Here is a 72,089-nt window from a genome sequence, read left to right as displayed (position 1 = left end):
TATTTTCATATTATTATCGTTAATATCCCTTTAAATTCCAATAATCAGGTTCTACTGAAAAGTGAGTTGGAACAAGGAAGATCTTCCAGAATACTACCCCTCTCCTCCCCACTCTACTTTCTGCTTCTCCCTCCTGGTTTTGGTTTCTCTTTAAGTGGTAATGCTGGTTTCAGATGAGATGTTCCCTGCCTTGTATTTTAAATACCGTAGGAAGTCAGATTTTGACAGCTCTCGTCTGCACAAATGTGATGCCGGGAGAAGGGATGTGGAGGAAAGCAGAGGTTCCTTCTCTGCCTGCGTGGAGGTGTGCAAAGTGGCTGATTAGCCAGATATTTTTAAAGTTTCATAGGTGTGAGGCAGCCTCCGCTAATGAGAGTTTTAGGGGATTTCTCAAATCTGAAGTGAAGGGTGCCAAGAGTGGAACATGACCTTGGGGCTTTCCTGTACATGTTAACTAATATTACAAAGAACTCTCAGAAAACGCTGTGAAGTCAACTTCTGCAGGAGGGGGGAACAGGTGAGGCTCTGCGGACCGGGAAGGGAGAGTTAATGATGGCTGCTATAAATAGATTCCTTCCGCAGACTAGGGCAGAATATCACGGGTAGTTTGCTCAGAGCACAAAATGGAGGGCTCTGAGTCAGAAATCAGGTCAAGGGTCCTTATGACACTGTTTTATATGGGAACAAAAGTTAAGGACAACCATGCGTAGTCACCAAAGCACGAGGTTGATGGAGCTCCAGCCCCACTGCCACCACCCCACAGTGCTCCCCACTGATAACTCTTTCAAGGAACCAAATCTGTCATAAGCAAAGACCTGTTGGGACATCAACTCACACCTACTGGGCGCCAACCCTTGCACTTGGCAGTTCATGTAGACTAATTCACACCTCCCTTTGAAGTCTATTTTATAGACTGTGTAACCGATGCCTTAAAGAGCCCAAGAAATGTTCCAAAGTTCACACCAATATGATTATGTTGGTGCAAGAGTAATTGGCCAGGCGCGCTGACTCACTCCTAAAATCCCAGCACTTTGGGAGGCTGAGGTGGGCGGATCACCTGAGGTCGGGTGTTCGAGACCGGCCTGACCAAAATGGAGAAAACTCATCGCTACTAAAAATACAAAATTAGCCAGGTGTGGTGGCACAGGCCTGTAATCCCAGTTACTCTGGAGTCTGAGGCAGGAGAATTGCTTGAACCTGGGAGGCAGGAACTGTGGTGAGCAGAGATCCCACCATTGCCCTCCAACCTGGGTAACAAAAGAGAAACTCTGTCTCAAAAAAAAAAAAAGCGTAATTGCAGTTTTGTCATTATTTTTAGAGGCAAAAAACACAACCACTTCTGCACTAATCTTGTAAGTGGCAGGCAGGATTTGGACTCAGGACTGTCTGTGCTCCTAGCAGCTGACCATTACACAGATATAAACTCCGAGGCCTACTATGCCTGTGGAATGTTCCATCTACACCACTTAGGTACAGTGATCGTTGCAGTGTTTGAATTACTGTTTTCCCAATTTCTTCTCACATGAATTTAGGAAAAGACATTCCCCTTCCTTCTTTCTATTCCCCAAATACCCAGTGTTAGTCTCATCTCAGTAACCACGCCAAATTTGGATGAGGCTAGACGTTTATAAAAGCCTTAATTCTACCATCTTGTGGGGGTTCTGAATCTGCAGGTGAGTAACCAACTATATCATGAGGCAACAGGCAATGATTGACATTGTAGTGCAGAAAAGCCAACAAGAAGTTTCATCATAGTGATCATATTAAAAGCTTGATCACTACAAAGCAGCCTCCATGCGCCAGTCATTGTGCTATGTGCAACTATTTCGGAGGATATAAGGCACAGTCTCTGCCTTGACGCAGTATGTGTCAGCTGCACAGCTTGGTGGAGGTAGGTAACAGAAACACACATGGATGAGACTGGCTCTTGTGAGAAAAAGACAGATGCCACAGAATCCAAGAGGATTAAAAAGGCAAAACTGGGATTCCCACAGGGGTCAGCTTCCTCTCCATGGGGTGGGGAGAAACGCAGATACTGGCTGGGTGCAGCAGCTTACGCCTGTAATCCCATCACTTTGGGAGGCAAAGGTGGGAGGATCACCTGAGGTCAGGGGTTCAAGACCAGCCTGGCCAACACAGTGAAACCCCTGTTTCTACTAAAAATACAAAAACTAGCTGTACGTGGTGGTGCACACCTATAATTTAACTACTCAGGAGACTAAGGCAGGAGAATCACTTGAACCTGAGAGGCAGAGGTTGCAGTGAGCCAAGATGGTGCCACTGCACTCCAGCCTGGGTGACAGAGCAAGATTCCATCTCAAAAAAGAAACCCAAAAAAACAAAAAACAAAAAAGAAATGCAGATCCAGACACACTGTGCATTGCTGTTGAAGATCCAAGTAGGAGGTGATACAAGGGGGGATTCATGGACTGTATCATGGGAAGTAAAAAGTTTCCTTTTCCAACGTAAAACATTTCGCACTGCCACTGAGTTCTGGGTAGACTTTGAGCAAGCCCACCAACTTCTCTGCAGAGTTTCTTCATCTGCAGAATTTGTGAAACGTCCTTCTAGGGTTGTGCAGAAAAGACATAAGCATGTTCCTTATCTCTCAGCCGTCTGGGGCACAGCCCAAAGTAGTGAATCTTAAAACTTGAAATATCTTTGAAATCTCATACTTTATCTTAAAAAAATCATACAAATTCTGTATTCTGCACCATAATATATTCCAGTTTGCTTTAACATAAAACAATGTTGTTTTCTCCCCCAAATTGAGTACGGTTGATAATCTAGGAAGATGCGTTTCTTCCCTATTTTCATATGCCTCCCGGTACACTGTGTGCCCCAGTTTAAAAGCCTTTTGAAGAGAATAAAGCAAAAATAAAAGAAAACTATAAAGCACTGAACAAGTGCAAGGCATTCTTAGGTTCTTATTTATTAATAAGTGATTGTCTTGAATAATTAATGCCAATCACATCTACTTAAATGGCTCAAGTCCTTCAGGAATTAGAAACAGCCTCAGCTGCAGCTAAAGAAAAACACAGCTGGAAAGAGAATATCTTCCCTTTGGACTCAGCTCTGGTGGACATTTTTCACTTCAGTACTGCAGGCTTCTAGGTTGGACTCCATTTTCAATCACACCTGACACAACCGAGAAAAGTAACAGCAGCTACAATACAAAAACAAAAATTCAACTCACTACATGGTTGTGAAACGAAACGTTTTACGTTGGAAAAGGAAATTTTTTACTTCCCACATTTTACAAGGATTATCGCATTTCTTCCTCATAATAGAACTACATCATAGGTATTATGTGCAATTTGCAGAAAAGGACATAGAAGCTCAGGGAATTAAGGAGTTCTTCCAAGGGCACCCAGGTAGGTACAGGTGAAAACAGGACCACTTTCAAAGCAGAGGTCTGCAAACTAACAACAACTAGATTGGATCCCATGGGTCCAATCTAGCCACCACTTCTAAAGCTGTATTAGAACACAACCACACCTCTCTACGTATGCATTTTCTATGTCTACTTTTGTGCTATATTGGCATACATGAGTTGCTGCAAAGGAGATCTTTTGGCCCTCAGAGTATAAAATATTTAGTATGTGGCCCCTTACAGGAAAAGATGGCCGACCCGCATCTAGAGCTCTCACTATTCATCACAGTTACTATTTGTAGCAGAGGTTCTGTCTCCCGGGAGCCTGATGCTGAAGTCTTAACAGAACACAGAACCACCCAAGATCCAAGAGCAACATTTGGTTGAGGAGAGGAAAGGCCCTGCTGGGAGGGCATTATTCTTGTCCGCTTTGCTTCCAACTGTGCATCCGCACGGCTCTGCCCACATCACCTCTTCCTGCTGGTTCTCAGCACTGCTGCCCCAGTGGCCTTTTCACAACTCACCACGTATTCCTACCGCTTGCTGAAACTCCTCCCACAGCTCGGGCCGCTGTAGCCTGGTGATCACGTCCAAATTCCTTCTCACGGCATCAGAAGGTTTTTCATGACCAAGTAAGTTTACATTTTTCTACTTTCAGTCTTTGACCTGTTTTTTTTTTTTTGAGGGTAAAATTTTTATCCTTCTCCAACACTGCCGTATCTCTCAGCATCCTCCCAAAGTATTTCTCTTTCACGTAAGAGGTGGGTTGCTGACAGGTGCAGTCAGAGCTCGGGTTAATGCGTGCTGGTTGGTGGGACTCCTGAGCCTTTGGAGACCCTGTGTAGTCCACCTCTTGCAATGACTGCTCCCTCCCAGGAGACAGAAGCACACACGTGCTTCCTCTTCCCTCTGCCCCATTTCCCCTGCTCTTCAGCGGTGGGTAAGTTAGGGCAGGTTCCTAACTTCCAAATTCCGCAGATTCAAAAGAGATTTAAGTCTGTTGTCCCATCAACTTAGCTCTCACTGGCGCTATGCAGAGGTTGAATTTGGCACGCTGGCTAAGCAATGGAAAAAGGAAAGTGGCTGCTGTGTGTAGAGATTGCTGCTGGGAAATAAGACATGAGAAGGATGGGTGGCAGGATTTGACTGTCACTCTGTCCCTGGATGAAAAGCACCAGAACGGCCCCCACGATCACTTGGAAGTCCAACAGCCTTCATCTTCACAGCAGAACAGAGAGCCTGGTTCTGTTCCCTAAGACTGTATGACTCTTCCTATTGCTCTGTTTTAATGAAATACACCCTACTCTTTCCTCTAATTGCTAACTCCTACTCAGTGCCAAGGTTGGGCGCAGTGGCTCACGCCTGTAATCCCAGTAGTTTGGGAGGCTGAGGAAGGCGGACCATTTGAGATCAGGAGTTTGGGACCAGCCTGGCCAGCATAGCGAAACCCTGTCTTTACTAAAAATACAAAAATTAGCTGGGCTAATGTCTTATTGACCACTGTTGGGTTACACGCTCTCTGTTAAACTAGGATCTGGCTAAGGGGAATCTCTCAGTGGTGAATGGTTTATAATAGTGAACGTTTATCAGGGGACGCAAGGGGAATGGTTGCTCTTATTGGACATTTTCAGATAATAACAATCTGAGCCCCAACTATCTATTCACTCCCTAAATTCCATATGTAAGGGGCAATTTATATTCCCAGAGTCATTGTCATCAATAAAAGAAATGGGCTTCCCTGGCCCAGTTTCACAAAGGGGTAATTTTCTCGTCACAGGAAGCCGGGGGGAAAGCCACACTCTTCAAAACTCCATTCTCTCCCAGATGGAGTATAAAAGGAATAAAATGGGAAAAACACTGCTAGAGACACCACGGACCACACAGACCCCCTAATACTTTTGAAATAGACTTTAGTTCTGTTCAGTTTAATAATGCTTATTGAGGACCTACTAAGTGCCATTCCCACTTTCAGCCATAAACAGGCAGAGCACTGCCTTTCTTGAAGTTTACATCAAGGAGAGATTCACAGTGGACAAAGAAGATGAAGGAGCCTATCGGTCATTGACGGTTGTGTTGTGGAATTCATTCTGATTCGTTCATCTATTCATTGAACAAATATTTATTGCCAACCTACTGCACGCCGCCAATACTATCTATGTATTGGAGATCCAGTGATGAATAAATCAGATAGGACTTTTGCTCCCATGAAGTTTATGTTCTAGAGCAGAGGTCCCTAACCTTTTTGGCACTAGGGACTGGTTTCGTGGAAGATTATTTTTCCACAGGCAGGGGATAGGGGGTTGTTTTCGGGATAATTCAAGTGCATTACATTGACTATTAGATTCTCATAAGGAGGCCAGTTGTGGTGGCTTACACCTATAATCCCAGCGCTTTGTGAGGCTGAGGTGGGCAGATCACCTGAGGTCGAGTTTGAGACCAGCGTGGCCAACATGGTGAAACCCATCTCTACTAAAAATACCAAAAAAAAAAAACCCCCAAAAAACCACCCCAAATCCAGTCTGGTGGCAGGAGACCAGCCTAACCAACATGGTGAAACCCCCACTTCACTGAAATTACAAAAAAAAACAAAAGCCAGGTGTCGGGCGCAGGTGCCTTTAATCCCAGCTACTTGGGAGGCTGAGGCAGGAGAATTGCTTGAACCCAGAAGGCAGAGGTTGCAGTGAGCCAAGACCACATCATTGCACTTCAGCCTGGGCAACAAGAGCAAAACTCCATCTGGAAAAAAAAAAAAAGATTCTCATAAGGAGTACGAAATCTAGATCCCTCTCATCACAGTTCACAATAGAGTTTGCGCTCCTATCCGCTGCTGATCTGACAGGAGGTGGAGCTCGGGTGATAATGCTCACTGGCTTCCTGCTGTGTAGCGGGTTCCTAACAGGTCACGGGCAGAACTGCTTTGCAGCCAGGTGTTTGGGAACCCCTGTTCTAGAGAAAGTCACAGATAATAAAGATGTGAGGAGACAGATAAGAAAAAAAAAGGAAAAAAAATAAAAATAAATTGCATCCAAAAATAAGTGCTTCTAGTAAACAGGGTAAATGATGGAAAATGAATGGGAGCTTCCACTTTTGACTGGGTGATGACAGAAAGACTCTCACGAGAGACTGGACTTGACCTGAGACCAGAAGGGCATGAGAGATCCAGTGACACGAAGGTGTGTGAGCATCTGTGTGAGTGAGTGTGTGTGTATGTGTGTGAGAGAGAACACTCACTCTGGGCAGAGAAACCTGCCAGGTACAAGGACTGGAGATAGGAAATAATTTTGACTGTTAAGGGATGTGCAGGGCACCTGATGCAGAGTGAGCAAAGGGAGAGGCCGGGTGCAAGGTGAGATCGCCAAGGAAGGCAGGGCCCTTTATGTAGTTCTCAGCAGGCGGTACTAAGACACTTCTTTAAAACACATTTTCCCTGCCTACTTTTGTGCTAGCATGAGCAACATGATAAGAAATGCATAAAATACTTTGAATGGCAGCTGTGGGGCTTGCTCGAGCATATTATTTGTTATTATGTTGTTTGAATTGTAGGATGCAGCTCCCGTGAATACTGCTGTTTGCACAGCCTTATTTGCTTGGTATATCGTGGTCCTGGTTAATGCTGGCATCTGTGCAATCTTCCTATGTTCTGTGGCTTCCCGAGAGAAGCCCCATCGTGGATTCAATAAAGCTAGCAATAAAGCCCGTATTAATAATGTATGCAGAGCTATATATGTCTATTTATAAGGTGCAGAATTGCAGTCCAAATGCATCCCTTCTCTCTCTTCAGATGAATGTAAGCGGCCTGAACTATGTTAGATGAGGTTTCTCTCCCAACCTGACACCCCTTCTCACCACACTGCATATTAAAAGCTGAGCTAAGTGCTGTGCCAGCCCTGGGACCGTTGCATATACATTGCCCCTTGGATCTGGGACGATTATTTATACAGGAAATAGGAGATAAAGCATGCCTGGAAACATGCTATGATTCACAACTGAAAAGACGAAGAAGTAACTGGGAAACCACATGAATAGGGAGATAGATGAGCTTTCTTGGAAGTCATCCTTTATATGAGAAGAGTTCAGTGAGGCAGCAGCGTACAAGAAAAGGCAGCATCAGGCCAAGCGTGGTGGCTCACTCCTGTAATCCCAGCACGTTGGGAGGCTGAGGTGGGTGGATCACCTGAGGTCAGGAGTTTGAGATCAGCAACATGGTGAAACCCCATCTCTACTAAAAATTCAAAAAAATTAGCCAGGTGTGGTGGCAGGCACCTGTAATCTCAGCTACTCAGGAGGCTGAGGCAGGAGAATTGCTTGAACCTGGGAGGTGGAGGTTGCAGTCGGCTGAGATCATGCCATTGCACACCAGCCTGGGCAACAGGGTGAGACTCCGTCTCAAAAAAGAAAAGAAGGCATCTACTGTATCATGTGTACCTACTATTTATCAGAGAACATGCTAATATATATGTGTGTATATATATTATATATATGTTTTACATATATGTATATATATATAAACATATACACACCTTGAAGATATTGTAGGTTCAATTCCAGACCACTGCAATGAATAAAGTGAGTCACACAGATTTTTTTGTTTCCCAATGCATATAAAATTACAGGGACACTATTCTGTGGACCCTGAAGTATGTAACAGCATTATGTTAAAAAATGCACATACCTTAATTTAAAATAATCTTGCTAATGAGCCTTCAGCAAATCGTCATCTTCTTGCTGATGGAGGGTCTTGCCTCGATGGGAATGGCAAGGGGAGTTGACTGATCAGGGGAACATTGGGCTTAACATTGGGGTGGCTGTGATAATTTCTTACAATAAGACAGCAATGAAGTTTGCCACACTGATTGACTGTTCCTTTCCTTAAAGATTTCTCAGTCGCATGTGATGCTGTTTGATAGCATTTCACGCAGGGTAGAACTTCTTTTCTTTTTTCCATTTCTTTGGTGGGTTTTTTGTTCTTGAAACCCAGTGTCACTTGGTTTCCCAAGTGAGAGTCTTGGCTTACTGCAACCTCTCCTTCCTGGGTTCAAGCAATTCTCGTGCCTCAGCCTCCCAAGTAGCTGGGATTACAGGCGCACATCACGATAGCTGGAAAATTTTTGTATTTTTAGCAGAGACAGGGTTTCACCATGTTGGCCAGGCTGGTCTCGAACTCCTGGCCTCAAGTGATCCACCAGCCTATGCCTCCCAAAGTGCTGGGGTTACAGGTGTGAGCCACCACGCCCAGCCAGTAGAACTTCTTTCAAAATGTGTCAGTCCTTTCAAACCCTATTACTGCTTTATCAATTAAGTTATGTCATGTTCTAAATCCTTTGTTGTCATTTCAGTAACGTTCACAGCATCTTTCCCAGGAGCAGATTCTATCTTAGGAAACCACTTTAGTTGCTCATTCATAAAAAACAATTCCTCATTCATTAAAGTTTGATCATGACACTGTAGCATTTCAGTCACATCTTCAGGCTCTACTTCTAATTCTAGTTCTCTTGCTGTCTCCACCACATCTGCAGTGACATCCTCCAGTGAACTCCTGGACCCCTCAAAGTTATCCATGACAGTTGGATTCAACTTCTTCTCAACTCCTGCTAAATGTTGAAATCTTGACCTTCTCCCATGTATCATAAACATTCTTAATGGCATCTAGAATGCTAAGTTTTTCCAGAACGTTTTCAATTTTACTTTGCTTGGATCCATCAGAGGACAATATCTATGGCAACCATGGCCTTTCAAAATGTGTTTTTTTAAAAAATTAATTGATTTATTATACTTTAAATTCTGAGGCACATGTACAGATCATGCAGGTTTGTTACATAGGTACACATGTGCCATGGTAGTGGTTTGCTGCATCCATTGCCCCATCATTTACATTAGGTATTTCTCCTAATGCTATCCCTCTCCAATCCCTCCACCCCCTGCTATTCCTCCCCTAGACCCCACCCCTCAGTACCCAGTGTGTGAGGTTCTTCTCCCTATGTCCGTGTGTTTTCATTGTTCAACACCCACTTATAAGTAAGAACATGTGGTGTTTGGTTTTCTGTTCTTGTGTCAGTTTGCTGAAAATGATGGTTTCCACTTTCATCCACATCCCCGCAAAGGACACGAACTCATCTTTTTTATGGCTGCATAGTATTCCATGGTGTATATGTACCCCATTTTCTTTATCTAGTCTACCATTGATAGGCATTTGATCCCTTCCTTAGGCCTTATACAAAAATTCACTCTAGATGGATTAAAGATTTAAACATGAAGTCTAATACCATAAAAACTCGAGAAGAAACCTAGGCAATACCATCCAGGACATAGGCATGGGCAAGGACTTCATGACTAAAACACCAAAAGCAATGGCAACAAAAGCCAAAATAGACAAGTGGGTTCTAATGAAACTTAAGAGCTTCCGTACAGCAAAAGAAACTATCAATAGAGTGAACTGGCAACCAACAGAATGGGAAAAATTTTTTGCAATCTACCCATAAGACAAAGGGCTAATATCCAGAACCTATGGAGAACTTAGACAACTTTACAAGAAAAAAACAACCCCATCAAAAAGTGGGCAAAGGATATGAACAGATACTTTTCAAAAGAAGACATTTATGTAGCCAACAAACATGAAAAAAAGCTCATCATCTCTGGTCATTAGAGAAATGCAAATCAAAACCACATTGAGATACCACCTCACACCAGTTAGAATGGGAATCATTAAAAAATCAGGAGACAACAGATGCTGGAGAGGATGTGGAGAAATAGGAACAGTTTTACACTGTTGGTAGAAGTGTAAATTAGTTCAACCATTGTGGAAGACAGTGTGGCAATTCCTCAAGGATCTAGAAATAGAAATACCGTTTGACCCAGCAATCCCATTACTGGGTATACGCCCAAAGGAGTATAAATCATTCTATTATATAGATGTATGTACACGTATGTTTATTGCAGCATTGCTCACAATAGCAAAGACTTGGAACAAAATGTATTTCTTAAATAATAAGACTTGGAAGTCAAAATTACTTCTTGAGCCATGGACTGGAGAATGAATATTGCGTTAGCAGACATGAAAACAATGTTAATTGCCTTGTACATCTTCACCAGAACTCTTGGGTGATTAGGTGCCTTTTTTTGTTTTATGAGATGGAGTTTCACTCGTAATTGCCCAGGCTGTAGTGCGATGGCATGGTCTTGGCTCACTGCAACCTCTGCCTCCAGGTTCAAGCGATTCTCCTGCCTCAGCCACCTGAGTAGCTGAGATTACAGGCATGTGTCACCACGGCTGGCTAATTTTTTTGTATTTTTTAGTAGAGGTGGGGTTTTACCATGTTGGTCAGGCTGGTCTCGATCTCCTGACCTTCTGATTTGCCTGCCTTGACTTCCCAAAGTGCTGGGATTACCGGAGTGAGCCACCATACCTGGCCTGATGAGGTGCATTTTTAATGAGCAGTAATATTTTCAAAGGAATCTTTTTTTCTGAGCAGAAGATCTCAATGGTGAGCTTTAAAAATTCAGGACACCATGCTATAAACTGATGTGCTGTCATCCAGGCTTTGTTGTTCCAATTATAGAGCACAGGCAGAGTAGATGTAGCATAATTCGTTTTTTTTTTTTTTTTTTTTTTTTGAGACAGAGTTTCACTCGTTATCCAGGCTGGAGTACAATGGCGCGATCCCGGCTCACTGCAACCTCTGCCTCCTGGGTTCAAGCAATTCCCCTGCCTCAGCCTCCCGAGTAGCTGGGACTACAGGCGTGCGCCACCATGCCCGGCTAATTTTTATATTTTTAGTAGAGATAGGATTTCACCATGTTGACCAAGATGGTCTCGATCTCTTGACCTCGTGATCCACCCGCCTCAGTCTCCCAAAGTGCTGGGATTATAGGCGTGAGCCACGGTGCCCGGCCGATGTAGCATAATTCTTAAGGGCCCTAGGATTTTCAGATGGCAAATAAACATTTATTTTAACTCAAAATCATCAGCTGCATTAGTCTCTAACAAAGAGTCAGTCTCTTTTTTGAAGCTTGAAGCCAGGCACTGACTTCTCTCTAGCTATGAAGGTCCTGGAAGGAAAGTCTTAGATGTATCAGTCAGGAAAGTCTAAATGATACTGCAGTAACAACCAAGCTCAAAATCTTAGTGGGCCGAAACAACAAAGCGAGTTATTTCTCAGTCACATTAAATGTTCACATTTGATGGAGGAGGGTTCACTTCATTGTGGTCAATGAGGAGAACAGGCTGCGCTGAGGAAGTCTCTGTCTCTATACTCCTCACTGGCAGAGGTGGGAGGAAGGGGCACATCGCAAGCCACATGTTTGCCTTTAAAGCTTTTGTCCATAAGGAACCCATACCATGAGCCAAATGGACTCACATAGCCATCCAAGATTTCAAATGCATGAAGTACAAGCCTACGATGTGTGCAAAGCGAGAAGAGAGGAAGATTACTTGCACAGAGCCTCTAATGCCTTCCAGTGAGGTACTAAGGGTTAACCTATGTTCTGATAGAGTCAAAGAGGTAACTTGGAGCTTGGAGGGAGTATTGACTTAAGTAAAACCCAAGTCCTTATGAAAGGAGGGAAAATAACAAGAGTGAGAAGACCTGGGTCCCTGGGCATTCAGAGTATGCCTGGCAGCAGCTCTGGGAGAGGAGAGTTAAACTCTTCCTGTGTCAATGACTACTGAAGATCCACAGATGTCCCTGAGGAGAGGGAGTTCTGAGAAGGCTGTTGCTTAAAACTGAGGAGCTCCAGCACCAACAGAACTGAACCTTCCTTGTGTACATCTCTGTGTGCCAGGATGGCCAGGCCTTGGGGACCACTTCAGCCATGTGGGAGTAGTGAGGCATCCTAGATGCATTTTCCCTCTTCTTGACCTAGTTTTCTATCTGGATTCTCTTCCCAGTGAATGGCACCAAGGTTCACACAAGCTGGAAACCTGGGTATTATTATACTTCTGGTCTCTTCGTCAGCTCTTGCATCTTCCCTGTGGCCATGTCTGGGAATGTCTCTTAAATTCTTTGTCTCTTCTCCACATTTTGCTCTGGGGGTGTCTGCTCACTATTTTCTATCCCAATAATCCCAACAGTCTGCTTACATGTACCCTGCCTTAGGCCTCAGTAATGATCATTCCAAAGTCTTAATCTAGCCATGTTTCTTCCCAGAATAAAACCCTTCATTTCTTCCCCCATTTAATTATCCCATTCAAAAACTACGTATGGGAGACGTAGTACGTACAGGCAGTTAGATGGCTTTTGGATTATGGTAGTGTCAAAGTTAGCACCCTCACTATTTTTGGAGAATTTCAAGTCTAGAGAAGAAGACTAAACTTAGGTAATCGCACAAGCATGTGTAAAGGGGTAATTGTGATTAATTCTACAAATTATTTTAAGAAAATATGGTATAGGTAATTCATTATTTTAAAAAAGGTATCCAGATTGGAAAGTAAGAAGTAAAATTATGCCTATATGAAGATGACATGATCTTCTATAGAGAAAATATTAAGGAATCCATACCTTAAAAAAAAAAACCACTATTAGAGCTAATAAATAAGTTCAGCAAGTTTGTAGGATACGATATGAATATGCAAAAATCAGTTATATTTTGATACACCAGCAATGCAAAATCTGAAACTTAAGATAAACGTCTCATTTACCACAGCATCAAAAAGAATGTAATACTTAGGAATACTTGAATAAAAGAAGTGCAAGATTTGTACCCCTCAAAACTACAAATTATTGTTTAAGAAAATTAAACATGACTTAAATGGAAAAACATCCTGTGTTCATGGACTGGAGACTTAGTGATCTTTGAATGGCAATACTCCTTAAAGTTACTTACATAATCAATGCAAGTCTTTTTTTTTTTTTTTTTCAGATGGAGTTTCACTCTTGTTGCCCAGGCTGGAGTGCAATGGCATGCAACCTCTGCCTCCCAGGTTCAAGCAATTCTCCTACCTCAGCCTCCCGAGTAGCTGGGATTACAGGCATGTACCACCATGCTTGGCTAATTTTTTGTATTCTTAGTACAGATGAGGTTTCTCCATCTTGGTTAGGCTGGTCTCAAACTCCTGATTTCAGGTGATCTGTACACCTGGGCCTCTCAAAATGTTGGAATTACAGGCGTGAGCCACTGCACCCGGCCTCAATGCAAGTCTTATTAAGATTCCAGACATTCATTTTTTAGTAGAAACTGGTAAACTGATTCTGAATTATGGAAATATAAGGACCTTGGGCCAGCAAAAACCATCTTGAAAAAGAACAAAGTTAGTGGACTCACATTTCCCATTTCAAAACTTACCACAATGCTATAGTAATCAAGATTGGATGGTACTAGCATAAGAATAGACATATAGATCAATGGAATTTAACACAGTGCCTAGAAATAAACTCTCACATATATGGTCAATTGATTTTCAACGACGACAAAACCTTTTTTTTTCTGAGAGTCTTGTTATGTCGCCCGGGCTGGAGTGCAGTGGAGCTGCTATTTTGACTCACTGCAACTTCCACCTTCTGCGTTCAAGTGATCCTCCTGCATCAGCCTCCCGAGTAGCTGGGATTATAGACGCATGCCACCACGTCCTGCTAACTTTTGCATTTTTAGTAGAGACAGGGTTTTGCCATGTTGCCCAGGCTGGTCTCAAACTCCCAAGCTCTCTCAATCCACCCACCTTGGCCTCCCAAAGTGCTGAGATTCCAAGAGTGAGCCACTGCACCTGGCTGACAAAACCATTTAATAGGGAAAAATAGTATTTTTAACAACTGAATATCTATATGCAGAAGAATGAAGTCAAACCCTTACTTCACATCATATACAAAAATTAACTCAAAATTGGCCAAAGACCTAAATTAAGAGCTAAAACTATAAACTCTTAGAAGAAACATTGGTATAAATATTTGTGACCTTGAATTAGGCAGTGGTTTCTGAGATGAGACACTTAAACCACAAGCTACAAAAGAAAAAAAATAGACAAATATAACTGCATCAAAACTAAAAGCCTGCCCTTCTCCAAGGACACAAGAAAGTGAAAAGAATGGCCCACAGAATGGAAGAAAATATTTGCAAAGCATGTATCTGATAAGATTCTAGTACCCAGAATATATAAATAATTCTTATAATTCAACAATAAAAAGATAAATACACAATAAAAAATTGTGTATTTTTAATTTTAATTTGTGCAGAAATTTTCAATAGACTTTTTTTTTTCAAAGAAAATATACAAACAGTCAATAAGGACAAGAAAAAAATGTTCAATGTTAGCAAAATGCAATACCAAACCACAATGAGTTACTGCTTCTCACTCAGAAGGATGGCTATTACATAATACATACAACATATATCATATATAAATAATATATAAAATAGTATATTTATACTGACAGTAAGTTTTGGCAGAGATGTGGGGAAATTGAGACCCTTGTATACTGCTCGCTGCATGGGAATAATAAAATGTGCATTTGCCTCGGAAAGCAGTGTGGCAGTTTCTCAAAATGTTAGACATAGAATTATCTTTGTCCCAACGATTTCAGTTTTAGGGATTTATACCCAAGAGAAATGACAACCCAGGTCCACACAAAAACTTATGTAACAGTGTTTGTAAAAGCATACTCAGGGTAGCTTCAAATGGAAACTGCCCAAATATCTATCAACTGATGCGTGAAGAAACCAGCTGGAGCATACACATGAGATGGAACATTATTCAGCCACCAAAAGGAATGGAGCACTGATATGTGCTACCACAGATATGACCCTTGAAAACATGCAGGTACTCTTCACAATGGCAAAGACATGGAATCAACCTAAGTGTTCATCAAGGACAGACTGGATAAAGAAAACGTGGTACACCACGGAATACTATGCAGCCATTAAAAGGAATGAGTTCATGTTCTTGCAGGGACATGGATAGAGCTGGAAGCCATTATCCTCAGCAAACTAACACAGGATCAGAAAACCAAATACTGCATATTCTCACATAAGTGGGAACTGAATGATGGGAACTCAGGGCCTCATGGAGGGGGACAACACATACTGGGGCCTGTTGGACGGTGGGGGGTAGGAGGAGGGAGAGCATCAGGAAGAATAGCTCATGGATGCTGGGCTTAATACCTGGGTGATGGGATGATCTGTGTAGTAAACCACCATGGCACATGTTTACCTGTGCAACAAACGTGCACATCCTGAACATGTACTCCTGAACTTGAAAGTTGGAAAAAAAAAAAAAAAACTATGTTTGACATATATTAGGCATTGAATAACTATTTTTTGAATGAATGAATGAAAAAAGACAATGTGCTGGGTAAAAAAGCCTGATACAAAGGTATACACGTTATGTGATTCCACTTACATGAAATCTCCGAAACAGACAAATTTACAGAAGCGATAAGTAGTAAGTGCCTGCTACAGGCTGTGAGCAGTGAGAAATGTGGAGCTTCTTTTGGGGGTCCTGAAACTATTCTGGCATTGTATAGTGGTGACGATAATTTATAACGTTTTGGCTAAAAAGAACGACTGAATTTTGTGGTATGTGGATTATATGTGAATTAAAAAACCATATAGCTAGTTGTGATCCAAGGTTTCTAAAGCGGATTGCCTCTGTGTTTGTTTGTTTAAGATAGGGTCTTGCTTCGTCACCTAGGCTGGAGTGCAGTAGCACCATCACGGTTTACTGCAGCCTCGAACTTCTGATCTCAAGTGATCTTCCCACCTCAGCTCCTTGATTAGCTGGGACCACAGGGGCATGCCATTGCGCCTGGCTTAAAAAAACTTTTTTTGTAGACATGTGATGGGAGGTGGGGGTGTCTCACCATGTTGCCCATGCTGGTCTTGACCTGCTGGGCTCAAGCAATCCTCCCACCTTGGTCTTCCAAAATGCTAGGATTACAGGCATGAGCCACTGTTTCCGGCCATACTTGTGTGTTTAGATCTCAACTCTGACATTGGCCATGAGATCTTGTGCCCCATACCTATCTTTCAAATGCATCAGTGCCCTAATCTCTGTAAGAGATAACAAAACATGTTGTTGGATTCCTGGAAGGACTGTATGAGTTTCTGCATGTGAAGAGCCTAGAACAATCACTGATAGGCATCAGAGCTCAATAAGTTGCTGTTCCTAGGCTGCAAGAGTTATAGAGCAGAGAAAGCATTGACAGACAGAAAATGACAATTCAGCACATCAAACGCTGTGATGGGGAGACACACCAAGAAGTTTTGGAACAGTTGGGCTGTCTGATCCAGCCAGGGGCAGCAGGGGACTCTTCCTGAAGGAGGTGATATCTTGGATGGACTTAAGGACAAGAAGGAACCAAGCAGGCAAAGAAGATATTTGTAATTCAGCTAAATGGAGCAGCACATTCAAAAGCTCTGATTCTAAAGAAAGCTCATGGTGCCCTCCTGGAAGATAGAGCGGGAGGCGGGAAAGGAGTGTGCTTTGGGGGCTGGGGCATCAGGCAGGGCTCAGACCACAAGAGCCTTAAACAATTTTGTTTTAAAGAATTGGACTTTTAGGCTGGGCACGGTGACTCAAGCCTGTAATCCCAGCACTTTGAGAGACGGAGGTGGGTGGATCACCTGAGGTCAGGAGTTCAAGCAGCCTGGAAAACATGGTGAAACCTCGTCTCTACTAAAAATACAACAATTAACCGGGTGTGCTGATGGCCACCTGTAATCCCAGCTCCTCGGGAGGCTGAGGCAGAATTGCTTGAACCTGGGAGGTAGAGGTTGTGGTGAGCCGAGATCACACCACTGCACTCCAGCCTGGACGACAGAGACTCCCTCCCCCCAAACCAAAAAAAAGAATTGGATTTTATCTTGGGGACCACAGGGAGCCACTCAGGAATTTTAAATAGGAATGATAGAATCAGACTTGCATTTTATGAAGCTCCCTGTGCCCATGGAGTGGTAAATATTGTAGGGATAAGAAAAAAAAAAAAAGAGAAAGATGTAGAAAGATCCTTTCAGAGGCTGACCTGCTTTTACAGCCTGTGAAGATACAGAGCCAGCAAGTAGAAAGAAACCAACAGTAGGGGAAATGGGTGGGAAGGGAGGCACTGGGCTCACCTGGGAGACTTCTGGATCCCTGGCTTGGCTGAGAACAGGCGGTCGTGCCTCCCTCTGAGATGAAGAGCTAAGAAGAGAAACGTGCAGGGAGAAGGAAAGAAAATGGTTTCCAATTTGGGTAGGATGAGAATCAGGTGTCCGTGTGCTTCCAGGTACAGGGGCCCACTCTGCAAATCCAGGGTCAGCTGCCCCATCTCTAAATTCAGGCATTCATTTTGTTTAAAAAGCCGGAGTCTCATGAGTTCTAACACTTAAGCCATTATCACCACAGACACCTTTGTGTGAGCTTGTACAAGACACTCTGTTCTCTGAACTTCAGTTTTATCACCAGTACATTTCAGTAAATGGCGATTCCTCCCCCATCCTGCTCACAGGGAGAGTCACGGGGATGAAGTGAGATCCACTCACAAAAGTGATTTACGGGTTGTAAAGTGTTATAGACATGAAAGCTACTATCAGGATAACAAATAATACAAACTATAGTTCTATGAATAATGAAGCATTTTTGAATCCATTTTCTTAAAGAATACAGTACCTGGGTCAGTCATAATCATGTTAATTAATCTCTGGCATCTGTTTGACACTTCATTGTTTGGCACACTGCTTCCGCATTTCTTATCTGAGCAGATACTTACCTGTGTAGTGAATAGGCTGAGATAACGATTTAGCAGACGAGGAAACAGATATACAGGAGTTAAATACATCTCCTAAGGTCACCCAGTTAGTAAGCATCAGAGATGGTCTCACTCCTAATCCAAGCACTTCTGTCTATACCACATGGTCTGTTAAAAAGTAATTTGGGCCTGATGTGGTGGCTCACATCTATAATCCCAGCACCTTGGGAGGCTGAGGTGGGTGGATCACTTGAGGCCAGGAGTTCGAGACCAACCTGGCCAACATGACAAAACCTCATCTCTACTAAAAATAACAAAACTACCTAGGTGTGGTGGCCCACGCCTATAATCTCAGCTGCACGAGAAGCACTTGAACCTAGAAGGCAGAGGTTGCAGTGAGCTGAGTTCGCACCACTGCACTCCAATTTGGGCGATAGAGGGAGAAAAGAAAGTAATTTGAAGATCTGGTTCTCTCGATTCTAGATAACAGGTGTTATGTTTATGGCAACTGCAGAGACTACTATTGCCTACCTAACATCTATTCTCTCCTTGTTACTTAGCAAAAGAATGCTTCATTAGATTTGCTGTGGCAAAGTGCTCAGCTACAATACTACATTGCTATAATACTACATTACTCCAATTACTATGATACTGCAACCTTCCTAGGGGCAAGGGGTGCCTATGAGACTCAGTTGTCTTCAATTATGTAGAAACGAAAATATAAGAGATTTATGACAAAATGTTTTAGAAGGAGCTGACTTGGATGGGAAGTGGATACTTTTTGCTCCTCCTACTTCCTGCTGCCTGGGATGGAGTCATGATGGCTGGAGTTCCAGCAGCTGTCTTTGACCATGAAGTGACCCTGAGGATGAACACCTGGGTTCCTAAGCCACTCTATCAGCCCTGAGCTGCCTGATTCTGAACTTTATTTTTAACATGAGGGTGGAACAAAGCTCTCACTCATTTAAAACCCCATCCTTTTGGCTTTTCTGTCAAATGCAGCCAAGCATAATCATAATTGATCTAAGAGTATAACACAGCGTCTCTTTATGCAGGGTCAAGACCCCCAACTTCTGGATACAGGAGAGAAGAGGAGATTTTTTCCCACCCATCAAATATATGTATATACATATATATATATATATATATATTTTTTTTTTTTGAGAGAGAGTCTCACTCTGTCGCTCAGACTGGAGTGCAGTGGTGTGATCTCAGCTCACTGCAACCTCTGCCTCCTGGGTTCAAGCAATTTGCTTGGCTCAGCCTCCTGAGTAGCTGGGACTGCAGGTGTGTGCCACCATGCTTGGCTACTACTTTTTGTATTTTTAGGAGAGACAGGGTTTCACATTTGATCAGGCTGGTCTCAAACTCCTGACCTCAAATGACTCACCTGCCTTGACCTCTCAAAGTACTGGGATTACATGCCCCTGGCCCCAATCACTTATATTCAGATCTCAACTTGAAGTCAATTTTGCTGCTAGAGATGGTTTCACAGGGTGGTAAGGGTTGGAAGGTAAGTGACTCTCAATCCCCTCAATCCATGGTCTTCTCTTGCGATAGCCTTAGGCCATAGAATTACTATGCACATTTTGTGGGCGCCTTGGCTAGAGGAATAGCATTTCTTCCTTATCTTGCTCTTTCTAATGGCAGCTCAGCAGATTGTCCCTGCATCTAAATATACTCAATTATCATGAAGGCCAAAGTGTGGCTAGAACCCCCTGGCCAGGCAAGTCAACTGGAGCAAACTGCTGTCGCATCGGAGCAAACCGAAGACCTAACGAGCGATCCGGGGAAGTCTGGGGACAGCGGATGCCGCTCCACAGCTCGGATTTCCAGAGGCAGTTTAATGTCAACGTCAGTGGGTTCCATGCTGGCAGTCTCCTACCTCAACTTCAACTCCACGCACGCTGACATTTTCCTTCCTTTCAAATTGGCAGCAGGAGCCGGGGAAAACCTAAATTTAACCTCCAGAGAATATACCACATGACATTTGTGGGCCTTACATGTTCGCTTTAAGACTTTGAAAGCTAATTTAGCCATGCGATGCCTCCGCAAGTGACGGGGGTTGATACACCTGAACTTCCGTCATTCTTAGCCACTGTGGGATCATTCTGTCTCTTGAGACTTCATTCTCTAATAACTGCTATGTTAAGCCCCAGAGAATAGCACTAATGAGTATTTGAAAATGCCAGGTTCTTGGCACCATGCACTGATTTAAAAAAAAAAAAAACTAAATAACAGCCATGAGTGTAATGGTCACTCAGCGAGGGGTGTGGGAGAGGCATTCTGCATGACTTGCCTTGTCATTTCCACGTCTCCCCTGAATCTCCCATTCTAAGTACAAGCGATTAAGCGGCTCTTGGACCAATTCTTAATTAATTCGAGGCTCTGTGACCAAGGTCCTCAAATAAAATGCCATATAAGCAATACATACAAAAATAGAATCACTAAGCCAAGAGAGGAACAATAATACAACGATCAGCTTTGAAGAGATCAATGATGGCTGCTTAGTGACAAATTTCTCTTCTTTGTCTGGGCTTCCCAGCACATAACATTGCTGTTCGAGTTTGAAATCTTAGGTGTGAGTTCCCAGAATCTACCATAGCTTATCTGAGACTAAGCAAATGTATTAGATAGTAACTCCTTGGAGGAGACAGAACTGTCTTATTTGTCTTTGTATTTTCATCTAGGACCTCATGGTATTCACAAAGTACTGATTAAACTGAATACCATTTAATCAACTCTCATTTAAAACAAAATTTTTATTGTATATATTTAAGGTGTGCATGTTTTGATATACGTATAGGTAGTGAAGTGTTTACAGTAGTGAAGCAAATGAACATATCCATCATCTCACAGAGTTACCCATTTTTCTGAATGTGGCAAGAGCACCTAAAATCTATTCTTATCACAGAAGTCCCAAGTACATTATGGTGTTATTAAGTATAGTGCTCATCTTGTACATAAATAACATCACTGGACTTCATCCTGCTTATCTATTACTTTGTATTCTCTGACCTGTATTTCTCCATTTCTATCTGTTCCCTTTCTCCCATCCCTGGTAACCACTGTTTAATTCTCTGTGTGTTTGACTTTTTTTCTTTTAGATTCCACACATAAGTGAGATCATGTAGTAGTTTACTTTCTGTGTCTGGATTATTCCACTTATCTTAATGTTCTCCAGATTCATACATATTATGGCAGATGGCAAGATGTTCTCTGTCCCTCTCTCCCTCCCTCCCTCCCTTCCTTTCCTCCCTCCCCTCCTTTCCTCCCTCCCCTTCCTCCCTCCCACCCCCATCTCTCTCTCTCTCTTTCTTTTCTTTTTTGAAACAGGGTCACACTATGTTGCCCAGGCTTGGTCTTGAACTCCTGGGCTCAAGCAATCCTGCCTTGGTCTCCCAAAGTGCTGTGATTACAGAGGATATCCTTTTCTGAAGCTGAATAATATTCTATTGTGTGTGTGTGTATCACAGTTTTTAAATCCATTTATCCATCAGTGGACACTTCCGTTGTTTCCATATGTTGGTTATTCTGAATAAACTTAAGAGCGCAGATATTTTTATGAGGTAGCGATTTCATTTCCTTTGAGTATATACCCAGAAGAGGGATTGATAACTCTCCATACTCTTGAAATTTGCATCAATGACCCACATTGCCAGGTCAATCTTGACTTTGGCCTGCCGATTATATATGATGTACAATCCAACTGAGGCATATGAAACAGAGGGCAATTGGTTGATTTGGGGATGGTTTCATCTAGAAAATGCTACCTTTTTTGAACACTTAGACTAAAACTTCTTCTAAATTTGACTTAATCTTCATCTATTGCTCTGAAAAAAATCACATTTATATTACTCTATTATCCATAGTATTTGAAGTCTTTAAAGTGATAAAATAATCTTATGCACACGTAGTAGAATTTCCATCTAGTATGCATCTGATCATGGCCAACTATTTGGCTGTGAACACTATCAAATCGTGTCTGTCCCTGTAAACCTTTGCTAGTCATATAGATTTTTATTTTTTAAAATTGCCTAGTTGATGTCAATATTAGCCACGTCAGAAATTAACCAGAACAAGCCCACAGGAAAAATCTAGGCAGCTCACTCACAGGTTACAGGGCAAAGTTTGAGTCATTGTACATTCTGTTAGTAAAGAAAGGTACTTCTTTACTCTGTGTTGATTTATTTTTGTTAGAAACATGGTTGCCTTGTGCTGACCTAAGACTTTGGAAACCTTACCAAGTCTCCTCTTCCCATTTTTGTAGTTGCAAATCTCCATAGTTACAAAGAAAGAGTTTCAAGAAAAAAAACGGAAAAAAAAAAAGAATCTCTCAACACAGTAGCCTGTAAACGGGCATCAGAAACCATGAGTAATAGTTTATTTCCAGTATGTACAGCACTGAATCCAGGCAGAGGTCCTCCCATTCAATAAGGGGCAGGAGATCCATTTGACAAAGCATCCTCACTTCAGGGAAATGCTTGTTCCTGGGGAAAGAGACTAGCTTTGGCTTTAGCATTTCAAACAGCCATGCTTAATAAAGAAAACAGGGTGGGGTCTCCAGAAGTTGGTGCAAAAGTGCAATTGAGGTCAAAGGAAACAAATGCAGGCCGGCCATGGTGGCTCATGCCTGTAATCCCAGCACATTGGGAGGACAAGGCGGGTGGATCACTTGAGATCAGGAGTTCGAGACCAGCCTGGTCAACCTGGTGAAACCCTGTCTCTATTAAAAATACAAAACTTAGCCAGGCCTGGTGGTGCACACCTATAATCCCAGCCTACATGGGAGGCTGAGGCAGGAGAATTGCTTGAACCTGGGAGGCAGAGGTTGCAGTGAGCTGAGGTCATGCCACTGCATTCCAGCCTGAACAATAAAGCAAGACTCTAAAAAAAAATGCAGAGGAAGAACAGCCATAAAACTTAACTCCTGCTTTAAGGAAATTGGTCCCCTGAACTGCTAGGACACCTAATGTGAATTTGAGCTGCTGGGCTAAATGTGTAGGCAGTTTTCAAATCAGCAACCACTAAGAAGAAGCCACCTCAACAACAGAGATGTCTTTAATCCACTCCTCATTAATGTGTGTTTATTCTGGATGGCTAAGTGATTCTTGAAACTCACAACCACAATTCACAAATAAGCCTTCTGAGAGGGGCCAGGTGCAGTGGCTCATGCCTGTAATCCCAGCACTTTGGGAGGCTGAGGCTGGCGGATCATGTGAGGTGAGGAGTTTGAGAGCAGCTAGGCCAACATGGTGAAACCCTGTCTCCACTAAAAATACAAAAAATTAGCCGGGCAGGTTACCTATGCCTGTAATCCCAGCTACTTGGGACGCTGAGGCAGGAGAATTGCTTGAACCCAGCAGGCAGAGGTTGCAGTGAGCTGAGATCATGCTGCTATACTCCAGCCTGGGAGACAGAGTAAGACTATCTCAAAAAAAAAAAAAAAACCACAACAACCTTTTGAGAGAATAATACTATGTCTCTGAAAGTTTCACATGCAGTAGACTTCTTTCTTTCTTTTTTTTTCCATATATTGGCAACAACCCCGGTTGGCACAGCTTTATTTTGAGCTCAATCCATCAACAATTCAAGAGAATTAATAATGTATTTATATCACATGCTAGTGGTAGCATAAAATTATCTATAAATGTTTAATAAATATTCTGTAATGCTTTTGGAATACATGTTATAAATGATAAATAAATACTAATGGATTCTTTATGAAACATTTATCCCTCGCATGGTTATTGTTATGTTATAACTGCTTGGGAAGCCGTTACTAACAAAGCGAATTGAGTTATCCAAGTTATGGATATGTTTAGCCCACCATTCATAATGAAACGTGCAACACTTAAAATGAAGTAAAGACACTGGAAGCAGCTGTTGACAAATGGTAACTGTCAGAGTCACCAGTCATATTTAGCAGTTCATGAACATAAAAGATTGGCAAGCGGTTAATAAACTACACCTCATGAAATATCGAGTCCTGGTATCTCGTAAGTGTTGCAGATTCTGCGGAGCCTTCTTTGTGGATAGTAATGCTGAATCATGGAGTCTTCCCCACATTTCCACAGGTTTAAAAGGGATTGGAGCAAAAGTTCCAACCAGGACTATGCATTTGATACAAAAAGGGACACTGCCTAGCTAGAAACCACATACACAGGCTAGCCAGGGGTGAGCATCTAAGATAAATTCCTTATTTTGAGCACTTACTTACTATTTGAAAGTCAACAAGATTTTGACCGGGCACGGTGGCTCATGCATGTAATCCCAGCACTTTGGGAGGCCAAGGCAGGCAGATCACTTGAGGTCAGGAGTTCGAGACCAGCCTGGCCAACATGTTGAAACTCCATCGCTACCAAAAATCCAACAAAAATTGCTGAGTGTGGTAGTGCGTACCTGTGATCCCAGCTACTTAGGAGGCTGTGGCAGGAGAATCGCTTGAATCCAGGAGGCGGAGGTTATAGTGGGCTGAGATGGCACCACTACACTGTAACCTGGGTGACAGAAGGAGACTCTGTCTCTAAATAAATAGGAAAGTCAACAACATTTTTTTCATTCTTTTAAAATTGAGGTATCATTTATATATGGTAAGATTCATCTTTTCTGTACAGTTCTGTGGATTATGAAAAATACCCACCATTATGTAGCCACCACCAAAATTAAGTACCCCTTAGTTTTTTCCATACCCCTGGTAGTCTAGCCCTCCCCATCCCTAGCTCTTGGAAAACAGTGATTTGTTTTCTATTCCTATATATTTGCCTTTTCCAGAATAGCATTATAAGTGAAACCCTAAATTTGCAGCTTTGTTAGGTTGGCTGCTTTCCCTCAGAATAATGCATTTGAAATGTGTTCATGCTGTCTCATATATCAGTAGTTTATTCTTTTTTTATTGTTGAGTAGTATTCCATTGTAGGGATATAGTATAGCATAGCTGATTTATTCACTAGTTGAAGGACATTTTAGTTGTTTTAGGTTTTTTGTAATCATGGCCAGGTGCAGTGGCTCATGCCTGTAAATCCTAGCACTTTGGGAGGCCGAGGCAGGTAGATTACTTGAGGTCAAAAATTTGAGATCAGCCTGGGCAGCATGGTGAAACCCCATCTCTATTAAAAATACAAAAATTAGCTGGTGTGGTGGTGTGCACCTGTAGTCCCAGCTACTCAGGAGGTTGAGGCAAGAGAATCACTTGAACCCTGAGGCAAAGATTGCAGTGAGCTGAGATCACACCACTGCACCCCAGCCTGGCTGATGGAGCCATACTCTGTCTCAAAAAGAAAAAAAAGTTTTTGGTAATTGTGAATAAATCTGCCATTAACATGTAGATACATGGTTTTTGTATAAGTTTTCAATTCTCTAGGATAGATACCAGGAATGGGGCTGGTGGTCATAAGAGAAATATGTATTTGGTTTAATGAAAATGCCAAACTAATTTCCAAAGTGGCAGCACCATTTTGATTCCTGTCAGCAATGAATGAGAGTGCCATGCACTATTGCTAGCACACTGTATTGCCATTTGTTTTATTTCATTTTTGTTTTTTAAGATGGGGCCTCACTGTCACTCAGGTTGGAGTGCAGTGTTGCAATCTCAGCTCACTGCAACCTCTGCCTCCCAGTCTCAAGCGAGCCCAGCATCTCAGCCTCCTAGTAACTCCACCTACAGGAGCATGCATGCCATCACGCCTGACTACTTTCTTGCATTTTTGGTAGAGATGGGATTTCACCATTTTGCCCAGGCTAGTCTCAAACTCCTGAGCTCAATCAATGTATCTACTTTGGCCTCCCAAAATGTTGGGATTACAGGCATGAGCCACCATGCCTAGTCATCTATTTGTTTTTTTAATTAACAAAAAGATTCTGGTTACGGCAGTCAATGCATGCACTTTTTAGGTGGACCCAACAAAATTAGAGGAAAAACATTTTGTTATCATGTAATACGGAGAAAAGGCATCTCTGAATTTTAATCTTTGCAGTTGGGTATAGAAAATGTCAGGTTGGAAAAGCCTTGGTGTAAATCTCAGGGATGAAATGCAGTTGTCAGCTATGCATGATGCTTATCGATAAAAGAGCAGATAATCTTAAAAGTTGTTCTTAAGCTGTGTAAAAGGATTCACATTTAAACTAGCCATAAATCAATAGTTCAAATCTTCTCCCAGGTGGCATTTTCCAGATGTTTTTCTTTTCCCTCTTTTTTCATCTTCAGTAACCCACGAACTTTGTTTTATGTAGTAAGTGTTAATTTTCCTATTATGCAGACAGAAAATGAAAGTTTCGAGAGGTTTTAAATTCAGTAATCATTTAATGAACATTTACCATGTGCTCAATATTTTAAGTCATGTAATCTTTACAGTAGTTCCAAGAGGCAAGCATTATCATACATACCCATTTGATAGATGAGAAAGTTAATCTCAGGGATATCAAATACTTTATCTGAGCTTATACAACAATTGGCTCAAAAGGAATTAAATACTTAAATGTAAGAGCTAAAACTATAAATGTCTTAGAAGAAAAGATAGAGGGAAATCTTTATGACACTGGATTTGGCAATGGTTTCTTGGACATAACACTGAAAGTCCAGGTAAGAAAAGAAAAAATACAAATAAACCAGACTTCATCAAAATTCAACTTTCTTGCTTTAAAGGACACTATCAACAGTCAAAAGAAGACCCATAGAATGGGAAAAAATATATATATATATCATCTATCTGATAAAAGATTACTATCCAGAATATACAAAGAACTCTGACAACTCAATAACAACTACAGAACTCAATTTAAAAATGGACAGGTGTCTGGGCATGGTGACTCACATTTGTAATCTCAGCACTTTGGGAGGCCAAGGTAGGCAAATTGCTGAGCTCAAGAGTTTGAGACCTGCCTGGCCAACATGGTGAAACCCCTTCTCTACAAAAAATACAATTATGAGCTGGGTGTGGTGGTATGCACCTGTAGTCCCAGCTACTTGGGGGACTGAGGTGGGAGGATTGCTTGAGCATGAGAGGTTGAGGCTGCACTAAGCGGTGTTTCTGAACCACTGCACTCCAGCCTGGGTGACAGAGTATTACCCCACCTCTTAAAAAAAAAAATGAAAGGAAGGAGAACTTGAATAGCTATTTATCCAAAACAAATACACAACTGGCCAATAAGCACATGAATAAATATTCATATCGCTAATCATTGCAGAAATGCAAATCAAAGCTGCAATAAAGTGCCACATTACACCTATTAGGATGGTTACTATTATAAAAAATAAAAAAAAACCAGAAAACAAATGTTGGTGAGGATATGGACAAACTGAAGTCCCTATACACTGCTGGTGGAAATATAAAATGGTGCAACCACTGTGGAAAACAGTACGGCAGTTCCTCCAAAACTTAAACATAGAATTGCCATATAATCCAACCATTCTACTTTTGGGTATATATATACAAAACCTGAGGACTGCAACTCAAAGACACATTTGTACACCAAATCCATAGCAGTAGTATTCACAGTAGCCAAAGTGTGGAGATATCCCAAATGTCCACTGAGAGACGAATGGATAGACAAAATGTGGTACACAGATACAGATACAGATAAACAGTGAATTATTATTTACCCTTAAAAAGGAGGGAAATTTGGATACACTCTACAACCTGAATAAAACGTGAAAACATTATCATGTTAAGTGAAATAAGCCAGACAGAAAAACACAAATATTGTGTTATTTCCCTCATATGAGGTACCTAGGATAGTCAAATTTATAGTGACAAAAAGTAGAATAGTGGTTATCAGGGACTGGGGGTAGGAGAAAATGGAGAGTTATTTTTTAATGGGTTAGAGTTTCCTTCTGGGATGATGAAAAATTTCTAGAGAGAGATAGTGGTGGCTGGGCACAGTGGCTCATGCATGTAATCCCAGCACTTTAGGAAGCCGAGGTGGGTGGATGACCTGAAGTCAAGATTTCAAGACCAGCCTGGCCAACACGGTGACACCTTGTCTTTACTAAAAATTCAAAAAAAGAAAAAATTATCTGAGTGTAGTGGCAGGCACCTGTAATTCCAGTTACTGGGGAGGCTGAGGCAGGAGAATCACTAGAACCCAGGAGGCGGAGGTTACAGTGAGCCGAGATCATGCCATTGCACTCTAGCCTGGGCAACAGAGCAAAAGTCTGTCTCAAAGAAAAAGGTAGTGGTAATGGTTGCACAACAATATGAAGACAATGAACTGAACTGTATACTTAAAAATGGTTAAAATGGCAGATTTTACATTATGTATATTTCACTACAATTTTAAAAGCCTTGAAAATGAAACAGATTCGCATAGAAGGCTCAAAAATGGTTCAAATCGGATCCCATGAAAAAGTAACAAAAATATGAGTCCTGAAGTTGCTAAACAGAAAATCTCTAAGAAGCCAGAGATCAGAGTAGCAGCGTACAGGCGGCAGGTATACCATGGGGTTCACAATACTTGCAAACAACTTGTTGGAGTCTTACAACTTTATTTTTAATATTTATTTTATTTTATTTTATTTTATTTTATTTTATTTTATTTTAGATGGAATCTTGCCCTATTGCCCAGGCTGGAGTGCAGTGGCACTATCTCAGCTCACTGCAACTTTTGCTTCCTGGGTTCAAGCAATTCTCTGCCTCAGCCTCCCAAGTAGCTGGGATTACAGGCATCTGTCACCAAGCCTGGCTAATTTTTTTTGCATTTTTAGTAGAGATGGGGGTTTCACCATCTTGGCCAGGCTGGTCTTGAACTCCTGACCTCATGATTCACCTGCTTCGGCCACCCAAAATGCTAGGATTACAGGCGTGAGCCACCTTGCCCGGCCAAGGATTCTTACAATTTTCTAAGGGGAAAATAATTCTCACCCTGAAACGTGCCCAGAGTTAATATTTTCCTTCTATTCTTTCAGCCATCAGCTACTCCTTAGCTCTAATATTCACCAGCTCTTATGATTAAATGGGGACAGGTTGAAAAGATGGCACGTTAATTAATGATGAATTACCCTGGACCACTGCAGAGTTTCTCCTGTAAGAGTCACATTAATAGCAGAAATCAGTTCTTCATTATTAAGGAGGAAAAGGAGAAGTAAGAATGAGACCCTCATTTTCTGCTAGATATTATTGCCGAGCTGATTTAACATCTCGGATCTTAAGCTCCGCTAGAGTTCAGTGAAGCTTCACAACTATTAAAATGCTCAGGATTCAACGGAAACACCGAAAATAAAATGGAAACTCATCTACATAACAAAGGCAGAGAGAAAGCAGGCATCTCATCAGCCATCACCAGATCTTTCTTTTGAACAAGCACTGGAGTCTTACAGGGTGAACACAATACAGTAGGTTGCGTCATTTGAAGGTAAGTGCCTGCTTTGGGCAACTAGAATAAAATGGTGCCCATAAAGATGTAAACATTCTAAGAGTGAGTATGTGTGTGTATGTTAGCAGGGCACATGGAAAGCAGTGGACTAGATGGTTTCTTTTAAGGCCTTAGCGTGTCTTTGTATTTACCATAGTGTCAGCTCTGTGTTCTGCACATGTTCCTCTAGGCCAGGAACTTAAAACTCCAATACTTTTAGGAACCAGGGACATCTCATAAATTGGAGAAGTGAGCCAGTTATGAAATAGAGAGTGATGGTATTTCTGGTACATACTAAGCATCCAATAAATTGTTACAGTTTTTTTAGGGTTGTGATGTGGGCATTATAATTTGATAGAAAGAGAATTCATTTTATAATATCATAGTTTGCATTTAATCTAAATTTAATCTATCTGTACTTTTTTTTTTTTTTTTTAATGCAACGTCTGCCTCTATGGCCCAGGCTGGAGTGCAGTGGCATGATCTCAGCTCACTGCAACCTCCATCTCCTAGATTCAAGCCATGTTCCCACCTTAGCCTCCTGAATAGCTGAGACTACAGGCACATGCCACCACACTGGACTAATTTTTTATATTTTTAGTAGAGACAGGGTTTTGCTATGTTGCCCAGGCTGGTCTTGAACTCCTGGACTCAAGCAATCCACCCACCTGAGCCACCCAAAGTGCTGGGTATACCCACGTTTTAAAAAAAGCAATGGGTTTATTGTGAAAGCACACAGACCCATAGAACAAAGGAATTTAGGAAGAGATAAATGAAAGGGGTGAACTAACAATTGAATTGGATAATGCATCTAGCTCTGAGCTTCTTGACAGACAATAAAGAGTAGAAAAATAATGCCTTAAGGCTTTCATTGTCTAATTACCAATTTATTTTATCAGGTCTTCAGTAGCATCATATCTCTTAACTGAGGTTTGGATATTAAGAAGAGGCTAGCTGTGTCCCAGAAAAGAGTATCATAGAGAGGGAACAGCAGAATAGAAGTCCAGAGGAAGTTACAGTCTTTGGGTGGTGATTATGATGTAGATGTTGATATGTACTTCATAGACAAATTAACATTTATTCACTCAGCAAGGATTTATTGAGTGCCTACAGTGTGCTAGGAAGTATTCTAGATATTCAGGATTAATGAGTAACGTAAGTAAAATTTTCTGCTCTCATTCTAGCAGAAATGAGAATATATGCAGCCTATATAATGAATAAGCACTTTAAGTGTTATGTGAAAAGTGACGTATGCTTTAGAAAAAAATAAAATGTAAAGTGAAGTAAGGGAATCATGCATAATATGGAAATAGTAACAGATTTCTCCCTGGATCTCAGGATTTCTCTGAGAATCAAATGAAATCAGGCAGTGAAAGATTTGCAGAAACTATTTTGTAAAAGTTATCAAATATAGTAATTGAGAAGGCTGTTTTGAAAAGATTTACCCATCCATGCATGCACACACATACACATTAATATTTAGTTCTTGGAATACCCTGAAAGGACAAATTTATCTCACTCTTTCTCCTGGTAAAGGATTATCTATTAGTAGTGAAATATCCTTGGTTCTTGGCCAATAGCAGTTAGGAGATGGCATTTCAGAAGAAAAGGAACAGAGGTGTGACCTGTATCTTGGCTGGTACCTCTCTATTCTCCATGCTACTGGTAATATCACTCCAGCCACAATGCCAGTAAACCAATCGACGCCTCTCTGCAGTTCACTGGGGAATTTAATGTCTTCTTTCTTTTCCACTTGATGATTGAGACAGAAATAGTCACATGGTTTTCCTCCATTGAAACAGACACACAATAGTTAAACACTCAAACTGGCTAACCTAGTGTTCATTACAACTGAAACTAGTGAGCAACAGACAAGTTATAGGATTGAGTAGTTGCCAACAGAGTTAACCGAACAACTAAATACATCATGAAAATTTCTTTTGAATTCCTTGTTTCCTCACAGAGTTCCGGGTTGACAAGATAGCAGAACCCATAGGATTTCTTGGTGGACTGGATGTGGGGTTCTCAAAAAAGAAAGGAATTAGGGTGTCTTTATTTTTTTTATTCTGGGCAGTAAAAAGAATGGGGTTGTTCTCGTTGGAAATGGAGAAGGCTGTGGATGGAGCAGGATTTGCTGGGTGGATGAAGAGTTTAGTTTTGGATATGTTGAGTTTGAGATCTTAATTAGTCTTCCAAATAGAGATGTTAAAAAGAGAAATGTATATATGAGTCTGGAATTTGGGAGAGAGTTCTGGCCTTGGAATCTAAATTTGAGTTATCAGCCAATATATCATGTTGTTTGAGAGCAGATGGCCAATGCTTACTCGGTCACATCATTATGTGTCTACCAGTGTCAGTCAAGTGGTGGAGGACTAGAAAAGGGAGGAAAAAAAAAACCAGACAAGTCTTTGAAGGCATCACACTGCCAAGGGTAGTTAAGAAATGGAACAATAGCTGTAGCATTAAAATCTATAATTTACTAAGTGCTTACGGTATTTCTGATTCTGGAGCAGGCTTCACAGCTTAACCCCAATTATCCTAAGAACCTGTGAGGAGGATTTGCGATTCCAATTTTGCTGAAGAAGAAAGGAGTTCAATGAGATTGGGTGCTGCCCAATGTCACATTGCTTTAAGTGTCTGAGCTTGGATTCAAACCCAAGACTCTCTAACTCTATGCCCAAGTCCTTGTACTGTGAATCTACACGTGTCTTCTCAATGTTGTCCCCCTTTGCTAACTTTTGGGAAGAGTTGGGGGTAAGGAAAACAGAGATTCGGGGATTTTTCTCATTCATCTTGTGTTATATTTCACAAATTAATTCAGCGTGAAAAGTAAAATGAGCTCAATGCCATATTGTGTTTGAATTATTGACAACCATTCTTATTTTAACCAGGAAAAAGCATCACTTTGTAAAAACAAAGCCCTTTACTTCCACTCTACCTTTTCTATTATTACAAAAAAAAAAGCCTCACAATTTGGTACCTATTATTTTACATTGTAAAGTGATGAAGAATTAGAAAATTGTTAGATAGCAGGTGACAAATTGCAATCTGATGGGCCAACATGAACCTATGAAAATGTTATCAAGATGATATTAAACAGTCTATTCCTTACTTAGCATCCAGGCAGGAAATTGGAGCTATTCTTGCTGGGATATCTTATACTTGGATATTTTTCATTTAGATAATGCTATTTAAAATTTAACTGGATTACTGATAATTTGTCTCTCAAAGTGATGTACCTCAGCCCTTGGCTCAGAATATCCTTTACCTAGTTTTTACTGAAAGTCCTTAGGAATTTCTGGAATTTCTGAAACTTTTGTGTGTGTTTTCGGCAATGATGTTTTGTCTGTTTGTTTCATCCCCTTAACGGCTCCTTTTCTTTATAGGAAAGAAAGCCATATTTTCTTTCTTATTCCAAAATTTTGTTATGTGTCAATTAGACAGGAGGTACAATTGGGTTCATTAGTACCGTATGGCATAAAGTGTGTCTGTGTAGTTCATCATTAAATCCCAAGAGCTTGGCACAGTGCTTGCCACACAGTAGGGACTCAATTCACACTTGTTGAATGAACATATGTTTTGTTCATCTATATTAAACCTGTACTTTACATGATATCCAGCACAGAATAGGTGCTAAATTAATATTCATTACATTGCACTACTGAGGAATTTGGTGGTTAACATCTCCCTGCTCCACAGAATCATCTCAACCCAATTTCACCTCAAACCTCTTTTCTCACATCATCTTATGGAGGCTGAGGCAGCTCTGTCTCTGAAGACTAGGCTTTTTTCTGCATAAAGGAGAACACCTGTTACTGCCTAAAAGTAGAATTAGAGGTAGTAAAATTTAGGGTAGCGTTTGGTGAGTGGGAGGAGGATCATTGTAGGTATGATCACAAAATTGTACCTAAAGGCCAAAAATAATTCTCAAAAGAAAAATACTCTACTTTATGAAAATAATAACATAGAAACCATCTGGGTTTGACTCTCAGATTATATTTACAAAGCCTGAGAAGCAAGGAAGAAGAGATGAAGAATTTCTTCCTTCAATCAAAAAAGTTACTGAGCCTGTGTTGGGTGCCATGCTTCTTGCTTGGTGCCAGAGCTACAGTGGGGACAAAGAGAAGTACCTGACCTTATGAGTCAAGTATACAAAAGTGTACCTATGGGGCAAATCATCAAACAAAAGTCATACACGTTATGGGCAAGATAGATTATAAAGAAGTTAAAATGGCCAGACATGGTGGCTCACACCTGTAATCCCAGCACTTTGGGAAGCCAAAGCGGGTGGATCACTGGGTCAGGAATTCAAGACCAGCCTGGCCAATATGGTGAAACCCCATCTTTACTAAAAATACAAAAAAAGTCAAACAGGTATGGTGGAGGGCACCTGTAATCCCAGCTACTAGGGAGGCTGAGGCAGAGAATTGCTTGAACTATGGAGGCAGAGGTTGCAGTGAGCCGAGATCATGCCACTTCACTCCAGCCTGGGCACAGAGTGAGACTCCATCTCAAAAAAAAAAAAGCAGTTAAAATATATATGGTTGTAGAAATGAGTCACACATGACGACATAGTTTTAATGATGTTGACTTGAGAAAATTAATATTAGCCAATAATAGAGTAAAAAATAAGATGTATGCTCTTTACATCAAGGGAAAAGCCATTTGATAACCAAAACATAATCCTAGGGAAAATGTCAGAAAAGGAAGCCCCGGCCGGGCACAGTGGCTCATGCCTGTAATCCCAGCACTTTGGGAGGCCAAGGTGGGTGGATTGTATGAGCTCAGGAGTTCAAGACCAGCCTGGACAACATGGTGAAACCCCATGTCTACTAAAACTACAAAAATGTGTCGGGCATGATGGCACATGCCTGTGGTCCCAGCTACTCAGGAGGCTGAGGTGGAAGGATCATTTGAGCCCAGGAGATCAAGGCTGCAGTGAGCTGAGATTGCACCACTGGGTAACAGAGCAAGATGCTGTCTCAAAAAAAGAAAAAGAAAGAAAGAAAGAAAGAAAAATAAAAGAAGCCCGTAAAAGCAAAATACCAAAAAAGAGACAGAAGACAGAAGGTGAAATTAGTAGGTTTTCAGAATAAGCAAAAAATAAAAATAAAAAATGAAATGCAACTAACTGGAAAGAGAAATGACATAAATGGTTAAAATCAATGAGATAAGCAAAGGTTTATCTGAAGAAAACAAAAAGAGTTGGAAATTCTACTTTTTGCTAAGGTAAGATACAAAGCAAAGTACATGAAATGCAGCAAGGATCACTTTACATTGGTAAAACATACAATCTGTAATAAAAATATAGGTCAGGTGCAGTGGTGCACGCCTGTAATCCCATCACTTAGGGCGGCTGAGGCAGAAGGGTCACCGAGGTCAGGAGTTCCAGGCCAGCCTGGCCAACATAATGAAACCTCATGTCTACTAAAAATACAAAAATTAGCCCACTGTGTAGGTGCACGCCTGTAGTCTCAGCTACTCAAGAAGAAGCTGAGGCATGAGAACTGCTTGAACCTGGGAGCTGGAGGTTGCAGTGAGCCAAGATCATACCACGGCACTCCCAACCTGGGCGACAGAGTGAGACTTCATCTCAAAATACAATAATAATAATAAGGGTCATGATCATTTATGTATCAATAACATGGCTTCAGTATATAAATTAATCAAGGAATTTAAAAAATTTATTTTCTCTGCACTTTGTGCTTTTTTGTGTGTGTTTTTGGCACCTGGAATAACGGCATTACCATCACTTTAAGTAGGGAATGCTGTGCGTAGACAGAGCTTCGGAGGGAGAATGGAGTTTGGTGCTTTTTCCATTGGAGATATCTGTCCAACTCCAAAAAAAATGTGTCCAGTTGATTTATAGAGTTTGAATGACTAAGTCCTGAGTGGCGTTTTTAAAGACACAAATGAGAGGCTAAAGATGGCAGAAGAAGAAATAGCTATTTATGTGGCGCTGTATTAGCCCATTCTTGCACTGCTACAAAGAACCACCTGAGACTGGGCAATTCATAGAGAAAAGAGGTTTAATGAGCTCACAGTTCTGCAGGCTGTACAGGCTTCTGCTTCTGGGGGAGGCCTCAGGAAACTTATAATCATGGCAGAAGGCAAAGCGGAAGCAAGCATAATTCTACAAGGCCGGAGGAGAAGGAAGAGAGAGAGACAGCAGAGGGGGAAGTGCTACACACTTTCAAACAACCAGATTTCGGGAGAACTCACTCACTATCATGAGAACAGCAAGAGGGGAGTCTGCCCCCGTGATCCAATCACCTCCCACCAGGTCCCTTCTCCAACACTAGGGATTACAATTCAACATGAGATTTGGGTGGAGAAACAAAGCCGAACCATATCAGGACCTCCTGAGGCTGTGTCTTGGGCACATCCTTAACTTTGGCAAAGTACACTTTCTATGCTGATTGAGATCTGCTTCAGATACTTCCGGTTTCACAATACCCTTGGTTGCCTGTGAGTGGTGGGCTAATGAGAGCAGAAAGGCTGAAGCCACACACACATCCCGGGAACCGACCGAAGGAACCCGTGTCCCATGGTGAGTGAAGAACAGGAGGAAGCACGTTTTTCTCCTTTCTCTTTTTTTCCCAGACGACAACCCAGAAATCCGAAGGTCCCAGGAAGCAAGTATCAGTTGGATAATTTCCTCAGGGAAAAGATTATAGCACTTTTTGAGAACGGAGACCAGAGAAGCTTGGCCTTTAGAAAAGATGGTTTCCAGGTAATTTAACCTCTTAAAGTGAATGTTAATATTTACATTATCTTGTTAACATCTTTGTGCTTTTCTCTTTCTCCGGGATATGAGCCCGAAGGTACGAATATTTTAAACGCATATTCCTTGAAGGGAATCTGGTCTATCACTGCATTTTGTAGAGGAAAGAGTGTTATCCCCCCATCTCAACTTGACTCCCGTCATAGTCATTTACTTGTTTATTTACTTATTCATTTGCTTATTTATTTATGTATTTATTTAGAGACAGGGTCCTACTCTGTCTTACAGGCTGGAGTGCAGTAGCACCATCTCTGCTTACTGCAACCTCCATCTCCTTGGTTCAAGTGATTCTCATGCCTCAATTTCTCAAGTAGCTGGGACTATAGGCATGTGCCACTAGACCCAGCTAGCATTTGTATTTTTAGTACAGACGTGGTTTTACCATGTTGACCAGGCTGGTCTCAAACTCTTGATCTCAAGTGATCCATCCACCATGGCCTCCCAAAATGCTGGGATTACGGGCATGAGCCACCACACCCATCCACGGTTGTTTTTGCTGATAATCTTGGGAATGTAAGATACTCTGGGCTTGAAGTCTTTCCTCTGTAATGGGAAAGGTGTCTGTCCCCTTACTTACTGAGTTCCTGAGTGGGTAAACCAAGATCTTTTATTGAAAGTACCTAATGCCTGGCACACAGTGGGAGTTATTATAGTTATTTTTGCTGTTGTTTTCATAGCTTATTCAAAACTGTTGCAGTTAGAAGCACATCTGCTCTGATTTTCTCCACATTCACACTCTCTCTCTCTCTTTTTTTTTTTTTAGGATGCAGTCCTACACTGTCACCCAGGCTGGAGTGCAGTAGTGCAATCTCTGCTCACTGCTCACTCTGCCTCTGCCTCCTGGATTCAAGAGATTCTTCTGTCTCAGCCTCCCAAGTAGCTGGAACTACAGGTGCATGCCACCGCTACCAGTTAATTTTTGTATTATTAGAGAGATGGGGTTTCACCATATTGGCCAGGCCGGTCTCGAACTCCTGACCTCATGATCTGCCTGCCTCAGCCTCCCAAAGTGCTGGGATTATAGGCGTGAGCCACTGCGTCTGGCCCTCATGCTCTCTTTTCAAGATTCCCCACACTGATAATATGAACACATGATATATTTTACTAGCACTTTGTACTTTTCACAATAATACGGTACCATAATAACAGGTAAATCATGTAGTGGTCATGAATTCAGATGCCAGGTCAGACTGTCTGTACTCAGATGTTGGCATCACCACATTCTAATGACCTTGAAAAGATATTTAGCCTCTATGTGACGCAGTATTCCTCATCCTCTAAATAGTGATAATTGACGTGTCCACTTTATGGGGTTCTTACCTGACTAAAGTCAGTTAATACACGAATAGGGCTTAGTGGCTGGCAAGTAGTAGGTGCTTAATAAATGTTAATGATTATTATTAGTTCATTGAAATGTGGTTGCCTCATGATATGACACTCTCATTTGAAACGTGGAGAAACTGACTCATGGAGTTTATAGGAATGGCCAAACTCACACAGCGCATTTGCAGCCAGCAGCCTCATCACCCAGAACAAGCCCCAGGTGCTGGAGCTCCAGGCAGGATTTATTTCAAAGGCGGCTTTCCTACACACCCTCCCTTCCCCCACAACTCCCCACCACTGTTGCAGGAAATTATGCTTCGAGCCATGTATCTTCTTTGACACGCTCTGCTCTTGAAGAAACACTCCCAATTACTGTGGCTGTGTTCTTCGTGATTGCAATGTGTCATGACATTTCCAAGATGTAAGTTTCTTTGAAAAAGGCATTAGCACCAGGCGAGTGAAGCGGCTCATTTTTCAAACTTGGAAACTGTCGTTGGCCCTGCTCAGCGCCAGTGAAGCCTGAACACACTGTTTAGTGGGCTCTGTCAGGCGACCAGAGTTCACTTCATGGGCATGTTCAGCCGCATTCCCTTGGGAGGGTTGCTGAGAATGTGCAAATGTGTGTACACATCCACCTACACCCATACCCACCCTCACACTCCCCTTCACACATCCACCCATGCTTCACCCTACGCACAATCAGTCTCTGTCAGGCTCTCCCGAATCCCAAATTCCCTCCTGGATCCTAATCCCCTCATCCAGCCTGGAGCAACTTGACACTCCACTTACAGACTCCTTTGCCCCTGTCCACCACCACGGAGAAGCGTTGCACTCCTTCACGGTTCTCCATCTGTATCAGCCAGGGTTATTCATTACAAGCGAAAGAAACTATTGTTTGCTGATTTAAGCAGCAATGGAATTTACCAGAAGGCTTTCAATTGACCCATAGAATTGCCAGCCTCAGGAAACAGGCAGGAACAAATGAAGGCAAGACAGCCAGAACCCTGGGCAAATTCGTGCCGCAGTACCCGTCCACAGTGAGGGCACCACTGACCACTCACTGCCTCATTGGCTTGACTCTCCCATTGAAAAGGGTGCTGGTGCTGTGTCTGTCTTCTAGTGCTTCAAGTTCTGGTGCATGCATCTGATTGGCTAACCTTGGTCACATGTCACCAGTATAGCTGCAAGGGAGGCTGAGGAAGTGAGGAATGGTCATATTGGTTTCCTTTGATGGTCATAGCAAAGTACCACAAACTGGGTTGCTTAGAACAATAGAAATGCATTATCTCACAGTTTTGGCCATATTCCCTTTGAAGGCACTAGGGAAGGGTTGGCTCCAGACCTTTCTCCCAGTTTCTGGTAGCCTTGGACATTCTTTGACTATAAATGGCTGTCTTCTCCCTGTTTCTTCATATCATCTTTTCTCTGAGCCTGTCTTTGTCTAAATTTCCCCTTTTTGATAAAGACACCATCATTCTGGATTAGAGACCACCCTAGTGACCTCATCTTTACTTGATTATACCTGCAAAGACCCTACTTCTAAACAAGGTCAGATTCCAAGGTTACTGGTACTAGGACTTCAATGTTTCTTTCTTGGGGGATGTAATCCAACCCATGCCACTGGCCTTTCAGTTTATTTTATGAGGCAGGCTATAATGGCTACCATGGCTTATGCATCATAGTTAATTTCTTTTACACATACAAAGATGTTGAGATGCAGAAAGCCAAACCCTACTAAGAAAAGGTTTGAAAAATACCCATTACACACTCATTGTAAGAATTTGGTACTCCAGGATTAGATATTCCCTGGTGTGTTATAATGAACCACATACCATTTCCTAAATATTTTGTAGCAGATGAATTACTAAGAAAAAACTTTACCAGTTGGGCGCAGTGGCTCACGCCTCTAATCTTAGCACTTTGGGAGGCCAAGGTAAGCAGATCACCTGAGGTCAGGGGTACAAGACAAGCCTGGCCAAGACGGTGAAACTCTGTCTCTACAAAAATACAAAAATTAGCTGAGCATGATGGCAGGTGCCTATAATCCCAGCTACTTGGGAGGCTGTTGCGGGAGAATCTTTTCAACCTGGGAGGCAGAGGTTGCAGTGAGCCATTGCATTCCATCCTGGGCCCATAGTGAGACTCCGTCTCAAAAACAGAAAAGAAGATGAAAAAATTTGTACTGGCTTGAGCATTTTATCCAACTATTCCTAGGACTAACACTGGCTATTTAAGGGCCTGCTGTTAAGAGACAGTGTGTATTCTTCATGACCAAAAACTGAGAGAAGAAAGCATTGATTCACAAAGAAGATGAGAATGTTTCTCCAAAGCAGGTGAAGTGATGGAGATTCAGATAGGTGCAGCAAAAGGGAGGGAGTATGACATTATTGCCTTTGCAGCCTCAGGTGTCACCAGAAGAAGTCTACAAAGAAGGACATTGCCATGGAAGTTAAACTCTGGGTCTAACAGAGGAAGTTGCAGGGTAAATAAGCGAAGTAATGGTAACCAGGATATCACGTGGATTGAGGGACCTTTGTCAAAGGTTCTGTTAATAGGTGGAAGAACAAAGCACTACTTGAAAAGAATATCGCATTCTTCTTGCTAAATCTAGATATTTCTCAATATATTTCTTTATCTCCTCCAGGCTGGTGGGAATTTTAATGTCTGCTATTATCATACATGCTCTTTCAGGGTTGCCCAGGGTTAAACAAAGTCCTAGGTGGTCTTATGTGGCTTATTCCAGAATCTTCGACAAAGGTCCCTCAATCCATGTGTTATCCTGGTTACCATTAATATCCTTAGTCCCTTGCAGGTGTCCTTCTTTGCAGAATATATGTGGTGGTTGAAAATGAAAACTGGATACAAGTCCACATCTTCTTAGGTCAGCATTGTTAGCATGGGCCTAGCCTTTTTGTTTGTTTGTTTTTGTTTTTTCTGAGACAGGGTCTTGCTCTGTCACCCAGGTTGGAGTGCAATGGCGCGATCTTGACTTACTGCAACTTCTGCCTCCCAGGTTCAAGCGAATCTCATGCCTCAGCCACCTGAGTAGCTGGAACTACAGGTGTGCACTACCACGCCTGGCTAATTTTTGTATTTTTTTTGTTCATGTTGGCCAGGCTGGTCTCGAACTCCTGACATCAAGTGATCTGTCCATCTTACCTCCCAAAGCTCTAGGATTACAAGTGTGAGCCACCGTGCTCAGCTGGGCCCAGCCTTTTTTCTAGAATCACTTCTCCTTATATCGGCTAATTCATTTCCATTTTCCTTGTCCCAGTAGCCTATGCTCACTTCCCCTTCCTGGGATGAATGACTTCTTTCCCAGAACCTGGTACTCTGTATTTATCATGGAACTGCTGGGTTGCACGTGCCTCGTTTTTCAGTCTGTCTTCCCCACTGTGAACTTCTGGGGTCATCACCACTGTACTTGATTTCTCAATGTCTAGGGCAAGGCTAGTTGCTTAACAGATACTCACTCACTGAAAACTGAAGGAAATTATAAAAAACAATGAGATGGTTGCCCTAGTCTCCTAGACCTTGGGACTAGGTGGGCAGTAAGTGGTCCAAGGATGTGACATGGCCCATCTGTAGCCTAAGAATTCTCTGAGGGTCTCAGTTTCAGGCTGGAATTAACATAAGGTGGTATTGTCCAATATGTTAGATACTTGCCACATAAGGCAATTTACTTATTTAAAGGTGAGGTCTTGCTCTGTTGTCCAGGTTGGAGTGCAGTGGCGTGATCATAGCTCACTGCAGCCTTGAAGTCCTGGGCTGAAGTGACATTGCAGGTACATGCCACCATGCCCAGCTAAAGCTGTTTGTTTTGTTTTGTTTTGTAGAAATGGGGACTTGCCATGTTGCCTAAGCTATTCTTAAACTCCTGGCCTCAAGTGATCCTCCTGCCTCCTGGCCTCCCAAATTGCTGGGATTATGAGCATGAGCCACTGCCCCCCTGGCCCACATACAGCTATTTAAAGCTAAATTTAAATTATTGAAAATTAAATAAAATTAAAATTTTTGGCCAGGTGTGGTGGCTCACGCCTGTAATCCCAGCACTTTGGGAGGCCAGGGCGGGTGGATCACCTGAGGTCAGGAGTTAGAGACCAGCCTGGCCAACATGGCGAAATCCCATCTCTACTAAAAATACCAAAATGAGCCGGGCTTGGTGGTACTTGCTTGTGGTATCAGCTGCTCAGGAGGCTGAAGCAGGAGAATCACTTGAACCCGGGAGGCGGAGTTTACAGTGAGCCGAGATCGCGCCACTGCACTCTGGCCTGGGTGACAAAACGAGGCTCCATCTCACACACACACACACACACACACACACACACACACACACAAAATCAGTTCCTCTGTTACCCTAGCCAAATGTCAATTACTCTGTGTGTAAGTAGCTACCATGTTGGATGGCACAGGTGTAAAATATTTTTATTGTCACAGAAAGTTCTATCGCACAGTGTTAAAATAGGGTTCCTGCATCTCTATAAAGGGACTATGTTCTAATTTTAGTAACTGGTTCATTTCCTCCAGTCCACATTTATTTTTAACTCCTATAAAATCACACATACACACACACACACACACACACACACACACACACACAAAACCTATCCAAACCACGAATCACTTTGATTTTATAAAAAGAACATTTATTGATTTTAACTAAAAAGACAGTTGTTGCAAGAGGAACTTTATATATCAGTAAAAATGTCCTGTTTAGGGAGAACTTTAAGACAATTGGATTTTAACTGGGCCATTTATTCTGTGCCATTGCCACAAGGATGTCACACATTTAGCATCTGTTCCCTGGTGCATAACTTTAAAAGGGAGCTGGTTGGATCCTCTCATGGTGAGGTGACAGGGAGCTTGAGTCTCTAGCTTCAGCAACTATGGCAATTTTTTAGAATGGGTCAGGTTTATAGTTTCTATAGAACTAGAAGGCTGACACTCAAAATGGCCCCTTGACATGGTAGTCATTGGTTGGGCCGAGCATGTAATGTGACAGCTTCTCAGTTGTTTTCAAGCCAGGAGTGGATGCTGAAGTTAACCACTGATGAGGCTTTGCACAGAAAGGGAGATCTGAGGTTGTTGCCATTGGCTGGTATCATAATAACAGGTGTGTGTGTGTGTGTGTGTGTGTGTGTGTGCGCGCGCGCTCATGAGAGAAGAGAGAGAAAGAGACAGACTGCACGCATAGGCACCTACAATTTCTTTTTTTTTTCTTTTCTTTTCTTTTTTTTTTTTTTTGAGATGGATTTTCGCTGTTGTCATCCAGGCTGGAGTGCAATGGTGCAATCTTGGCTCACTGCAACCTCCACCTCCCGGATTCAAGTGATTCTCCTGCCTCAGCCTTCAAGCAGCTGCGATTATATGAACCCGCCACTATGCCTGGCTAATTTTTGCATTGTTATTTTTAGTAGAGATGGGGTTTCACCATGTTGGCCAGACTGGTCTCAAACTCCTGACCTCAAGTGATCCACCCACCTCAACCTCCCAAAGTGCTGGGATTACAGGCATGAGCTACTGCGTCTGGCTGGTACCTACAATAGCTTGCTCTCCTGTAGCTACTTAAGTTCCCTTGGATGTAGATTCATGAACCCAAAGTCATAGATCCTAGGCCAGTGGATTGGTATCTGGGAAGAAGAGATACAAGTTGTTATGTACTAGGAAACGGTGCTCTCAAATGCCATTCATCCCACTTTGTGAGGTTCTTCAGATCCCACCCTTGGAAACACGTTCTTTTATGTGTTCAGAGGCAGCTTTAGGAATGAGCATTTGAAACCTTTCCTCATATTTCTTTCCTATTGTTATATTTTCCTCACTTGTACGAAGTTTAGTCTTTTCTAAAATGTTCTTATGTAATTCTTGGAACTGCCTTTCATGAAGTAGGTGTTATAATCAACACTTCAGCAATAACTATCTGAGACCAAAATAATTAAAGTACTAGTACAAGGTGGGAAAGCAGACAAGATGCCGAGCAGGGACTCAGACTTCATTCTCGATAACCACACATGTGTGCCACCACGCTCCATGACACCCAGCGTCAGCAGCTACTGTTTTTCCAGCAGCAAGTACTTGAAGCGCATTGCATTCTGTATTCCACGTATGCTGCCAGGTGTGGTGACACACACCTGTAATCGCAGCACCGTGGGAGCCAAGGCACGCAGATTGCATTCCGTATTCCATGTGTGCTGCCGGGTGCAGTGACACACACCTGTAATCGCAGCACTGCGGGAGGCCAAGGCACGCAGATTGCGTGAACTCAGGAGTTCAAGACCAGTCTGACCAACATGACAAAACCCCATCTCTGCTAAAACTACAGAAATTAGCAAGGTGTGGTGGCGCACGCCTGTAATCCCAGCTACTCAGGAGACTGAGGCAGGAGAATCGCTTGCACCTGGGAGTGGGAAGTGGAGAAAACCCAGGAGGCAGAGGATGCAGTGAACTGAGATCATGCCACTCTACTCCACTCCAGCCTGGGTGACAGAGAGACTCCGTTAAAAAAAAAAGGAAATAAAAATATGAAAAGCAAAAAACGTATTTCATGTATGCTGACTAAGTCAACAAATACCTTTAGAAGACAGATGCTAAGAAAACACTGAATAAAACAGAACAAGATGCACCATGAGGCTTGAACAAGTGGCTATAGTTATTATTCATGTAATCTGGAACAACAAACACTCAGGAGAGAATGACTTACTTTGAGCAAGACAAAAAAAATGTTATTTTTATGGCTAAATAATATTCCATTGTATGAATAAACCACCCTTTACTTATCCACCCCTTAGTTAATAGCCATTTAGAGTATTTCTACTTTTTGGCTATTATGATTAATGCTGCTATGAACACTTTTGTTTGTTTGTTTGTTTTTGAGACAGAGTTTCACTCCGTTGCCCAGGCTGGAGTGCAGTAGTGTGATCTCGGCAAATGGACCCCTCGAAGGATTTTAAGCAGAGTGTAATATGATCAGATGTGAGGCATGGTTAGTCTGAGAACAACGTTCCCTTACATAGCCCAAGTGATGCCAGTGTGTGAGTCACTCCAAATTTCTTGATTTTGCCTCCACTTTCTGAGTTCAGCTCTTCCTCCAAGACCCCTTCAGCTCATCAGTCTAAGGAAACCATGCTTCATAACTTTGTCTGTCTAGGTCATAAGAAAAAGGTACAGTTTACTCAAGACAACCCGAATTTCAAGAGATGTTGACCCTCAAAAGTACAGAGAATAGATACTATAGGTAGAATAGGTATTAAGATACCTTTTGATTTATAAGCTTTTTTGTTATCAGTGGCTCAAATCATAGAATGTGTATAGTTTCCTTAGCATGAAGTACGGAGATGAGTGGACCAGAACAAAGCACTTCAGTAATGTTAGCAGGGAACCCAGGCCTCTTCAGAAATTTTGTTCTGCTATCCTATTAGGGATATGTTGCTTCATCATTACAAAATAGCTGCCAGTCCCCCAGACATCACATCCTCATGCCACAGTGTGCAAAACAGAAGCAAGGACTGTGGTACAAAAACTGAAGGACCCAGAAGAGTTTCTCTTATATATCTCTGGCCAGAATTGAGTCTCACATGTATCCCTAATATAACCCATGACAATGGCAGATGTGGTTGCTATGTTTGCCTGAGACCAGTCAGGATTCATCCCTTAGTGACATAAACAAGAGAGGTTTTAACAAACCTCCAGAGTGGCAATGGCCTCTGAATTCCTTTCCACTTTTGTCCTCCTTATAGCACAAAAGAGTAATCGCCTGCGTGAAAGAATGAAGAAGCTATTGGAGAAGACCTTGCGACCTGTCACTTGTCCTCCTTCATATTCCTAACAGATTAGGTTCCTCCTTTCACACCCATACCTATACCTAAACCACACACACGCCAAGCTTCAAAAATCCTAGATTCTAGATTTCACATATCACACAGGGAGAAACAGTCTTCAATTGTTTGCTTTATCCTTGCTTGCAGCTTGCTGTAACGGGGCCAAGGCCTGGAGGCAAGGCTGTTTAATACAGTTATTCTATTTCCAATACTGATCCTGCAAAAAAAACAAGGGAAAACTTTACCTAGCTCTGAGTCACTCAGAGTTAGCTTTCTTAGAAAAGGTTGGGTGGAGGCTGGGCATGGTGTCTCACGCCTGTAATCCCAGCACTTTGGGAAGCCAAGGTGGGTGGATCACTTGAGGCCAGGAGTTCGAGAACAGCCTGGCCAACATGGTGAAACCCCATCTATACTGAAAATACAACAATTAGCTGGGTGTGATGGCACACACCTATAATCCCAGCTACGTGGGAGGCCAAGGCACAATAATTGCTTGAACCCGGGAGGTGCAGGTTGCAGTGAGCTGAGACAGAACCACAGCACTCTAGCTTTGGTGACAGAACGAAACTGTCTCCGAAAAGAAAAAAAAAGGAAAAGATTGGGCAGAGATTGTTTGTAGGGCGAGCAGCAGATTGAAAACTGTCTTTCTGTATTCATATTGACTTTTGCAGATATCAATCTTCTACATGGACATCAATGTTACAACTTGATGCATTTAGACTTCAAAGACCTGTCCTTATAGCCATTTTCACCGGTTATCAGTTGCAAAATGCAACTTGATTGGGGGAGTGGAAATGAAGAGGAATTGGTTATGTCCCAATTCCGTCCTCAGTTGAAGGCCTCTCCCCACCTCAATCCTGGCTATCTTTTGCTTTCTCACAATTTTACCATCTTTGACTTTGCTTTTCTATTTTGCCACAGGAAAACAGAATCCCAGGTAGAGAGGAAGGCATTTGCCCCTAATTATTTAGAAATCCTCCTCATCAGGACTAAAGCTGATATATGTTATATATATGGACAGAGTTTTGCTCTTATTGCCCAGCGTGGAGTTCAGTAGTGCAGTCTCAGCTCACTGCAATCTCTGACTCCCGGTTCCAAGTGATTCTCCTGCCTCACCTTCCCAAGTAGCTTGGGATTATAGGTGCCCACCACAATGCCTGGCTAATTTTTGTATTTTTAGAAGAGATGGGGTTTCACCCTGTTGCTTAGGCTGGTCTTGAACTCCTCACCTCAGGTGATCTGCCTACCTCGGCCTCCTAAAGTGCTGGGATTACAGGAGTGAGCCACCGCACCTGACCAGCAGCCACCTCTTATTGCATTAGTGCTTATCTCCAGGAGCCCAGAGGAAGTTACCTTTGGTGTTTACACCCCAGCAACGTACTCACTTAAATGTGATCAGCAGGCCGTCCCATCCCCCAGGTTGGGATGAAGACCTCAGCCTACTCCTCTATGATGAGCCTAGCAGATAAATCCAACACCTACTACACAGCCCCCCTCTGTCCACCCCTTGAAAATCTTTCTCCTGTCTGTGAGCTAAGAACACAATGGCCTTATCCTTTCAGACACTTAGAGGGAGTGTAGGTCAATGCAAAATAACCACTCACAGATTCCAAGCTGTGGCTGCAGATGTGATAGAGGAGAAGGAGAAAAAAAGGGGGTACTGTGTGAACAGAGAGGAACTTCAAACGTAGATTGATAAAGAACGGGATGAGGAAGGAAAACCGAGGGGGCACGTTTGAGGTTCACAGGAGCCTCCGTCTCGGGTGGACACACGCTCCTTATGTTTAACATTAATAATTGCTGAATGATATGAAGTGATATATCAATCAAATTAATAAAGCTTACAATATTTAGGGCATTTAGTTTGCTAAAATCACTGGCATCTGTGCCTATTAAAAATGACAGATGATTAGGATATCCAAAGTTTGGTAGAATCTGCTAGCTAACAAGGTAGAATTAAAATTTACATCTTGTTCTGGCATAATGAAGATAATTAAAAAGAGTGATAAAACCCTTTGATTAACCCTCATCTCCTCTTGCATAGCATTTTATTATGCAAATGAAACCTCCAACACTGTAAACTTAATACCAGTTAAGAATATGAATATGTTCTCATTTCCAAAGTACAAAGATATATGCGTACATATAAAATATTTGATTGAAATGGGGTCTGTTTTGCAGCCAAGTGGAACTCAAGGGTGCAGCTCATGGAACAAAGTTATGTCTTCCTTTGCTGCAGGCTCGACTTCTTGTCCACCATGCCATCTACACTGTTCCCCGATAGCTTCTGCTTTGCTGTTTAATTACCTGCCCTGACACGTTATGACACTAAGAGTGCCCAGAATGTAAACACAAGAATGTCTATGTCATCCCAGGAAGGGTCCATTTGTAGTCCTGATTTTGCTTTCCTGAGTTAAAGGGCACATCACAGTAACTTTACAAAGCAGAAAGTCCCTTGTCTGCCCATCTCTAAAGTCTGAGAAGATGTAACTGCCCAGTGGGTTCTCCTTGTGTGCTGCATAGACACAGCCCATTTATCAAGACAGGAATTGCAATAGAGAAAGCGTAATTCACATAGAGCTGGCTGTGTGGGAGATATATTACTACTCAAATCAGCCTCCCCAAGCATTTGAGGATCAGAGTTTTTAAGGATAATTTGGTGGGTGGGGGGCAGCCAGTGAGTTGGGAGTGCTGATTGGTCACGTGAGAGATGAAATCATAGGAAGTCAAATCTGTCTTCTTGCACTAAGTCAGTTCCTTGGTGGGGACCACAAGATCACATGAGCCAATTTATTAATGGTGCCAGCTAATGCGTCAAGTGCAGGGTCTACAAAATATCTCAAGCACTGGTCTTAGGTTTTACAATAGTGCTTTTATCCCCAGGAGCAACTTGGGGAGGGTCAGAATCGTGTAGCCTGCAGCAGGATGACTCCTAAATCATAATTCCTAAACCTGACTAACTTCTTAGTCCTGGAATGGCAATCTAGTCCCCAGGAAAGAATGGGGTTTGTTTTGAGAAAGGGCTGTTATCATCTTTGTTTCAAACCATAAACTAAGTTCCTCCCGAAATCAGTTCAGCTATGCCCAGGAATAAACAAGGACAGCCTGGAGGTTACAAATAAGATGCAGTTGGTTATGTCTGATCTCTGTCACTATCTCAGTCATAATTTTGTAATGGTGGTTTCAAAGAGAGGGATTAGAAAATCAGAAGATTGAGATTTTGTTTTTAAGGGCTGACTCTCTCAACAAGTAATTTCTCCCTGAGAAGTATTTCTTCTTCTTCAGTAATGCTAAAGAGAATTACGGGATGGCTAAAAATGTAACCGAGCTGATTTAATGAATTTTCCCTTGGCTGAGTGAGCTAATTGGTAGGAAAATAACCAAAGTCACTGTGAAAGAAGGATATCAAATTTCTCTGTCTCTCTTTGCATTCTTCAGCCATTGTTCTACAGCCTCTCTTTTCATAGGGAATGAGCTTTGAGTTATGCCGTGAGAAGCAGCCAACGTTAGCAAGACAAATCTGAATCTCCTTCCAAGAACCATGCTTTGAAGATTGTTAAGATTCAGAGCCAGCCAGACAGATGATGTGGATTGCAGGGGTGGATACATGAAATGAGTTTTACAGCTTAGAGGACTTGGGACAGTATGAAGCTGAGAAGCTGGGGGGAGACCAGAAATGCAAGAAGGAATAAAGGTGGAGGGAGAGGAGTTTTGGAGGAACCCACAGAGGAGAATGCAATATGAGGAAAAGTAGAGGGAGATGGGGCCATAAGCCATGGAATGTTGACAGCTCTCAGAAACTGAAACAGACAAAAGATATATTCTCCCTTAGAGTTTCTGGGGGAGCGTAGTAGCCCTGCTGACACAGTGGTCCGGCCTCCAACACTTGAGAGAATAAATTTCTGTTGTTTTAAGCTGTGGGGTGCATGGTTAATTCATTACAGCAGCCACAGGGAGTGAATACAGCTTTTAGTATCCGGAAGTGGGAGGGTATACAAAAAGTGTAACTGCTCAAGGGGTTCACCTTGCTCACTGCCTAGACACAGCTGATTTATCAAGACAGAGGAATTGCCATAGGGAAAGAGTTTAATTCATGCAGAGCTGGCTGTTTGGTAGATCTGGGTTTTATGGTGACTCAGATCAGTCTCCCTGAGCATTCAGGGATCGGAGTCTCTAAGGATAATTTGGTGGATGAGTGGGGCAGCCAGTGAGTTGGGACTGCTGATTGGTTGGGTAGGACATGAAACCGTAGGGAGTCAAAGCTGTCTTCTTCTGCTGAGTCTGTTCCTGGGTGGGGGCCATAAGACCAGATGAGCCAGTTTATCGGTCTAGGTGGTACCAGCTGATGCATCAAGTGTAAGGTCTGCAAAATATCTCAAGCACCGATCTTAGGTTTTACAATAGTGATGCCATCCCCAGGAGCAATTTGGGGAGGGTCAGAATCTTGTAGCGTCCAGCTGCATGACTCCTGAACCAGAATTTCTTATCTTGTGGCTAATTCGTTAGTCCTATAAAGGCGGTCCAATCCCCAGGCAGGAAGGGGGTTTTGTTTCTGAAAAGGACTGCTGCTGAGAAACATTAAGTTCACGCTGCCCCCGTGGCTCCTCTGTGGAGGGTTCCTTTTAGTTTGTAATTAGTGGTAGGCAGGTAACAGTGGCCTACTTGGTATAGTCTTGAGTTACGAGTAAATGTAAGCACCTGTTTATTAACAAGAATCACCTGTCTAAGAACAACTAACTCTGCTCGGGGCCTTCAGCCTGGCATGCTGTCAGCCCCTCTGCTCTCGGGCTGTCTTTCTGTCTGGGTGTCAGCCTCTCAGTACCTTCAGTGCCGCTTGGTTGGGGGCCCCCTGACCGAGCTGGTACTCTGTAGGCTGCTGTCCTTTTTGTTTCAAAGTTAAACTACGAATTAAGTTCCTCCCAAAGTTAGTTCGGCCTACACCCAGGTCTGAACAGGGACAGGTTAGACTCTAACCTAGAAGCAAGATGGAGTTGGTTAGGGCAGATCTCTTTCACTGTTATAATTTTTCTCAGTCATAGTTTTGCAACAGTGATTTCAAAAGGTGTCTGGAAGAAAGCGGAAGTTCTGCATTCCTGAGCAACTACAGGTAAGCTTCGTCCTTACCAATAATTGTCTCTGTTGCCTCAATGTTCTCATCTTGAAAATGGGAACTATAATAACATCCACCTCATAGAGTTGTTGACAGGATTAAGTAAATTCCTAAATATAAATGGCTTAGAAGAGCATCTGGCATAGAAGCTGTATTACAGAAATGTTAGCTTTTAGTTCTACTGTTGCTACTGTTTATTATGTTTATTATATTTGCTGCAATTTGCATACCTTCCTGGTGACTGCAGGGCCTCTTTGAATAATTTCATTTATCTAAGTATTAAAAAAATAACACTTGAAGTTTGTTTTCCAAAATATTATAAACGGTTATTTCTGGGTGATGGGTTGGCCATAGAATTTTATTTGCCTCTCTTTGCTTCTATATGCTAAAGTTTCAGCAATGAACACATTACTTTGGTAATAAATAATTAAAATTTTGTTTTTCTTTTTGCTTTTGAAGACTTTTCACTCTTAACAAAAGTGAAGAAGCTTAAAGTCAGGCATTTTTAATGCCAATGAGTTGATAAGAGAGCACTGTGTGTGTGTGTGTGTGTGTGTGTTTGTGTGTGTGTGTGTGTATAGATAAATATGGAGTCTTATTCTGTTGGCCAGGCTGGAGTGCAGTGGTGTGATCTCAGCTCACTGCAACCTCTGTCTCCTGAGTTCAAGTGATTCTCCTTCCTCAGCTTCCCTGGTAGCTGAGACTACAGGCGTGTGCCACCATGCCCAGCTTATTTTTGTATTTTTTTTTTTTTTTTAGTAGAGATGGGGTTTCACTATATGTTGGCCAGAATGGTCTCAAACTCCTCACCTCATGTGATCCGCCCACCTTAGCTTTCCAAAGTGCTGGGATTACAGGTGTGAGCCACCACGCCCAGCAAGAGAACACTATATAATACTTTTGATGACCTCAAGATTTGTAAGAATTTTCAACTAGTAACTAGGGGAAGAGATGGGGTAGGGTGGGTGGGTGCAGGAAACAGATTTGGAAGCCAGTTTCAAAAGGTTGCAAGTGATCCAGAGTAAGAGTTTTCTATCCCCAAATATCACCCTAAGTATCTGCCTGAAATTCCACCCTTGTGGATTGAGTCCTCTCCTCTTTGGGGAGGTTATTTCTGCAAAGAGAAAAACATCTAGTCACTAAAGACCAGGGTTTATTAGCCTGGACACTATCGATACTGTGGTGTGCATCATTCTTTTTGTTGATAGATATCCTGATCATTGTAAAATGTTTAGCAGCATCCCTGACTTCTTCCCGCTAGATACCAGTGGCACTCCCCGACCCCTCAGCTGTGATAATGTTACAGGAAAGGGGCCCCGATCCAGACGCCAAGAGAGGGTTCTTGGATCTCTCGCAAGAAAGAATCCAGGGCGAGTCCACAGTGCAAAGTAAAAGCAAGTTTATTAAGAAAGTAAAGTGGTGAGAGAACAGCTATTCCATAGACAGAGTAGGGCGTTCCCGAAAGTAACAGGGGAACGTGTCCACCCTAGGTACGATGTTTGAATAAATGGGGAGATGTACTCTGCTACAAGGGTTTGTGATAAAGGATTAACTTTCTTAATTACTATATTTTGCAAGAATCAATATTATCTTTAAAGCAAAATGAAGAATGCCTTTTTTTCTCCAGATATAGGGATATCTGGACACTCTCAAGTCTGGGTTTGCTTAGTAAACATTTTAAATTTGTTCCCGTAACCATACACATCTAGAGGCTAGGATTACCTAACTTTCTGGGAAGTCCCAGCCTCATTTTCCTAGCCCTCACTCAAAATGGAGTTGCTCTGGTTCAAAGGCCTCTGACAATAACAGAAAGTATTTCCAGACATTGTCAAGTATCCCCTGGGGGGAGGGTAGGGCCAAAGATCACACCACCACTGCATCTCATTTTGGTTCAGAACCACTGTATAGACCAAAGTCCAGTGTTTCTTCCTTTAAATTCTGTTCAGGGAAATCCTGTTGACAGGAAGTTCTGGCTCAGATCCTAGACCAAGCTTGTTCAGTTCAACCTGCAGCCTGTGGGCCGTGTGCTGTCCAGGACGGCTTTGGATGTGGCCCAACACAAGTTCACAAACTTTCTTAAAACATGAGTATAATTGCCCAAGGAGTTCACCATGCCCGCTGTCTAGGCAGAGTCCATTTATTGAGACAGGGGAATTGCAATAGAGAAAGAGTAATCCAGGAAGAGCCAGCTGTGCGGGAGACCGGAGCTTTTTTTATTACTAAAATCAGTCTTTCTGAAAACTTGAGGATCAGAGTTTTTAAGGATAATTTGGTGGGTAGGCGGGCCAGTGAATCAGGAGTACCGATTGGTTGGCTCAGGGATGAAGTCACAGGGAGTCAAAGCTGTTCTCTTCTGCTGAGCCATTTCCTGGGTAAGGGCCACAGAGCTGGCTGGCAGGTTCAGGTGGGGCCATCTGGTTGGTAGAAATGCAAAAACCCGAAAAGACATCTCAAAAGGCCCATCTTAGGTTCACAATAGTGATGTGACCTTCAAGAGTAATTGGGGAAGTTGAAAATCTTACGACCTCTGAAATAATGGTTGGCAATACTTAGAATTCCAGTCTCTTTCATCTTGACTTGGTGGCTGGTGGCCTTTCATTTGTTTGATATGAACAGTTTAGTCTTTTTGGGAAGGGCTATTACATAAACTATACACTAAATTCCATCCCAAAGCTAGTTTGGCCTATGCCAGGGAATGAACAAGGACAGGTTAGAGGTTAGAAGCAAGATGAGGTCAGTTAGGTCTGATATCTTTCACAGTCATAATTTTCTCAGGTATGATTTTTGCAAAGGTGGTTCCATTAGGAAATATTTTTGTAATTTTTTTTTTTTTTAGTTCATCAGCTGTCCTTAGTGTTAGCGTATTTTATGTGTGGCCCAAGACAATAATTCTTCCGGTGTGGCCCAGGGAAGCCAAAAGATTGAACACCCCGGCTCTAGATCGTGGAGGCAGCAACTGAATGAAATTGTTTGAATTGTGGATTCAGGATGCTTGGATTGCTTTAACAGTTTTGTTTGTTGTTTTTTGAGACAGAGTCCTTGCTTTGTCACCCAGGCTGCAGTGCAGTGGTGTAATCCTAGCTCCCTGCAGCCTCAATCTTCTGGACTCAAGAGATCCTCCCACCTCAGCCTCCCAAGTAGCTTGGACCACAGGCATGCACCACCATACCCAGCTAAGTTTTTATTTTTTGTAAAGATGGAGTCTCATTAGGTTCCCCAGGCTGGTCTTAAATTCCTGTGCTCAAGCAATCCTCCGCCTCAGGCTCCTAAAGTCCTGGGATTACAGGCCTGAGCCACTGCGTCTGGCTGCTTTATCACTTCTGTCACTCACTAGCCATATGACCTTGGGCAAGGCATTAAACTCCTCCTGTGTGCAGTTTCCTCGCCATAAAATCGGGGTTAATAACATCAAACTTCACATAATTTTCATGTTAGTAAGAGGTAACATATAGGCCACATTGCACTATGCCTGGCACACAGTAGGGCTTAATAAATACCTGGTCCCTTCCCAGCAAGTTGGTTGGTATGTCTCAAAAATATGAATGATTAATTAACAATACTGTGTAATTGACTGCCCCCATCAGAAAGTCATCAAACAAATCAGGTACCTGCTTCTTTTATCAAACCCAGTTTTTCAAGCCTGCTTTGTCTCCACCCCAAAACCTCCAGTAAAAATAAAATATAGAACCCAACTTGATGCAAAATTATGGTTATTTTTTTCTTTTTGTAGTTTAGGAGGGTCTGAACAGAAAGCTTTATCACTGAGCCTCAGCTGCTGAAGAAATTCTTTAATCATGACCATCCTCCTGGAAGAATAATACAGATTTAGGACCAGACGTAGGTTACTGAGCAAAGAGGAAATACGGCTAGCGGCAACCCTACCCCTTCCTGTCGGCTCCAATTGCCTTTAATCTGCTTCCATTGTCATTTTGAAATCTGGAGATAGTTGAGTATTTTCAAATTAAGTCATTGTGGGCCCAGAGAGAATTTATTTTTGTCATACATGTGTCATGGAGGGGAATGTGTCAAGGATGCTTGTAAAACAAGCTGGGTCTCTTGAGACCTGTAGTTTTCCAAGCTGCCCTGGGTCTTGATCATGGTGATTCTCCCTCAGAGTCCTTTTGGAGGCGACACAGGCGTTAAGAAGAAATCACTTAGATAGTAAAGGTATGGGAGTCGTTGGTAAGGCTTTTCTCTTTAATGAAAAGCAACCCCAAATCATTTTCTCACAAAGAGCAGCCTGTACAGTTGAGCTGCAGACAGAGACAAGCGAGGTGGGAGCTTGTGCAGGTGAATGCCACAGGAACTAGGGACTAGACGTGTTCAAGATGTCGGCTCCATCTTCCCTAAGTGTACGGTAAAGAGCAGACAAGATGGCACCGATCCACTGGAAAGCCTATTTGCACAATAAGATTAGGGTTCGGCGATCAGCCTTCCCCATGTGCTATGTAAACTTCCTACCTGATTGAACCAGTCTGTGAACCCTATGTAATTCAGACACTGCCTTCTCCAGCCTGCCTATAACATCTGTCTCTCCTCTCCCTCTCCCTTACTTTCCCCTCCCTGCTCTCCCCTCCCCATTCTCCCCTCCCCTCCCTGCTCTCCCCTCCTCATTCTCCCCTCCCCTCCCTGCTCTCCCCTCCCCATTCTCCCCTCCCCTCCCTGCTCTCCCCTCCCTGCTCTCCCCTCCCCATTCTCCCCTCCCCTCCCTGCTCTCCCCTCCTCATTCTCCCCTCCCCTCCCTGCTCTCCCCTCCCCATTCTCCCCTCCCCTCCCTGCTCTCCCCTCCCTGCTCTCCCCTCCCCATTCTCCCCTCCCCTCCCTGCTCTCTCCTCCCTGCTCTCCCCTCCCCATTCTCCCCTCCCCTCCCTGCTCTCCCCTCCCCTCCCTGTTCTCCCCTCCCCTTCCCTCCCTCAGCTGCTCTCCTCTCTCCTTTCTTCTGTCCATTAAACTTTCCATTCCTTAACCTGCCCACATGTGCCTGTGTCCTGAATTCTTTCTCTACTCCAGACCATGAACCCCAGGGTATATACCCTAGACAATGTAGCCGTTTCACACAGATATTTAAAATGTCTGAGGGCATTTCCGTCCCTGGGCCCCCTTTCTGTGTTTGTGGCAATGTAGAATTTAGGTTTGAAATCAGAGTAAACTGGATTTAAAGCCTGGCTCAGTTGGTTATTAGCCGGGCAGCCTTCTGAGGCAGGAGAATAGAGTCTGGAGGCGGAGAAGCTAAGACTGTTTCACGCCTACTTCCTAGAACGGAATTGAAAGGAAAACCCTAACTTTCCATGCCTAGGTAACAAAAAGGACCAGAGACTACTTCCTTTGCAAACCCCCACCTTTTCTGCAAGGCGGATGGGAAATTGAAAGTGCCTCTGATTGGTTGATTTTTACAACCAATCAGACATTTGCATAGAAGTGCAACCCTTGTAACTTTGCTTCTGCCTCTGGTTGGTTACTTTTCATCACCAATCAGACTCGTGGTGGGCCACAACTTCATTTACATGAGGTGAGCTCCAAGTGGCCAATGGGAAACCTCTAGGGGATGTTTGGTCCAGAGAAGATTCGGAATCCTGGTTCTTGAGCCCCTATGCTCGGCCGCTCCCACCCTGTGGACTGTACTTTTGTTTTCAGTACATCTCTGCTTTTGTTGCTTGATTCTTTCCTTGCTTTGTGTGTTTTATCCAATTCTTTGTTCAAAGTGCCAAGAACCTGGACACGCTCCACCAGTAACACTTCATGTGACGGCATCTTTGAGCCTCAGTTGTCTGAGTAAAATGAGGATATTAAGGTTACCTGATTAATGAATTCAACATTTATGAAACATCTGTTTTGTACAAGGCACTGCGGAGAATTGCTTGAGCACAGGAGTTTTTTAACTCTAGTTGCCAGGGTTAAAAAAAGGAACAAATAAACCCACAAATGGTGTCACTGTCTTCATGGAACTTATGTTTAGTGGTGTGCTGCTAAGGTTTAATACTTGGATTTCCAAAAAAGAAAAAGGACCTAGTTTGTAATATTGGCCGATTTCTGTGGTGTAAATATTCCCACCATGGTTGCCTTTTTTTTTTTTTTTTTGAGACAGAGTTTCAGTTGGTTGCCGAAGCTTGAGTGCAGTGGCTTGATTTCAGCTCATTGCAACCTCTGCCTCCTGGGTTCAAGTGATTCTCTTGCCTCAGCCTCCTGAGGGGTTGGGATTACAGGTGCCTACCACCATACCTGGCTAATTCTTGTATTTTTGGTAGAGACTGGGTTTCACCATGTTGGCCAGGCTGGTCTTGAACTTCTGATCTCAGGTGACCCACCCACCTCAGCCTCCCAAAGTGCTGGGATTACAGGCATGAGCCACTGTGCCCAGCCAGCATGGTTGACTTTAAGCTAGCAGAGTAACATTGGTGAATGCAAAGGTAGGCGGCGCTGTGCAAGCCACACGGTGGCTCCAACTCATCATTACTATTAAAACACCAAAAACCTCAGGAAGGTATCATGAGGATTCAGTGAGATAATAACTAGGAGGCATTTTGCACATAGTGAGGAATGAATATGTGGGAGCCATTATTATCACTCGGGCAGCAGGAGCCTTCAATGCCCCCATAGCAGAGATTGCAGAACTGACTTTCCTCTTTCTCACTCTGACAAGTAGGGTTTTACCAAGTTCTGTCAGTTCTTCCTCTATCAAATCATTTTGTGGCCTCTTCCGGCTGTTGTTAGTATAGGTGTAGCTCTGATTTTAGCTTTCTCAGAGTGTCTCAGAATCAAGCAGCCTGATGGTGCATGCAGATTCTAGTGTCCCATTCAGAGAATGTAATTCAGAAGATTTGGAGCAGGTCTCAGAGACCCTGCATTTTCGCAGGTTACCCTGGTGATTCTCCTGTAAGGGGCCCATGGAACTCATTTTAACAAACATTACTGAGAGTTTTCTTTTCACTTGAAAGTCTCGTGACTTTCTGGCCCATATTTGTGCTTTAATAAGCTTATTGTGTCAGATGAATTTAGATTATTTCTGCCTTTCCCTTTTATGGTGGCAAGGGAGTTTAATGGGATGAGAAACCTAAGAGATAAAACTTTTACAAATCTGAGAAGGTAAAAGTATCTCATAATAGATGGATAGCAGTTATAATTTATTAAAGCTTAGTTTATATGTCAGCCAGTGATCTAGCCCTTTGATGTGAAACAACTCATTCTAATTTAACACCACACTAGAAGTTAGGTAACATGGTATAATAATCATCACCTGTATTTTATCTTTTAATTTTTTTTAAGACAGCATCTTGTACTGTTAGCCAGGCTGGAGTGCAGTGGTGCGATCTTGGCTCACTACAACTTTCACCTCCTGGGTTCAAGTGATTTTCTTGCTGAGTCTTCTGAGTAGCTGGAATCACAGTTATGTGCCACCATGCCCAGCTAATGTTTTTTGCATTTTTAGTAGAGATGGGGTTCCACCATGTTGGCCAGGCTGGTCTTGAACTCCTGGCCTCAAGTGATCCGCCTGCCTCAGCTTCCCAAAGTGCTGAGATTACAGGTGTGAACGATGATGCCCAGCCATCACCTGTATTTTATAGATGAGGAAACTGAGGTGCAGAGGAGATAAGTTCCTTGTCTAAGATCACTTAGTCAATAAGTGATAATCTCATGACATCAGCCCAGCTAGTCTGGTCTTAGAACCCTTCACACTTAACCACTGTGCTAGGTACTATCGTGCTATCACTAGGGTTCTTTGAGTTGCTGGGCAGATTTTCATAATCCACACAAACTAAACATTCAGATTCTCATTTAACCAGTTGAAGAAATGATTGAAGGAGAGTGCTTCAGTAGTAACTAACACTAACAACAGCTGACTTTCACTGAGCACTTAACTGTGTCCTGGGGACTGTTCCATGCAGTATCATTTAATAAGAGGAGACATCACAAAGTCTGGGACCGAGACAGAATTGAGACTGGGAAGAAGGCAGGCTAGGTGAACAGAGCATTCTGGGAAGCAAAGTGGATGGACCAATGAGAATAAAACAGACATGGCTAATAGTAGAGCATCATTAAGGCAGTTTAAAGAACAAAGACTTATCTCTAGCACAAGGGGCCCTAGCCTCTAAACCAAGGAAGAGAATGGCTGTGCTCTTTCATGCACCTGCTCCAAGCTCAGGATTGCGTATTCTATACTATTTTATTTATTTATTGCTTTTTGAGACAGGGTCTGGCTCTGGCACCTTAACTGGAGTGCAGTCACATGATCTCGGCTCACTGCAACCTCCACCTCCTGGGTTCAAGCAATTCTCCTGCCTTAGCCCCCCAGGTAGCTGGGATTACATGTGCTTGCCACCACGCTTAGCTAATTTTTGTATTTTTAGTAGAGCTGGGGTTTCAGCACGTGGGCCAGGCTGGTCTCTAACACCTAGTCTCAGGTGATCCACCCGCCTCAGACTCCCAAAATGCTGGGATTGCAGGTGTGAGCCACCATGTTTGGCCTCAGAATTGTGTATTCTGAGCCTTTGCTGGTCAGTCAAAACCCCAGAGTTTGAGCTGGGGTGGAGAAGGCAGGGCAGGAGTCCAAACAAAGCAAGTATCTTAGATTCTTAGGATTATCCATAGTTTGTGCAGCCTCAGAGATGAGCCAGGCCAGCCAGCTCACTTTACAGATGGTGAAATCAAAGAGATGAGACATGATTTTTCTTGAGGTCAACTTGTAGGCATATAGGCACTGTTATGTTTGAAACTTACTACTCTCTTCACTGCCAGAGAGGTGCGCCCTCTATCTGGCTGTGTGTATGTGTGATATGAACTAGAAATACAGTTCATATAAGATAACAGGAAAGGCTTTGGTTTGAAAGTAGGAACTTTGCCTCCTCTCAGTGATTCCTTTGTGGGGGATGGGGAAAAAGTAGAAAATATTTTGAGAACTTATGAAATATTGAACACTCTTTGATAATACATACATGCATGCCTACACATACATATATATATGTGCGTATGCATATATGCATTTGAATAGTGATCTGGCCACCATTCACACATCAAACTTTTCCATGGCTACAGAATCATTTTCTCTTTGTAAGTGGGACAAGATGTTGGAAGAAATGTAAATTTTCAGTAGGATCTCAGGAGATGGTCCTGGAGCAGTAGCATATACCATCCCAACATGGGACTCAATAAATGCCCTGGTCCGCCTACCTCAGCCACCCAAAGTGCTGAAATTACAGGTGTGAGCCACTGCATGTGGCTGGAAAATATCTTTACAGCAACCTCTAGACTAGTGTTAAACAACTGGTCAGCACAGTCTAGCCTAATTGACGCATAAAATTAATGATCACGAACCATCCCTTCTCAACTTGGCACCCATACATAGCTCCTTAAACCTTACTTAACCTCCAAATAAAGAAAATAAACAGTGATACGTTCCCCTAACATGATACAACTATCCTGCATACTCCTGAGAAATGACCAACCCTTTATCCAGAAGAGGATGCCAAGTCCTTGGGTGAGGTTCACCTTCTTGACATTTCATAGCTTTAATGCTGCGGTATAAAGTAAACAACACTCAAATACCATGATATAAAGTTGACACCTATTATATTGTATGATAAGGGAAGAGGAGGAAGAACACAAAGATATTTGCTACATTTACACCAAAATATATTCATAATAATAAATGGCACAGCATATAAAAAATATAATGTATTTTTAATATTCCATAATAGTTATTGCAGCATATTATAGTCATTGTTTGTTTTTCATTTTACAGATTAAGAAATCAGCTCAGATAATAAGGTGTGGACTTAAAATTTGAACTACTCCAAAATTTCTTCCAGTACAGGGAAAAGAGAAGAGGGGAGAAAATGATACATAAATAAGACTCTCCCCAGGCTTCTTTAGTATCCTTGACTTAGGTGTCAGGCCAGCGTGAGAGGTTTCCTGACACACCAAGAATTGAGCTCGGAGAAATTCAGGAGTCAGATAATGCTCCACAATGTGGAGATAGGATGAGCAATGAGAAAGGGATTTTTGTCTCAGTAGAGATCTCTCTAGAGGAAAATTATTACGGAAATCTAAAGAGTGTGTGTGTTGAGTGGAGAGGGGGGTGTCTGTACATACATTTAGAGCTAGGGTCTCACTGTCACACAGGCTGGAGTGCAGCAGTGCAATTACAGCTCACTGCACCCTCAAAGTCCTGAGATCAAGCAATCCTACCATGTTAGCCTCCTGAGTAGTTGGGACTACAGGCATGCACTACCAGACCTAGTTAATGTTTATAAATTTTTTGTAGAGATGGGGTCTTGTGGGTGACAGAGTGTGACTTTGTCTCAGAAAAAAAGAAAGTGTTTTAGATGTGATTAATTTTAAGTAAAGCAGGTTATCCTTCATAACTTAGGTGGAACTCATCAAATTCGTTGAAGGCCTTAAAGGCAATAACACTCTGTTTGGTTTAGTGAAATCAGCAGGTTTATAATGTAAATCTTTTACATCACTCGATTGATTGATTGTTGGAGGCTCACACTGTCACCCAGGCTGGAGTGTCGTGGGCCAATCTTGGCTCACTGCAGCCTCTGCCTCCCAGGTTCAAGTGATTCTCCTGCCTCAGGCTCCCAAGTATCTGGGATGACAGGTGCCCACCATGACGCCCAGCTAATAGTGAAACCTTGTCTTCAGTAAAAATATAGTCTACCTTTAATTGCTATAATGCCACTACACAAACACACACTGTCACCCAGGCTGGAGTGTCGTGGGCCAATCTTGGGTCACTGCAGCCTCTGCCTCCCAGGTTCAAGTGATTCTCCTGCCTCAGGCTCCCAAGTATCTGGGATGACAGGTGCCCACCATGACGCCCAGCTAATAGTGAAACCTTGTCTTCAGTAAAAATATAGTCTACCTTTAATTGCTATAATGCCACTACACAAACACGGTGAAGTCTTGCCAGTCATACTGTTGGCAGTGATAGTAGTTATCCATACGGGTCGGCAGCAACCTCAATTCTTGTCTCAGAAGGAAATAATTTGACTGAGGAGCAAAAGGCAGAAGGAGAGACCAAGGCAAGTTTTCGAGCAGGAGTGAAAGTTTATTAAAAAGCTTTAGAGCAGGTAGGAAAGTACACTTGAAAGAGGGCCAGGTAGGCCACTTGAGCAACCAAGCGCATGGCCTGACCTCTTGCCTTGGGGTTTTATAAGTTGGCGTACTTCAAGGATGTTACCCAGAGGATGTCTTACTTGCGTTACTTTTTCCCACTCCTGAGATCCTATCAGTAAGCTGCTGATCACCAGTTTAAGATGTTTTCTATCAATTAGGAGAACACCTTTTCCTGATGCCAGCTGGGACCAATTATTACAGAGACAGTGTAAGAACCCCCTGACCATAATCTCATGGTCACCCAACACTCGTGATGTTTGTAGCCGGGAGCCCTCTCCTTCCCTGCTCCTACCTGACCAGCTGCCTACTGTAACAATACTATTACACCTATGCCTTGCTCTTGCACTATTGTGTTCATACACACTATTTCTAAATGGGTAGTCAACCCACAAGACCTTAGAATCATGCTACCTTGGCCGGCTGCGGTGGCTCACGCCTGTAATCCCAGCACTTTGGGAGGGCAAGGTGGGCGGATCACCTGAGGTCAAGAGTTCGAGACCAGCCTGACCAACATGGTGAAACCTCCTCTCTACTAAAAATACAAAAAAAAAAAAAAAAAAAAAAAAAAATTAGCTGGGTGTGGTGGCGCATGCCTGTAGTCCCAGCTACTCCAGGAGGCTGAGGCAGGGGAATTGCTTGAACTCAGGAGGTAGAGCTTGCAGTGAGCCAAGGTCATGCCACTGCACTCCAGCCGGAGTGACAGAGGGAGACTCCATCTAAAAAAAAAAAAAAAAATCATGCTACCTTTATGTAGTCAATAGCTATGTGCTAATTCAATATTTTAAAAATTCACTTGAGCATTAAAAAATAAAAAATTTAAAAATAAATTGTTGTTTATATTGACCAACATATTTACTTTTTTACATACCTACCTGTAGATAAATATGAGCATCCACCATTCAGCCTTCACCATTTCTTCTGCTGTGGATTGGCCGAAGCCAAAATTTCTTAGCTCTTATTAATGGAAAATATTCTCAACTTGCTTTCATTTTTAAAGACATTTCCACAGTGTAGGAAATTTGAGGTTGATAGGTGTGTTAATTAATTAATTAAATTCTACAACTTCAAAGATGTTATTTGAATGTCTTCTGACTTGCCTTGTCTCTGATTAAGTATCTATCAGCCACCTCTCATTGTTGTTCTTTTGCTGCAAGATGCATTTTTTTTTTTTTTTTTTTTTTTTTTCTGGATAATTTTAAGATTTTTGGCTCGGTCTTTTGTGTTCTGAAATTGGATGACAATGTGTCTGGGTATAATTTGCTTTGTATTTATCTTGCTTAATGTTTGTTAAGCTGCTGGGTTTTGTGGGTTGATACCGTATTTTAAATTGGATAATTCTCCTCTTTTATCTTCAAATATTTCTTCTGTACTATTTTTCTTTCATTTTCTATTGGGACTCCAATTATATATACATATATAGATGTGTGTGTGTGTGTGTGTGTGTGTGTGTGTGTGTATAAATTTTTTTTGGGGGATGTAGTCTTGTTCTGTCTCCCAGGCTGGAGTGCAGTGGCACAATCTTGGCTCACTGCAACCTCTGCCTCCTGGGTTCAAGAGATTCTCCTCCCTCAGTCTCTCAAGTAGCTGGGACTATAGGCTTGTGCCACCACTCCTAATTTTTGTGCTGTTGACTTAATTTTGTACTAATTTAGTCACCACTCCTGACTAAATTTTCATGAGACAGGGCTTTACTGTGTTGACCAGACTGGTCTCAAACTCCTGACCTCAAACGATCTACCTTCTTTGGCCTCCCAAAGTGCTGGAATTACAGGTGTGGACACGGCGGCTGCCCCAATTGTGTATATATTATACTGTTTAATTTTGTCCTATAGGTCCTTGATGCTCCTTTTTTTTTTTTTGAGATGGAGTCTTATTCTGTCACCCTGGCTCCAGTGCAATAGTGCGATATCAGCTCACTGCAATCTCTACCTCCCAGGTTCAAACAATTCTCCTGCCTCAGACTCCCGAGTAGCTGGTACTACAGGCACATGCCACCATGCCTGATTAATTTTTGTGTTTTTAATAGAGGTGGGGTTTCACCATGTTGGCCAGGCTGGTCTTGAACTCCTGACCTCAGGTGATCCACCTGCTTCAGCCCCCAAAGTGCTGGGATTACAGGCATGAGCCAATGTGCTCAGCCCAGTATAGATAATTTTATTGACTTATACTTTTTACTATATTTTATGCTATGTTCAAGCTACAGTTAAGCTCATTTGATGGATTCTTTTTTTTATTTTACTTTTAAGTTCTGGAATACATGTGCTGAACATGTGGGTTTGCTACATAGGTATACATGTTTGCCATGGTGGTTTGCTGTACCCATCAACCTGTCATCTAGGTTTTAAGGCTTGCTTGTATCATTTGTCCTAATGCTATCCCTCTCCTTGCCCTCCACCTTCCAGCAGGCCCTGGTGTGTGATGTTCCTCTCCCTATGTCCATGTGTTCTCATTGTTCAACTCCCACTTATGAGTGAGAACATGTGGTGTTTGGTTTTCTGTTCCTGTGTTAGTTTTCTGAGGATGATGGTTTCCAGCTTCATCTATGTCCCTGCAGAGGACATGAACTCATCCTTCTTTATGGCTGCATAGTATTCCATGGTGTATATGTGCCACATTTTCTTTATCCAGTCTGTCATTGATGGGCATTTGGGTTTGGATTCTTTCTTAGAGCTATTATGTTTTTCAGTTCTAACATTTCCACTTCTTTATTTTGTAGTGTCTTAATGTTTCTGTTTAAATTCCTCTTCTATTTATGCATATTGTTCACTTTTTCCACTAGACAGTTTAACATATTGATAGTTGTTATTTTAAAGTGTTTTATGCAAATTCTAACTTTCAGTCATCTGTGGGTTCATCCATCAGTTTTATTTTTCTCCAGCTAATTTGAACACATTCACCTACTTTTTAAATATCTTAGAATTGTATTTGAAAAGCACTGTTGGCTGGGTACACTGGCTCACGCCTTAGAATTGTATTTGAAAAGCACTGTTGGTTGGGTACACTGGCTCATGCCTGTAATCCCAGCATTTTGGGAGGCCAAGGCAGGCATATCACTTGAGGTCAAGAGTTTGAGACCAGCCTGGTCAACATGGTGAAACTCTGTCTCCACCAAAAATACAAAGATTATCCGGGCATGGTGGTGCATACCTGTAATCCCAGCTACTTGGGAGGCTGAGGCAGGAGAATTTCTTGAACCTGGGAGGCAGTGGTTGCACTGAGCTGAGATTGTGCCATTGCACGCCAGCCTGGGCGACACAGTGAGACTCCATCTCAAAAAAAAAAAAAAAAAAAAAAATAGAAAAGCAAAACAGAAAAAGAAAAAGAGAAAAAGACATTGTGTGTACAAGATGAACAGCCCCTGAATCAAGAAATACTACCCGAGAAAAGGGTTTACTCTGTCCGCTCTCAGACTTCTACAGTAGAGTGGAAGGGTTCATCCCCTTTCATCTCATCCTAATTTTACTGGGTTTGGGTTGGGTCGCAGCTTCAGTTTGCTTCATTTCATCATTGTTTTTAAATGTTTTGAAGGTAAGATCAAGATTTTTCCTTCAGCAGGGCTTGGGATCTGAGTCCCGGCATGACTTCTCAGATCAATCGATCTCTCTCTTTCTCCCTCTCTCTCTCTCTCCCTCTCTCTCTCTCTCTCTCCTCCCCCGCCCCCTTCGCTACCAAGGCCCCAGCTCTTTGGCCCTTGGCAAGCACTTTCTGCTCTATGGCCCACCGCACCTGCATATTTTCACTTTTTTTTTTTTTAAATAAGTTCAGAGTCTCACTCTGTTGCCCAGGCTGGAATGTAATGGCTCAATTTCAGCTCACTGCAACCTCCACCTCCCAAGTTCAAGTGATTCTTATGTCTCAGCCTTCTGAGTAGCTGGGATTACAGGCATGTGCCACCACACCTGGCTAATTTTTAGCAGACATGGGGTTTTGCCGTGTTGGTCAGGCTGGTCTTGAACCCCTGATCACACAGGTGATCCACCTTCCTTGTCCCCCCGAAGTGCTGGGATTACAGGCATAAGCCACCGTGCTCAGCCATTTTTGCATTTTTTGAAGATGTCTTTTAGTCCTTATGCCCCCTAGCCCTCAGTGAGCTGCACCATGTACTCACGGAGGTTCAGGTGCAAAGAATTAGCAGGTGAGTATGCCTCTGGGGACTCCGCCTGCTCTTCCTCTGTGTCCCCAGCCTTCTGTGTGCAGTTCTGCAGCTCACAAATCAATAAGAATGCTGAAAAGTCTCTGAAAGTGAATCAAGGAGCAGTTGCTACCATTGGGGAGAAACAGATGCTAAAAAGTCAGTGATTTTTCACTACATTATCGCACACATGCTCACAACGTGACTTCAGTTAATCTGGCCAGGTTTACTTCTCCAACAACTTTTGGATGCTCCCTGCTTCCCATCCTGGACTACAACTGCACCAAATCACATGCCATTCCCAGATTTTTTGTTTTAATTTGCTCTACAAGAAACATCTTTAACATTTCCCTTTCTTTTTTTTTTTTTTTTTTTTTTTTTTTTTTGTTGAGACAGAGTTTCGCTCTTGTTACCCAGGCTGGAGTGCAATGGCGCGATCTCGGCTCACCGCAACCTCCGCCTCCTGGGTTCAGGCAATTCTCCTGCCTCAGCCTCCTGAGTAGCTGGGATTACAGGCACGCGCCACCATGCCCAGCTAATTTTTTGTGTTAGTAGAGACGGGGTTTCACCATGTTGACCAGGATGGTCTCGATCTCTTGACCTTGTGATCCACCCGCCTCGGCCTCCCAAAGTGCTGGGATTACAGGCTTGAGCCACCGCGCCCGGCCTAACATTTCCCTTTCTTCACTCCATCGATGAGTCCTATTTATCCTGCAAAATTCCATTTCAAGTTTGCTTCTCCAAGCCTCCCTCAGTTTGATTCAAAAACCACCCTGTAAGTTTGTATGTGCTCAGCTTTCTTCTAGCCCTTATTCTGTTTTACTTTGATTACTTGTATACAGATACATTTGTCTCCCACAGTAGGATTTGTGTTCCTTATGGGGTGAAGCATTGCGCAGTTTCAGTTAGCATCCCCAGAATCTAACAGAGCAACAGGAACTCAATGACTTGTGTCAAGGAATGTTGAGTACCCAGGTCCACCCCCCACCTTTTTTTTTTGAGATGAAGTCTCGCCATGTCTCTTAGGCTGGAGTGCAATGGCATGATCTTGGCTCACTGCAACCTCCGCCTTCCAGGTTCAAGTGATTCTCCTGCCTCAGCCTCCCAAGTAACTGGGATTACAGGTGTACACCACCACACCTGGCTAATTTTTGTATTTTTAGTAGAGATGGGGTTGAACCATGTTGGCCAGGTTGGACTCAAACTCCTGATCTCATGATCCATCCGCCTTGGCCTCCCAAAGAGCTGGCATTACAGGCGTGAGCCACTGCACCCAGCCCAGGTCCCCCTTTTTAACAGCTTCATCGTCATCGCTGCTTCTTTCATATTAAACATAACCACAATGATCATCTCTTCACATAGACCCCACTTCTTTAAGTGATTATGCCATATGCCATTGTTTTTAAGTACTTACTGCTTCCAAAAGCTTTCCAATTATTATTGCACGCAATCCCCTACAGCTCTGCAGTTTTAGTGTGAATTAGTCTATTCTCACACTGCTATAGAGAACTACCTGAGACTGGGTAGTTTATAAAGAAAAGAGGTTTAATGGACTCACAGTTCCACATAGCTGGGAAGGCCTCAGGGGACTTACAATCACGGCAGAAGGCAAAGGGGCAGCAAGGCTTGTCTTACATGGTGGCAGAGAAAGAGAGAGAGAGAAATAGAGAGAGAGAGAGAGAGAGAGAGAGAGAGAGAGAGAAGGGGGAAGAGCCACACACTTATCAAACAACCCGATCTCCTGAGAAGTCTGTCATGAGAACGGCATAGGGGAAACCGCCCCACGATCCAATCTCCTTCTACCAGGCACTTCCCCCAGCATATGAGGATCACAGTTTGAGATGAGATTTTGGTTGGGACACAGAGCCGAACCGTATCACAGTGCTATTATCATACTTTTCATTTACAGATGAGAAAACTGAGGCTTAGGATGTTTCAGCAGTTTTCCAGAGAGAGCTGGGATTCCAGCCTATGTCCATGTCAATCTGGAGCCCACACTTCTATGACTACAGCCAAGCCTTTCGTGTCTTCTCCCCTCCCTTTTATTTCTCCATTCTCCTCCCTTTCTGCATCTGGCTGTACACTCCATGATGGGTTGATCAGCAGAGCTAATCCATCTGGAGGTTGACACGCGGTGCCTCGGAGCTCTGGTTTTCCCTTTTCTGCTTCTGCATCATCCAGCAACTTCTGTTTTCCTCTGAGGTCACCCTTAAAGGTTTATGTGTCATGTTTCTCATTTCTGCCTTGTCGAGGAAATCTTGCCAGTGCATCTATCAAAGTAATCATCACAGGCCTGATGTAAGAGTATGGTTCCTCTCACATTTTTCATTACTAGATAATTTATTAATATCCTTCCAGAGCAGCACTAGATTTATCTTGATAAAACTGCTATCAGCGACGACATGAGAGATGCCCCTGGGAGGCACCAGGAAGAGCCGTGCACTCACCTCTTTCACCCCTTAATGCCTCAGGAAGCCCAACCCAGAGTCAGCCAGGGGGCTGCCAAGACCCAAAACATTTTATCATTTTGATAAAGTTGACCCAGGGTAGCCTCGAAGGGATTGCTACCTATCTCACCTTTCTTCTCTGCTTGTGGCAAACACAGTATTGTTTGTGTATCCGTGAAGGCAGGTAGTGAGGGTGGATAAATTACCTTCAAAGAGTTCACTATTTATCTCATTTTCATCTGAGCATCTGCAGGGAACAACTTCACCTCTCAGCTCAAGTGGGTTTTCTGTGAGGCCTCATGTCTGTGATTGGTGACAGAGCTTTGCATTATTTTTGCAGCAGCTTCTGGTCATGAACTTCTTGGAAATGTGAGTGGAATGTATTGTCCCCATCTTCTGTTCTCCTTCAATCCTCCTCTCCAGGAAGAAAGTGGAGAGAGCAAAGGCAGTCCCCTCCTTCCCTGCTGGATATTTGCAGAAATAAAAACGCAAGAGGCCTTCTGGGTGAGGAGGTGCCTTCATAGGCTCCTGACAGACATCGTTGCAGGGGTGCATTTGAGATGGGAGTATCCCTGCATTTGCCGCAATTCAGGGCAGCTCTTTTATAAACTGGGTTTCATGGTTCATGTTGTAGGCATGCATCTGAGATGGGAGTATCCCTGTATTTGCTGCAATTCAAGGAAGCTCTTTTATAAACTGGGTATCATGATTCATGTTGTAGGCGTGCATCTGAGATGGGAGTATCCCTGTATTTGCTGCAATTCAAGGAAGCTCTTTTATAAACTGGGTATCATGGTTCATGTTATAGGCGTGCATCTGAGATTGGAGTATCCCTGTATTTGCTGCAATTCAGAGTGGATCTTTTATAAATTTGGTTTCATGGTTGATTTATCTTGGCATCATTCCTGCCCCCCAATCCCTCAACAAAACCAAAAGACAAAACATAAATAAATAAAAACATACACAGATACTATGGGTGAATGCTCTCCACAGGGAAAGTGAAGTCTCTTGGTGCTGCTGTATGTAAACAGATAAATGGATACTTTGTTGCTGAAAGGGCTGATTGGTTTGTCAATCTGGGAATAAACGTGTATATCTCATTACTAAGCGAGGTTTTATCCCACCATTTGCTATATGTGCACAAAGAATGATTTTTGTAATATGTTTGGCTACATTGTTTATAACAAAATACTTGTTGTCATGGAGGAAGAGACTAGTGAGATAAAAATGGTACATTCACAGGATGGAATACTGCACAGTCCGGCAAAGGAGGAGACAGATACACAGCTTAGGATATGGAGCAAGAGATACTTAGTGATAAAAGGCAAAGTAAAAGTGTCTTTTGTAGAATACTCCTCTTGTCCACACATTGATCATTTCTAGAAGGATACACAGGAAATTAGCAATAGTGGTTTCATGGGAGAGGGAGGTCTGGTAGTCTGAGGAAGGGAGAGGGAAGACGATCTATTTATTATTATGGCTTCTGTGTCCTACTTAAATTTTCCCTGATTATATGCCACACTTTAAATTAAAAATAAAGGATCATTGGGAAGCCTAGGTAGGTGAATCACCTGAGGTCAGGAGTTTGAGACCAGCCTGGCCAACATGGTGAAATTTTGTCTCTACTAAAAATATAAAAATTCGCTGGGTGTGGTACTGGGTGCCTGTAATCCTAGCTACTCAGGAGGCTGAGGCAGGAGAATTGCTTGAACTTGGGAGGTGGAGGTTGCAGTGAGTCAAAATTATACCACTGTACTCCAGCCTGGGCGACAAGAAGAAACTCAGTCTGAAAAATAAATAAATAAAAACAAAAATAAATAAATGATCATCATTTGACTCTTTTTTTCATCAACATTTCTGAGGCTCATAATTAACTTTTTTGCTTTTTTTCTAAAATGAGCTTAAGCCTCACCATCTGGTCCCCCCCCGCCGCCTCACATTTCTCTCCATAAATAATAAAATCTATGTTGTGCAGGTGGGCCATAGCTGTCCACACAGAAGAAACAGTGCTAACCGCGGTACATTGTTCTCTAATGGACAAAGCCACTTTTCATGCCAGTAATTCCCACAATGGCCTGAGTAGTAGGAAAAAAAAAGAAATCTGTTGCTATTTTCCAGTTGAAGAAATTGCTCAGCTGGAAAATAGTGTGACATGTTTAAGGTCGCACATCCTGCAGGGAGCGAAGCGAATATTCACATCCAAATTTGACCGAAGCCACGAAGCACGCCCTCTGCCTTTTGCCCCACTCACTCAGGGAATCATTTCCCTCGGGCGCTTTCAGAGGTGATGGCTGTGAGCCACCATTGATTTTGCACCACCCGCTTCTTCTACCTGCTGCTGAACTGGGGAACGTCCCAGCCCCGTTCAGATGCTGGTGAGGCTGTGCCTGCGAGCTTTTGGCTCCAGGCGCCTGTTGGAGGAGAGCTGGCTCTTTCAATTGCTATTTCAAGGCTGAGGATGGCTCCAGCCTCCTGGACAGATGGCCAATTGCACTTGAACTCTCAGAGTGCACATACGTCAACAGTGATAGAGAGCTTCAGCTGTGACCAGAGCTGGGACAGCCATCCAAATGCGGAGCCATTCGTCACTGTGGTTGATTCCATAAAATCAGCAATGAGGGGACAGATGAGGGGGGAGGATGCAGCCTCTGCTCTCTGGTGCTGGGCAATGCTGGGAAGAGCCAGCACGCACCTGGCTTCACCAGAGTTCAGACCGTCGATCTCTTAGAGGCTCAAAATCCACAAGGAATTGCCTTTCTTAATGTTAACACACCCAATGATTATTTTAAAAATGTACTACTATGACTGCTAGACACATAAAATAATAGTATACCTCTTTTTTTTGTTTTTGATGCCTTACCCAAGAAAAGCTCTTGGAGAAGGAGGTTCTCTGCCTTTTATTCTATTCCAATCCCTATCTTCTTTGATGGTTTATCTTTTTCTTTCTTTGTGATGCCACTTCATCTTCTAATACTGGCTTCTCTACTGTGCAAAAGAAAAGTCCCAGCAGAGTGAATCAAATCCCCTATCCACTGTTTCTTAGGGAGTAACTTGGGGGAAGTTGCTAGCTTCGCCTAAGCCTCAATTTCCTCTCTCCCATACTTGGGCTGAGCTGTATCTTTAAAACCCTGATTAGCTTTAAGGAAGACCTTCAGCATCAAATGTATAGGATACAGAGGTTCCAGAGAAAAGGCAGAAAGAAAAAAGCCGATGACAAGAGGATCGTAGAGCAGGTGCAGAGAGGCTGGTTGGAGAACCCAAGGAACAATGGGTTCTAATGCTCTGTGTGAGTCACTGCAAAGTGCCAATAAGATTTTTAACTCCCGTGCTCTGATTACCAGAGGAAGCTCTAGGGAGGCATCAGAAGCAACCGATATGGTCTGAGAAACACATTGGAGGGGGAAATATGTGTCTGTTTGTTAAGGAGGAGTTGATAGGGCTCAGTTTGTAGAAGTTCACTTATTCAGTGTCATGGTTGATTTTATGTGTCCACTTAATGGGGCCATGGGGTGCCCAGATGTTTAGTGAAACGTTGTTCTGGGTATTCCTGTGAAAGTGTTTTGGGGTGAGGTTAACATTTAAGTCATTAGACTGAGTCAAGAAGATGGCACTCCATAATGTGGGGGGAACTCATTCAATCTGTTGAAGGCCTGATTAGCACAAAAAGGCTGACCCTTCCCCAAATTTCTCCTGCCTGACTGCCTTTGAACTGGGATATTGGCCTTTTCCCGCCTCCAAACTGAAACTTAGACATTGACTGCTTTTTTTGGGTGTCAGGACTGCTGGTCTTTGGACTGAAATGCCACCCTTGCCTCTTCTGTGTCTCCAGCTTGCTGACTCACTCTGAAGATCTTGGGATTTGTCAGCCCCCAAAATTGCATCAGCCAATACCTTATAATACATCTGTTTATATATCTCTATCTGTCTACCTGTCAATCTATCATCTTCATCATCATGATCGTCTATACATATATCCGATTGGTTTTGTTTC

Source organism: Aotus nancymaae, unplaced genomic scaffold (assembly GCF_030222135.1).
Source record: "Aotus nancymaae isolate 86718 unplaced genomic scaffold, 86718_ANA_hifiasm-v0.15.2.pri h1tg000049l, whole genome shotgun sequence".
Classification (NCBI taxonomy): Eukaryota; Metazoa; Chordata; class Mammalia; order Primates; family Aotidae; genus Aotus; species Aotus nancymaae.
This window is presented reverse-complemented; position numbering follows the sequence as displayed.